At 39.8% G+C, this 72,089-nt stretch overlaps 1 long non-coding RNA gene across 1 annotated transcript; it reads left to right on the top strand.

Annotated features, from left to right (window-relative positions):
• The first annotated feature begins 16,980 nt into the window (after positions 1-16,980).
• LOC143268946 (uncharacterized) lies at positions 16,981-70,396 on the top strand. The gene is made up of 4 exons (XR_013045197.1): positions 16,981-17,090; positions 59,215-59,346; positions 67,917-68,179; positions 70,245-70,396. It is a non-coding gene; the product is annotated as an uncharacterized LOC143268946 (long non-coding RNA).
• The last annotated feature ends 1,693 nt before the right edge of the window (positions 70,397-72,089 follow it).

Here is a 72,089-nt window from a genome sequence, read left to right as displayed (position 1 = left end):
CCCACTACCTCCTCACACAGTGCTCTGCCAGGTTCCTCTGGTGGTGAACTCTACAGGGCACAGCTGATCATTTCCATTTGCTATATAATGATTCTTGCTCTTGATACATAACCAAGAAAGATGAAAAGAGATCCTGTGAGGGAATCGGAAAGGAAGGAGAGGCAGGAGAGAATCTCACATGGCATGCATTTCAGAATCTGAAAAGAGGAAATTCACAAGCAAAGAATTTTGGAACAAATTAAAAAGTCAGTTTCTCTGACCTACTTAAAAGCAAGAACGATGTTACTTGTAGTTCTGGGGTAGAAGGTGAATGGTTAAAGGGAGGAAATAGGCCTAGAACACCTTAGTTTCCAGGGTTTGATTTGAAGGAAAAAATCCAGATACTGAGGACTCAAGTAGTGATTACATTAGAGCCATTTAATTTGGGGCAGGTTTTTTTTTTTGTTTTTTTAATCCCTGGATTCTCTAATTCCCTACTCAGTTTTATTTTTAAAGCCTTTGTACAAGATGAAATGACCAGAGAAGAGATGTTCTTCTTCTTTTTTTAAAAGGGTTTGAAGTTTGTTTGCTTAACAAAGTGTTTGCAGTCATAATTAGGTTGCATATTAAAGTTCAAAACCAGCTCATGTTGGAAGTGACTGAAAATTGTTACCATCTGATGGCTTTGTGGGCAGAGCTCTCACAAGCGACACTGCACGCACCAAGGAATAAAGGCCAGTTTCTGGGTATTGCCCCAGGAGGCTTGCAGGCGCTGGGCAATGCTCCGACTGCAGATTTCCCAGGGTGACATTGTAGGTCTTAAACCTCAGCTGTCATGGCACGAGGGCTTTGCTGTTGCAGCCAGCCGACGTGATTTGGCCAGTTGGCTACTTCCATCTCTCGAGGGTTCTTATCTATCACGGGCACTGCGGCCGCCACAGCAGTTGCCATTCCGAGGCAGTTCTCTAACACTCACAATGGAAAATGCTTCTCTATGCCAGGCTTTCCAAGGAGGCAGAGACACTGGTTAGGGTGTCCGGGATGAGTCAGCTACTCCTCTGTTGCGTTGAAAGGCAAAACTGTCTTTAATTTTAACAGTGCCCCACTTCCATCTCGGCTGGCATATGATGCTGATTTGGGAATAGAAAGAAGAGTTTTATATGGTACTTTTCAAACCTTGCCTCAAGCAAGAACCCAACTGTTTCTGAGAGAGAAATCTCTCTCTTGGTCTCCACACCTCAGTCTTTCAATTCTTCTTAGAAGTGAATGCACAGTCCAAGTCGTCTCTTCTGATGATGAACATCCGGCAAGAATAAAAGTCTATGAGACGTGTGATGGGCATAGTTATGGAGGGTTAGTGCAGAGGACCAGGGTGCTTGGAGCTACCGCAGGTGGTGTTGGAGGGATGCTTACATGGAGCTAAATCTCAAGGCCCTGGGTTTGTACACAGTAGGAGGAAGAATACACTTTCTTCCTTTCTTTAAGAAGTGTCTGTATGAGATTCATAGCTGAATTTGAATCAGGTTGAGAATGAGTTTGGTTATTAACTCATTTGTCTCCTGAGCATTAGTCTGTGTTCCCCTTTAATTCTTCTAGGGCATGCCAGCCAGTATATCCACACTGCTCAATAAAATACCAAGTAGAGTCTGAGTGTGGAGAAAGTCCAGTATAAAGACAAAAGAAGCCACTGAGTATTTGGTTTTATGTTATAACTATAAATATAAATAACTATAAAACAAAATAGAATCACAAAATATTAGACTGACTTTATAATGGACAGTGTGTGTGTGTGTGTGTGTGTGAGAGAGAGAGAGAGAGAGAGAGAGAGAGAGAATACCTGTTTCAGAGGACAACTTGAGAGAGTCAGTTCTCTCCTTCTACCATATGGGTCCTAGGGTTTAAACTTGGGTCTGGTGACATGTACCTTCACCCACTGGCTTTAAACAGATTTTTTAAAACTTTTTAAAAAGTTAATTTTTGAATATTTATTTAAATGTCTATCACAAGCAGTTATTATAATAGCAGTAAGCAGACAGTGTTCATCGCAGCCCCGTGCACAGACTCCACAGTAAAGACAACCGATGTGTCATTTTCATCAGAGAAGAGAGTTAATCAGGACCAATGGTTTTACAGTACAGTCAGGTTTGCCAAGTGAGCCTGTCACCTATGAGCGCTTGTAAGCCATCGGGGCCTACCAGCATGCAGTAGCCTAGTCAAGAAGAATGCTTAAACCTAACGTTTACACTCAGACAATACTCTTACTTTATTGAAGATTTGAATGACGAAGGGGATTATCTATATTCTAAAGCAAAATTAATGGCCTTGCTTAAAATGTTTGAAACTTAAATTTTATTTCTTTTTGAGGTGTGATTCCATGACCCATATTTATAAAATGTGTATTATGTACAACCAAAATTTTTTTACAAGGAAAAATTCTCAAAAGTTTAAAGATGAATGATTTTAATGATGTTCTATTAAATTCCAGACTTAATACAGAACATGTTAGGACCTTAGGGCATATGTACCAGGGACTGTGATAAGACTGTTTATTTACATCTAAGATAGAAATTAACTCTATTGTTGAGAGCATGGACTCTAGATTATTATTCTTGTATCTAAAGGGTATGAGGAGGCAGACAAGCACGTCAGCCCCTTGTTCAGTGTGTTGTTAATTTAGAATGACAGGCAGGGAGTGAATCACATGGCCAGTGATTCTCAGGGATGTACAGGGACCCAACTCTCAAACTCAAAATCAAGAAGGAAATGTTCAATACCTCCTTGTTAAACTCCAGCCATGAGTATGGAGGCAATGAGGAATGGGTGAGATTTACCCAAGTGAAAAGAAATCTGTTGTAAACTATCAAACGAGCCAAGTACAGACTCAAGCAGGCAGAAAATGGTGGCATCACTTTTTCACACCTCACAGTACCAAGCAAGCTTTCACACTTTTGCATCTGATAGGGTCTGTTCCTCTTCCTTTCTTAAGCAATATTTTGAGAAGATTCCTCACTAGTTTTGGTCACTTTTATACTTGGTCATTGTCTACCCTGAGTGGCACCTTCTGTAGTTATACCAGTTATCTGTGACTAGAGTATATTCTGATTGGCCAATGTCTGTGTTACACCAGCTGGGAAGTGAATTCGATAGCAACACCACCTTCTGATATTAACAATAAGTCACACTTTCAGCATTCAAAAAGGCTGACTATGTAACAATTCAAAACTTGAATTTGATATCAATTCAAAACTCCCACTTTGAACCACTCAGGCTGGACGTATCTCACTCATGTGCCATTACTCATCACTCTGTCAGTCCTCTCAGAGGAACAGCAAACTTGACAGGGGGCAGATCTGGGTGTGTGGAGCCCAAAGTTGTCTTTTGATGTAAAAGCTGTCACCTATCATAGAGACGACCATACAATGTTATGTCGCCTAAGACATTAATAGTCTCAGAAGCTCGCAGCCCAACCCATGGCTGTGACATCATCACTGCTCTCCCACCATATCATACAGAGAGGGACCTGGGGTGAGGTAGAGGGATGAAATAAGCCAGGCCACCAGGCCCTCTGCAGCAGGATCCCAGTTACAGTCCCTTCGTTCACAGGGGCTGTACTGCATCCTCTGGGTAGGCTCATACACCTCTTTTTATGTGTAGTAAGAGGCTAGACGGGTGATAACTATGCTTCTCAGTAGAGTTCTAGATGTGAATTCATCTCTGTCAGCAGGAGTTTTGGAAGACAGGAATCATGTTGGGGTCATCTGCTCAAGGGTTCAGGCTATTATTTCAAACAAACAAAAGAGTAGGTGGGGAACACAGCGCTTCCCCACAGGGAGATTTCTGGATCCTCCTGAAGCTTTCCTAAAGGAAAGGAGCCTTGGCTTGCAGTTCAAGTGACAGCCTCCAAGGTTGGACACCTCTAGTGGAACTTTCTGCGTCATTCTATGCGCTATTCCTGGAAGCCAGCTTCTTCTGCTGTTTGTAAACTTTTGCAAGCACCTGTACTGACTGATTCGGGTTTTCTGGCAATTCTTGATGAGATCATACTTCCCCCAAGGATCTCCAACATTGGCATTCCCCCAGCAGAGAATAGTCTTCTGAGTGATTGCTTGCCATGCCAGGCTAGCCTCTGCCACTGATGGGACATCCACATAGACATCTGCTCTTTAGACCTTCAAGGAAAGAATTAGATACTGATTCCATACACCAAGAAATACATGAATGGAAATGAAGATGTGACTGCTCCAAGGTATGGTTGAGGAAAAGGTTTTTATTGTAGATACGCTGGAGAGAACAACCAGAGACATCTGGAAGAGTCCAGAGCAGAGAGAGAAAGTAGTAGACAACATGAACAGCAGACTGAACCTGGCCAGGGAGGGTGGAGAGGACAAGAAAGGAAGAGGAGAGAAAGAGAGAGAGAGAGAGAGAGAGAGAGAGAGAGAGAGAGAGAGAGAGAGAGAGAGAGAGAGAGAGAAGAGCAGAATGGTCAGAATGGCAAGTTTATATAGGGACAAGAAGATGGGGGAAGGGAAGAGAAGCCCCTGGCTGGAGATGTTTACAATAGGGATTGTGTAATGATAAATAAAAAGAAAGGCAAAGTGGACGCTTTCCAGCGGGCCCTGCCAAGGTATGCCACTAAGCAAACATGCCATGCGCAACTGAGTTAGTGTGAGAGTGAAAGTGAAAGGCCCTGTCGGAGTGGGCACGTGAGAGAGCAGGGGGGTAGCTAGACAGAGAGACGGAGAAGAAACAAGAGGAAGAAGAGAGGAGAGAGAGACAAGAGGGGTGAGAGAGGAAAGAGGAGGCAAGAGAGAAAAGAGGGCAAGCTGTGCCCGCCAGGTGGGACTTTTTAGATGTACACATGTCGTAGAGCTGATGGTGGGAGGCACCTGGTGACAGGTGGTGGTGGCAGAGGCAGGCTGCTGCTGCTGCAGCCGGGGAAGCTAACAGAGCTGACATGAAAGAGCAGAGAGGAGCCACAGGTACTGAGTGAACCTGGCAGTCAGAGTGCCCTGTGGTATGATAATAGGGCAATGTTTATCCTGGGCTTCTTTGGACCTGACAATACAGACCAATTTTTCCTAAGAAGTTAACTAAGGAGAGTGTGCTGTGGATCCCTGTTTGGGGAAGAGTATGCGGTAAGATGCAGGATCCTCTCCTGGCAAGATCTACATGTGCTACAAGTGGTTCTTATAAAGGCTTTCTTCGTTTTGAAGTGAGAAGACATAGGCCTGTCCTTGATTAGTGCCCCTCAAAGATGAGCAGATAAAGACTATCTCCTTGGGAAAACCCGCAGAAAGGGCTTAAACATTCTCATTAGCAGTGGAGGTGGCTGGGATCTGTGCACAGCTTTGGAACCCCAGTTGATGGGAGGGCAGCACGGGAGGTCTCCTTTGGCATCCAATTTTCCAGACCAGATGGCAGGGTTCTGCTAGGAAGAATGCTTAGGAGCAGGGGAGACTAGCAGCCAGTCCTGTAGTTAGCAAGGTGAGAGGTTCTGCAGTGATGGGTTAAACCCACTAACTAGTAAAGGGCCATGCTCTGATCCACAATGTGACTCTTAACAAAGTATTTTTTCTCCATATCCATTCCCAGTCTTAAAAAACAAAACAAAACAAACAAGAACAAATTCCAGGAAGCTTTGAGGTTTTAAAGGAATAGAGTAGTGGAGCGTTAGCATGCAGGTCCCTCAGTTTCCTCAAGGACCAGTTGAGATTGGGTTGGGCAACAGAATTCCTTTCTAGTTCTAACTTCACATGGTTCAAGTCAGCAGATCCCAAACGGCAAAATATTACTCTCTGGGGACTCAGGCTAAAAATAAAACAAAGTATGCACATGGATTACAAACTTATACCTACCCAGAAAAGGCACACATTCACAGCAGCCAGTTCATAATTACCCAAACTTGGAAGCAACCAAAATTTCCTTCAGTAGGTGAATTGGTAAGCTAAGCTTATAATATATCTAGTCAACAAAGACTTTTTTTTTTATTTTTTTTTTATTTTTTTTTATTTTTCGAGACAGGGTTTCTCTGTGTAGCTTTGCGCCTTTCCTGGAGCTCACTTGGTAGCCCAGGCTGGCCTCGAACTCACAGAGATCCGCCTGGCTCTGCCTCCCGAGTGCTGGGATTAAAGGCGTGCGCCACCACCGCCCGGCACAACAAAGACTTTTCTCTATGCCATTTACTGGCCTGATTGCTCATTTTCTGCACTAAATAATATTTCATTGACGAGATAAAACCACAACTTGTCAACTGTATAATCCTCATTAGATGACATTGTGGAAAATACAAAGTCATGGAGAAAATACCATGATCACTAGTTACTAGCTGCTGTTAGTAGGAAGGTAGTGGGAGTGAATGAGTAGACTATAAGATGGCTAGGATAGCAAAACTCTTCTCTGAATCACATTGGTAAATACATGCCATCTTATATCTGTCAGGTTTCACCAAGACTGAATACTAATGTGTACTTTGGGTGATATTAACATGTTGATATCAGTTCATCAGTTGTATAAATATGCATTGCTGGTGAGAGGTGTGCTTGTATGAGGACAGAGAACATATTCTGCTCAGTTTTGCTCTGAACAAAAACCTACTTTGGAAGATAAATTATTAATTAAAAACAGTAACCCCAAACCAAAATAACAAGCCAAATATCTTGAGAAGTTACATATTAAGTGAAATAATATATTTATATTTAAATCAAATGTATTTATACATTAAAAAAGAAAGGGAAATGTGGCTTGGCTATCCTTTAATGTTTTCATGAAATCCAAGTGAAAGAAGTCGAACAAGGTATTAAAGTCCAATTTTTAACTCTTAATCTCTCCTAAACTGCCAGTTAAAGATGAATCATTGGCTGAGGCCCACAGGTCTTATCTAAAAGACTCAATTACCTTATTGTCTTTTCAAGAAACATATGTGGAACATTGACTGTGGCTGCCTAGGGAGCCCTCTTAGTTGAATGTTGGCTCTTGGCTCATAACACTGTGAAGTAAGAAGTGATGGGATGGTTTATGAATTGTTAAGATGCTTGTTTACTGTCAAGGATGGTATTGATGCTTCTCATTTTCTGTTGGGTATATCTATACTTTTCTTCAATGAAATCTTTTGTGTGAGTTATTGAACCTGGTAATATGCTGAATGTTTTTTAATTTAAACTGATTGGTTTAAGTTTTAACTTAAAACTGTTTTAAGAGTAATTAACTCAGGTTGGGTGTGGTGACACATGCCTTCAATCCCAGCACTTGGGAGGCAGAGGCCATAAGATATACATAGTAAGTTCTAGGACAGCCAGGGCTCTGTGGAGAGATTCTGTCTCAAAAAACAAACCAACCAACAAACAAAAAGACAGTAATTAACTCAATACTGATCAATACTCCCATATGTTTAAGCCTATAGCATCATGATGCCCTCTAGTGGCTAGCCCACAGGAAAAGTCCCATAGAAAGGACAAATTCTTTTCTAAAGGGGAAATTGTTTACCTGCCCCAATGTGCTGCTCTTTCTTTAATAAAAACCAATGGGACTCCATCTTCAGTTGCTACTGCCTTATTACCTCAGTACCACAAAAATCAAGGTATATAAAATTTATAGTATTCATTGTGTGAAAAGCATTATAGCCCTTAAGTAAGGCCAGTGGGTAGATGTGGTCCACTGTAACTCAGTTATCTTCAGGTAGGTGCCGGTGTGCTGATAGATGATGAGAAAACTACCCTGTGATTCACGACTTTGTCACCCCCAGGCCTTTCCAGCACTTAAATGCCTGTTTTAGAAGCAGACTGTAATTTCTTTGTAGGTAGAGGTCCTAGCCAAGAGACAAAAGAACAAGTCAAAGCAATGAGCTAATCATCCCCAGTATGTGGTAAATAACTCACATGAATTGTTTCTTACGCATGTAAATTCCTATAAACAACAGAGTAGAGATTATCTGTCTCTTCAAATCTGTATGTCTCTCATATATGAAATAGATTTTATAAGATTCTGAAGAAATATTTAATCAGATCATCAAAGGTCTTAAAATTATTTTTTTTCTAATTATTCAATAGTTTTGGGGAAAAAGAAACTTAAAATGTGCATAAATAGTCTTTTTTGCATACATTTTTTTCTTCCCATTGAAGCCATTATTGGAACACATTTGATGACATCCCTTCAATTATTTCTTTTGCATAACAAGTCAAAGCCTTCACACTCTGATAAGTCTGTATTTTTCAGACATTTGAAGTTTCATGACAAAACTTTAAAAGATGTTCTCTTTAGGAGAGCTGTTTATATGAACTAACAGATACTGGTCTATGGTAGAAGAGCTTTTTGGAAAGTAGTCGAAACATTGACTTCATAATAAACTCAAGAAATATATCTATTAGTCTCTCTCCATGTGTCTGCTCGTCTGTATAACAATGTTAACTAATTGTTGGCATTGTAGGGGAAATGACTGAAAAACCAATCTGCAACACAGAATTTATCAGGTTTAGTGTCCTGCCACTAAGAAGACCCTCTCAACTTTCCTTCTCCTTCCCATGTGGAATATTATGTCTCCAAAGGGAAATACAAATAATAATAAATACCCAAACTACCCCAAACCACCAGGAGGTACATGCATGTGCATGCACGTGCGTACACACACACACACACACACACACACACACACACACACACACACACACACACACACTGGAGTTAGAAAATTAAAATAGAGAAGAAGTTCCTAAGGCAGAACCTTCTTTTTCTATCCCTTGTGTTTATTTACCTGATTTATCATTTACTCTGACGTTAATCTCCTTTCCTGTCTTGTTTCCAGCAAAGCTCTGTTTCCATAAAACTACACGCTCATGAATGAGGTGACTGGTCAGACCTACATGCTTGTTTTATGAGAATTTACCTCCATTCTCTTGATTTTGTTCTGACATTCTCCCCTTCTGCTTCTAACACGGACATATAAGTGATCCTTGGCTCTTTTGTTTTCTGGAGGCAATCTGAATCTGTTTCTTTCTGAATAAATAGGTTCTGAGTTCACTAAAATCAGACGATCTGTAGTTTATAGGAGTTTTAGAAAAGCCTCGTTGTTTTAAGCGGTCCAGAAGACCAGGCAGTTCTGGTCTCTCTCATTGCATGTGTGCTGTATTTAGTTAACCTTGGTTCTGACCCTTGCCTTCTCAGTAACCTTTAACTGGCCAGGAACCAAGGCTGGGCTGGAGCTCCCAGGATCCTTCAAAGGAGGAATTAATTAATCTAGTGGTCCAAATTGGAGAAAGGACAGCTGAGGGGAAGGACATTTTTTCCCTATTCCTGAAAAGGAAAAGAAAAATAAATGCAAAGTATTTTCAGTTCTGATTGCCAAACCACAGCATTAAATGAGAATGTATATACATACAGGAAAATTCGATTTGCTTCACATTGGCCAAGTGAGGGACACTGATTATAAAACTAAGTTAAACACACAACAATTTTTTAATTACATTGGCTTTTAATTGCCTGTAGTTTCTGTTATAGTTAGTGTCATTTGAAGGTGTCTAAAGTGATTATAGATAAGTGTTGAGTTGTTAAGGAGAGCCAAGCAAAAAACAGAGATATCAATATTGTAACTAATAATAAGCAGTTTTTAAAAATCTTAATACCACATATTTTCAAACTGATATTTACTTTCAGAAAAAGCTTCAGGAAATGCAAGATATTGGAGGACAGATCTCAAATGTTTGTGTCCTGAGTTTTTTTTAATAGACCTATTAAAATTTCCTTTCTTTGTCCTTTTGAGAGTGTTATTCCATATTTATTTGCAGTGTTTTTTGGGGAAGGAGGTAGGAGTCAGGGGAGGGAGAGAGGGAGAGGAAAAGATTTCTGATAAAAAGGAAGCAAACGAATAAAAAGTTAACACATGAGCCTACAGAAGATGTAGTCCCTAAACAAATAGAAAGCTAACATATGAACATATAGAAAATGTAGTCCCTAAACAAATAGAAAGCTAACATATGAACCTACAGTACATGTAGTCCCCAAACAAATAGAAAGTTAACACATGAGCCTACAGAAGATATAGTCCCTAAACAAAAAGAAAGCTAACACATGAACCTACAGAGGATGTAGTCCCTAAGTGAATAGAAAGTTAACACATGAACCTACAGAAGATATAGACCCTAAATGAATAGAAAGGTAACACATGAACCTACAGAACATGTAGTCCCTAATCAAATAGAAAGCTAACATATGAACCTACAAAAGATATAGTCCCTAAATGAATAGAAAGCTAACATATGAACCTACAGAGGATGATGATCTATCTCCCTAAATCAAGAAGAGAATTAGATCATTAGATTGTAAAGTATAAAATACGAAAAGTTCATGAAATGATCTTCCTTGATCAACCTTTTAAACTTAAAAGAAAGAAAATCCCTGAGACAGAAGGAGGAAAACAAACCAGTTTGAATCCATTCATTTCCTAAAAGAAAAGCCCCCAAATTCTATACTCATCCCCAATGTCTCTAATATATAAAGTAAAATTTAAAGAGGACTATCCTGGCACATATATGAAGAAAGAACAAAAATCTTTCATCTGTTCTTCTACTTTGAACTGAAAATATATACCAGTCAACTTAGAAACTTGCAAAAGGAACCAACTCAAGAACAGTTATTTAACCTGACACAAATATGAAGAGTAATCTTTGAAAAAGACAATATAACTAATATAAAGGTACCCCTTTATATTAGTTATAATATGTTATAATATATGATATAATAGATTATAAAATGAGGGCAGCAAATCAATCGAGCAGACAGGAAATCACAGAATACCATTATTTTTATTGGATGCAGGGATGTTAGTAGTATTATATAAACAGTCATTAGATATAAAATATTCACATATGACAAACTAGCATCTCTTATCATTAAATAAAAGGTGAATTATTTAGCTGCTAGTTAAGACTATCATCTAAATATATGCAAAAGTAGAGTTAAATTATTACATTATTATTATTATTATTATTATTATTATTATTATTATTATTATTAAAGTGCTGGGGTTTGAACCCAGGGCTGCCTTGCATGAGCTAGGCAAGAGCTGTCCCACTGAGATACACTCTCAGCCCTGAGAGTTAAATTATAACTGACAAAACACCAAGAGGATGCCAAACAAGTTAAAGATGGAAATGTGACAGCTACCACCTAACGTTTGCACTGACAGATGTCAATGGAATTCTTTAGTCTTATCTTTTTTTCACCTTCCTAATTTTTCTATGATTTAATTGTAGAATAACTTTTTAAAGCCTATATTCTAATTTTTGACAAGTTTTGCACTACATTTGCAGTTTGTTATTACTTCTGGGTTCCAAGCAACTTACAGGCAAGGTTGTGTTCATGATTTTTCTGATTTTATATTTCCAGTTCCTTTTTCAGGGCTGTACAGAGGCATGATTGAAAAACATTTGATGAATTATAGTGCAGTAAAATGATTCAAACACACATTAGAAAACAACTTTAGTAACAACAACAGTATAATGTAAATTGATGTAAGCTGGCTGATATAAAATATATTCACCATGAAACTTTTCATAATTTATGATTTTAATATATAAGAATCTTAGCCTAAAGCCTCTAATATCCAGTAACTATAAAATCAAGTCCTGTCCAGTCCCAGACCCCAGGCACACTATTACAATGTAGATAAAAAGACAAGTAACAAAGTATTAATATAATGACTAACATTTGCAGAGGCTTGTTAAGTGGAAGGGCCCAGTCAAGGGCTCTGTGTATATAATCATACTTAATCTTCTCTACAAATTTGTTAGGCCCTGTGTTTACTGATAAAGACACTAAAGGTTAGAGGGTAATTTGCAAAGGTTCATATAGCCAACAAGTATCTAAACTGGGATTTAAGCCCAGGTCTGGTTAATTTCAATGTCTATGATTTAACTATTAGCCCGGATTGGCTGTCCTTCCTCCCGTTCTCTCAAATGCTAAGATACCAAGGTTCAGTGACAATGTAATGTTTCTTGCTTGAATGTACACATTGCATTCCCTCCCGCCATCTTTTCCCCCTCCTTTCTTCTCCCTACTTCTTCCTTTCCTCTCTCATGCATGATCTCTGATTTGGCTAGAATGTGAATCTTTAGGAGTATACAGCATGAATGTGAGAGGTTCACCCTAGATCTGAAACTGTAAACTCAAAGCCATCACTCTCCTTACCATATTTACTGATAGCCACAGAACACCTGGTGTTTCATTGTCCATGAAATGGAGGAGTTGGGCATGGTCTCCCTACAGAGTGCTGGCTGCCCACATTTCGGCTGCATAGAACAGCATATGTGTGTAGAAAGAAAGAATTTTCTCACAAAGATCATTTTAGAGCATGGGTGCAAAGCTTGAGTAACTGAAATTTCAAGTTGTTTGTAACAATTTTCCCTTTAAATATGGTTCCATAACAACCAAATGTCCTTCTATTAATTTTTTCTTCTGCAAACCATTAGATAGAGTAAGTACTGACCTTAAGTAAAAACACCTACTTGGTGCCTTTAGTCAATCTTTTGCATTCTTACCTGATTTGTTTCTTTATTGTTGATTTGTTCCTAGAAGTCTATTTGATCAATTGCTCTGAAACTGATGAAATAGAACCTTATGAAAATAATTTGGTAGTTAATGTAGACATTTCCTATGTTGTCCAGTATTTCGCCATGTAGTGTACCAATTTTCCCCTGAGTATTTCTGACTTAATCTAAACCCTGCATTATCTCCAGCAACCTCATTCATTGCTGAGAACTGTAACTCTCTTCTCTGTGATGTGCACCTAGCCAAGAGCTCTATCTGTTTGCTAGACGGAACCTGCCCAGGTTTTTGTTTCCAAGTCATTTATTATGGTGGTTGCCCTCCTCTGAACTCTTCCTGGTTAGCTGTAAAGCACATTCTATCCAGTAATGCCATGCTAGCACAGAGCGCTCAGAGGTCATATCTTATCCAGAAAGGAACTTCACAGCCCCACAGGCATGCATTTTTTTCTTCGTGGTTGAGGTGGTTGTGAGTATTCTGACTGTTCTGCCTAGACACACCTTAAGCATTCAGCAAGTGGGAAGTGGTTAGTAGGCAGGTGTCTACTTGTTTGGAAAGAGTCATTACTTATTCTGAGAAGCACTAATCAGTTCAATTTCTCTTGTGGCTACTTTGAACCACTGCCCTTTCCTAATTCCAAATGCCAAAACAGAGTGATAACCAACAATTACTGAGTGCTGTGAGGTACTGGGCACCATGCCGACTGCTGAACATCTATGAACTCAAACAGTGCTCACAGTACCCCCTTATGTTAGGTCATTACCTTCACTCTATAGGTGAGGAAACAAAGTTACAATGACCCAGGTCATGTATTTAGGACACAGATCAACATGGATTTGAACTCCTGGATTTGTCTGTGAACATCCTTCCTTCGGGTATGTAGAAATACACCAGGGGACTCAAAAGACACACTTGATGCAGATCATAATATAATGTTCCTGGTTTGTAAAATTTTATTCAAGAAGTAACATTCTTTCCTATGTTTTTATTTCATCAAATTATTTTAGTTTCTTCCTCTTTTTCTTCCTCATCCTTAATTGGGGATATGTCCTTTTAATATTGTTTTGTATTTATTCATTTTTTTTTAGTTTTAGTTGCTTTATTTTTCACTTTTTTATTTTTTGACAAACTTCCTGAATCTATATACTAAATTATGGACATTTTTACTCCTATTGCTCTGCCTTGCCTCACTTCCTCTCCAGCTGAAATCCATTTTCTGTTTCCCTACTTTTTTGTGTGTGATCCACTGAGTTTAATTATTGTTTGCTTGAGCGTGAGTTTGGGTTGTTTACTGGAACATGGGTAACTTATCAGTGGCTTCATCACTGAGGAAAATGGTAGCTCCTTCTCCAGTATACCCATTGCCTGTCAATGAGGCTGGAGCCACATGAGCCACATGAGTCCTTCTTCCATCCGAAATGAGATGTTAATAGATCCAGTGTCACAGACCCGTGTCTTGTGTAGGTAACCACAGATGTAGCATGTTTATGAGGGCAGCTGCCACTCACAGCATTCCTCGTAAGCTTCGGTTGCGTCCGAGGAGCCTTGGAGGGGTTAGCATAGACATCCCACAGTCACGCACTCTGCACGTTGACCAGTTGTGTGTGAGTCTCTGCATTAATCACAACCCACGGTGCAAAGAAGTCCAATGAAGGCTGAGAGCAGCATTAATCTCAGAAGGTGACCAGTGATAGAGCTCTGAGTCTCCACGTATTTCCTGGCCCCCTATGTTTTTAATTTATGATCTCAACTCTATTAATTATTTTACTTGATTTGCTTAGATTTTATTCACTTCAGTTTGTTTTCCATTCCATTTTTGAATTTTGCTCTACTTTACTTAGCTTGTGTGTGTGTGTGTGTGTGTGTGTGTGTGTGTGTGTGTGTGTGTGTCTGTGTGTGTGTGTGTATGTGTGTATGTGTGAACTGGAACATATGTGGAGATCAGAAAACAGCTTGGAAGAATTGGTTTTCTCCTTTTATCATGAAGAATATTTTTGTCTGCTAAAGAAATTAGATTAATATACTTTTATTGTTATCTCCAGGCAGGAGGAAAGCTTTTCATTGTTTTCTAGGTTGTATAGTTTCTAAAGCACTGTGCCATATTTCTTTCCTTATATATAAGTTTTTTCATACAATACATTTTGATAGTGTTTTTCTTCCTCTTCAATCTCCTCCCAGAACCCCTCTACCTCCCCACCCACACAACTTTATGTTCTTTCTCTTATTTATGTTCTTTCTCTTTCTCTCAAAAACTAAAACAAAACAAAACAACAATAAGCACAAAAACAGGAAATGAAAACAGGGAAGCAAAATACCAATAAGACAAAAAGTGCCAAAATGAAACAAAAAGTTCACAGGAAAAACATGGAGTTCCTTTTGTGTTGGCCTGCCTTGGAGTGTGGTTGGCATACCCAGTGACAATTCACTGGAGAAAACTGGTTTTCTCTTTGTCAGTGAGTGTCAATTGCAAGAAGCTTCTTGGTGAGGGGTTGGACCCTGTGTCTACTCCCCTGTCTCAATGCTGGGACCCAATCTGGCTTGAAGCTGTGCAGATTTTCTGCATGCTTCCACAGTCTCTGTGGGGTCACTCGTGAATCAGTCCTGTCAGTTCTAGAAGACTGTTTCCTTGGAGTCATCCATCACCTCTGGCTGCTTCCTCTTCCACGGATTCCTGAGCCTTAATGGGAGGGGTTTGATGAAGACATCCATGCTCAAAAGTCTTCCACCTTCTGTGTATTGTCCAATTGTGGAAAGTCTCGGTGTCAATTACCAACTCCTACAAGAAGAAGCCTCTCTGATGAAGGTTGAGTGAGGCACTGAGTTATAACTGTGTTATAATTGGGTCATTAGGGGTCATATTATTGCTATGTTCCTTTAGTAGAATAATAGTATTAGGTTTTTCCCTAGAACCATGACCTGTCTAGTCTCAGGTTGTCGGCCCTTTTAGCAGGGTCAGGTATGGGTTCCTTCTCAAGGAGTGGGCCCTAAATGCAATTTTAAAAGAGTGTCTGGTGATTCACATGACTTTTGTGTCCTGTTGCTCCAGGATATCTTGCAGGTAGGTTGCTATTGTGGGTCACAGGGTTTGTAGCTGGCTGATATTGGTGATTACAATTATTTTGTTTTTTAATCCTCTGTAATGGTGTGTTCACCTCCTCATTTCACAAATTCTATTAGTATTTAGAATTTTCCCTTTGCCTTTGGTTTGTATCATCATCATCATCATCACCACCACCACCACTACCACCACCACCACCATCATCATCATTATCATCATCATTTATTATCTGTCTTGGTGACTTTATGTTTATTCTCTTAGGATTTGTAGAGTTCTTAGAATTGTTTATGGTTTTCATCAAACTTGGAACATTTTCAGACTTTGAAAAAAACATTCATTTTTCGAAGCTGGGAGTGGTGGCACACATCAGAAGGCAGTGGCAGAAGAACTGCAGCTAATTTGGGAATATCCTGGTCTGTTTAGTGAGTTCAGTGACAGCTGTGGCTATAGATGAGACTGATTGAAAGCAAACAAAGGAACAAAGTCAGGTTTTATATCCTTTTCTTGTGGCACTTAATATACATTGTGTTAGACTTCTTCATATGGCTCCTGTAGTCAGTGATACTTTGTTAATACATACATATATGTATATACATATGCTTTGTAAGTACACATATATATATTATATAGCATTTATTCTCTTTGTGTTTCATTTTAGAAAGCTTGTACTGTGTCTTAAATTTGCTAGTTTTTTTTTTTAACTTTTGGTGGGGTCTAATTTGACTTTGGTCACATTGGCTGTCTTTTTCTCTTGTAATCTCCTTTCTATCTCTAAACTAGCACTAGTTAAGTGTCTTTAAGGAATAATGAGCAAACTTAGTCATGAAAATCTCTGTGAAAAAGAGGAGTGGATGGTGAGGAGGGCTGAGAGCAAAAGGCCTCTTTAGGCTGTGAATGGCCATTTAGGCCATTTAGGAGTTTGTGAAGGAATGCTATCAGAGAGTTTGGAGCAGAAGAATGATGCAATCATGTTTGTATTTTAAGATTCCTATTGTAGTTGACTGTTACATGGTTGATAAACCTCAGGCTAGTATCAATGGACGACCAGTTGGAGAGCTGTCCAGTAGGTCAGTCTAGAAGACTGAACGAAATTCTCTGCACATAAAGTTAACAGATGTTTGAGAGATGGAGGAAGAGAAGATGAATCAAGGAAGGAAAATCTGGGCAATTAGTCAGGAGGCTGAGTTCATGACATAAATAGCTAGAGGGGGAAAATATAGTAAGAAAGAAAAACTGGGGAGATTCCTGATGTCAGTGTATCTGAGAGATGTTTAAAAATAAAGTTGTCTACTCATCAATTTTAATAATCTGTGGTTCTGTGGTATAAGTTTCCTCTATGACCCAAGATCATAGGCGATTGTGATGCACACTCTGTCCTGTATTACACGCTGTCCTGTATTACATGGTGTCCTGTATTGGTGATACTTTGGAGGAAGAAAAAATCAGGCTGCTGTCCAAAGTAAGACCACACTGTTTAGAAAACGGAGAGTACACGGAAGAGCACGAGGTGACTCACAAGGTGAGCCGATCCAGTGGATTTTGGAATGGGAAACTGTCAGTGATGAGCAAAACTCAAAATTCTTCTAAGACTTTCAGGATGAATAAACATTGGGATAAACATTGGGCTTTCCAGCCCATGAACGATGATGGTTTGAGCCAACCCATTTGAATCTGAAAGGGCAGGGTGACCTAGATTTGAGGTCGCACACATAACTGAGGAGCCACAAATAGTCTTCTGACGTGTAGCTATGTCAGCAACACACATTTTAAGACTTGTCTTTCTAAATATTCTCCCAGCAGTTACTTTCCTTATCAATTACTTCACATACTCAGTTAACAAATATACACTAAAAACCTACTCTGGGCCGGACACTGGGCTTTCACACCATGGCTTACCCCAACTCTGATGACCTTGCCTCCACTCACTCCGTGATGGCAAGGCACTTGGTTCAGTTCAGTGCTGGCATCCAGCACATCGACGCACTGAGCTGTATGAAAAAAGCTTCCTGGCACTCTGCATATCCATGAAGGGACAACCTAGCACTGTTCAAAGGAGCCTTGACTTCTCCATTATCATTTTGTCATCTTTATTTCGCTCTTATCCTTCTGAGTGTCCTTGCTGTGTTACATAAACAAAATTTATAAAATCATTTTTTAGGTGTAAAACCACTTTTAACTACTCTGATTACTTTGTTTTGCAAGGACAAAATTTATGACTTAGAAACGGATTCTTGAAAAAGGAAAGATCAGTTGTAGAACAGAATACTTCCTAAACAGTTAAGTATGGCAAAAATAATCTAACAACCACTTGGGCAGGATGTTTGTTAGTATCTGCGAAAGTTGAGCTGACACTGCTCTGGTTGGGGTTTTTTTGTTTTGTTTTTTTGTGGGTTTTTTTTTGTTGTAGTTTTATTCTGTTTTCTTCTTTCTTGTCAACTTGACACAAGCTATCCGAGAACAGGGAACCAAAATTGAGACAATGACTACATGAGACTGAGGAAGTCTGTAGACAAGCCTGTCGGGCCTTTTCTTATTAGTGATTGGTGTGGGAGGGCCCAGCCTGTTATGGACATCGCCACTACTGGGCAGCTGGTCCTGGGATGCATAAAAAGTAAACTGAGCAAGCCATGAAAAGCAAGCCAGTAAACAAAACTCCTCCATGGTTTTTGCTTCAGTTCCTACCCTGTTTGAGTTCCTGCCCTGACTTTTCTCAGTGATGGATTGATACCTGAAATAAGATGAAATAAACCCTTTCCTCTCCAAGTTGCTTTTGGTAATGGTGTTTTATTGCAATAGAAACTCTAACTAAGACAGACACAAAACTTATAATCTGGGTCATCTATATAATCAGCATGTCTATATTTGTCTGCCTATCCATCCTACAAGAGTGCCCACAGCATATGACCCAAATGTCTATTAGTAGTAAAATAGATTAATGGATTATAGCATGTTCAAACAACTGAAATATACATAGAAAAAATTAGCACACATAATAATCTAGATGAGAATCACAACACAATATTGAGTGAAAGTTTTCGTTGTTTTTTACATAAAGACTGAAAATAGCTGACAGTCAGGGGTTAATTGTTCTCTGGTGTCATGACTAGAAGCACAACCAAGGAATTTTCTGGAGTGCTGGCCAAATTCTGTTTCTTGACCTGGGAACGAGTTACAGATTCACATTACAAATGTCACTGTGGTGAGTCTATATGGACATTATATTTGAATCAAATATTTGCTTTTAAAACAGAAGTAAAATCCAGTCTATTCTGTTTCCTAGGTTCACAGTTTGTCTAAAAAGTGGTTTGGATTCACAATGAATGTTTGGTGATGGTCATATTTATTTAAAATTTTATTTTATCATTTTATTGGGTGATAATTTTTCAGTGACTATATATTGGAAAGTCTTTCATTATATAAGAACAAAAGTAAATATTCATATGAAATATTCAGCACCGTCTAAACATGAGTTCTCATTAGACAATAATGGCCAAGTTGTCATGACAGTTGGCTATCATACGGAGTTCTGTGTGAGCATATAGTCTCCAGCAGGTAGAGCTGATAAACTGCATTGAACTAAAGATTCGATCTGATATTTTTTCAACATTCAATTTTGACCTTGATGGCTGTGGTGACATACATCTATTATCTTGGGACATGGGAGTGTGGTGGTATTGTGTTCCCCAAAATATTGTGCACCCTAATAAACTTATCTGGGGTCAGAGACAGAACAGCCACAATATCAAACATGAGAATAGGCAGTGGTAGCACACGCCTTTAATCCTAGCATTCCAGAGGCAGAAATCCATGTGTTCAAGGATACAGCCAAGCATGGTGACTCACGCCTTTAATCCCAGAAAGCGAACCTTTAATCCCAGGGAGTGGTGGTAGAAAGCAGAAAGGTATATAAGGCATGAGGACCAGAAAGTAGCAGCATTTGGCTGGTTAAGCTTTCAGGCTTCTAGCAGCAGTTCAGCTGAGATTCATTCTGGATGAGGACTCAGAGGCTTCCAGTCTGAGGAAACAGGACCAGCTGAGGAACTGGCAAGGTGAGGTGGCTGTGGCTGTTCTGTCTCTCTGATCTTCCAGGATTCACCCCAATAACTGGCCTCAGGTTTGATTTTATTAATAAGACTCTTTAAGATTCATGCAACATGGGAGGATAAGACATGGAATCAAAAGTTGGAGTCCAGGCTGGGTTACATAGCAAGCTCAAGATAATCCCGGTCTATATCAAGACTGTGTCTCAAAACAACCAGTTTACATACTTGACACGACTCTTTCACTGGAGTTTTTTTTTTTTAAATAAATACAGACTATACTTTAGTTTTGTCTCATCAATATTTCTTGAATCTGTTCTATTATCTACACCTCAGCATCTTTGCTCTGTTATTCTTAGTCTCTCCTGCATAGACAACTGAAATGGCCTTACAATTTGTCACCACAGTCTTACTCTCTTGAAATACACTCCATCTGAGTTTCAAGTGGCAACAATTCTAATCATTGTATTCTTCACCTTAAAATCCTTCAACTTAGAAATGGTGTCCTTGGGTTCTCTAGATAAATATTTTTTTTTTTTTTTTTTTTTTTTTTTTTTTTTTTTTTTTTTTTTTTTTTTTTTTCTTTTTTCGAGACAGGGTTTCTCTGTGTAGCTTTGCGCCTTTTCCTGGAGCTCACTTGGTAGCCCAGGCTGGCCTCGAACTCACAGAGATCCGCCTGGCTCTGCCTCCCGAGTGCTGGGATTAAAGGCGTGTGCCACCAACGCCCGGCAAGATAAATATTTTTATACAACCTCGATTCCTTTCTTTACAGCTATCAGAAAAATGTTTATTCCGGTTTTTAAATCATAATCCAATTCTATTTAATGTCACTCGTATTACTATCATTTTTTTTCCTTGTCTAGAGTTACAGAGGCCTCTTAACTGATCATCCTGCTGCTGTTCTTGTCTTCATTCAATCTCTACTCAGTGTAATGCCAAAGTGATTAAAGTAAACAAACATTAGATCATGGTCCCTTAATGCTCTAAATGCCCCCACATGGCTCCCAATTTGCTTAGAGAAAGATCCAAAGCCCTCTGTGGCTCAATAATATTTCTCCCCCACTCCTGTTTCTTCTCCTATATTACTCCTCACTCACTCGACTCACTAGGATTCTTTGTTACAGGGGCACTGATTCTGGGCACATAATTCATAGAATTATGAATACATTAAGCACATTTAAACCCTAGACTGCTGTTAACCTCTGCCTGGAATGCCCTTCCCAACAGCAACAAACCTTATTTCATTACATCCATTCACTGTTTGGGCAAATGTCCTCTTTTCTAACTGAGCATCCTGACTCCTTCTGAAGACATGTTGGATGATGAAAGAAGAAGCATGGAAGGAGAGATGACATGATTTCTGTCTTCTAGGAATTGTTGGGTACCACAGGAACATATGTAGACAGTTATAATGTGCATGATAAATGCTGTGGTAAAACTGAAAATGTAATTCCAACTAGAAAAGTGTGAGTAGAGCCTAGGGAGTTGAGAGGGAATTATTAACATGTTAGAACTATGAGAGAAGAAGGAGAATGTAGGGAGCAAGAGAAGACTGAGGTCTGGGTGTACACTTAGGACCAAACAGAAACCTAATTGAAAAATTAGGCAAGAATATTATCTATATTCCATTACATATATGTCATGGTTATTTTTTATGATGAACCTGACACAACTTGGAGTCATTTGGGAAGGGGGAACCTCAACTAAAGAATTGCCTCAATCAGATTGGTCTGTGGCCATAACTATGAGAGACTGTCTTGATTGATGGTGGGTGTAGAAGGGCTCAGGCCGCTGTGGGTTGTACCATCTTTCACAGTTGGGCCTGTGCTTTATACAAAAGCTAACTTGGTGTGATCCTTAGATTGAGACAGTGATCAGCCTTTCTCCATGGTTTCTGCTTTAGTTCATGTCTGAGCTCTTGCTGTGACTTCCCTCAGTGACCTAGAAGGGTAAGCCAAATAAACCCTTTCCTCCCCTGAGTTGCTCTTCACCACAGTGTTTTATCACAGCAACAGAAAAGCAAACTAGAACAATATAGAATGTCCAAAGGACATGAGATAGTCTGAATACAGGATGTCAGAACTTGTGATTAAGTCACTGGTAACATTGATATTTGCAATTCTGAGAGCATAGTAAAGAAACCAATTGGCAGTTGTTTGTATAGCAATTAGTCCATTTGTACAATAAAATAAATATTTTATATTTATTTATAAACAACAGAAGATTATCTCTCATAGTTCTACAGGCTGAGTTGTCCAAGATCAAGGTGCCAGCAAACGTAATGTCTCATAGGGCTCACTTTCTGGTTTACACATGATGTCTTCTTGGTCTATCCTCACGTGGCAGAGGGGCTTATTGTATATCTTATTCATGATGAGAGGTCCACCTGCATGACCTAATCACCTCCCACAGGCCCTGCCTGTCATTCACATCACTCTAGGGATGAAGATTTCAGTCCATGTGTTTTGGAGGGATAGGAACATCTAGATCATTCCATTCATGAGTTGAGGACTAAATGTGAGTTGTAGAATTTGTGAGTGTATTGATGTAAATTATTCTTTCAAGACCTTTGTCAAGAAGGGGAGATGGGAGTTGACATGAATAAGAAAAAGTTTAAGTTTGCACAGTGCAAAGAAGGAGGCAAAGCCTGAGACAACTTTGTGTAATTGAGAGGGATGTTGCTATGTTTAAAGAGGATGCTCTGAAGGATTCTGGCATGCTGCAGTCGCTGGGGGAAATGGAAAGAAGGCCTGGCAGATATAAAACTGTCTAGAGTTTGATGATTTTTGTGTTAGTTTCCATGCTAGGCTGATGAAATCCAGACAGATCACTATAAGGGGGAAAGGTTTCTTTCGGCTCAGCTTTAGAGGTGTCAAGTCCACTATGGTGGAGAAATCATGCTGGGGTTCTTGGCAGGAGGAATGTGTGGCAGGCTCCTCTCGTGGTAGCAGACCTAGACGCAGAGAGAGGAGGGCCAGAAACAGGAGTGGCCAGTACAGCTTTCAAAGGTCTGCTCCCGGCGACCTGCTTCTGCACCCAGAACTTCATAGCCTTTGAAAATGGCACAGAAGTCGGAAACCTGAGAGGGAGGGGCTCATATGCAATCCCTGACAGTTGTATTTGAACACTGTCTTGATGTATACAAACTAAAAAGACATTTAGGAGAGCAAGAGATAGATACTTTCAGGGAATGTCTGATGAGGAACACAATTTTGTTTCTGTGAATAATTTTCCTTTGAACATGACTAGTTATTTATTTTACAGTGGCTTAAGCTTCCGGTTACCAGAATGGTCATATTTATCATTAATATTTAGTGTGTTGTGTGTGAGGTGAGGGGTTGCTGGAAAGTGACCCAATAACCTCACACATGCTAGACAAGCACTCTGCCGCTGAGTTACATTCCCATCCTGCTGTAGACAATCCCATCACATGGCCTCTTGGGCTTTATTGTAAGATCTGAGAATTCTTACTTTAACCTGTTCTAACTTGGAAAACATGTTACACTTCACTTTGGGGGCTTTCTTTTGTTTTATCTCCATTCAGATATAGTAACCAGAGTTGCTGTGGTACAAAGCAACAGGACTTTCCTTTCTACCAAACATGCCCTCTAAGGACACCTAGCATTTGCAGAGTCCTTTGTCCACAACAGCACTGGCACCTCTAACAATATTTAACAAGGCTCTGGACTTCTCTCCTAGGTAGATAGTTACACATCAAGGCCGTCAGTGCAATTAGAAGGGATTTGTCAATTCAACTGATTTCAGACACTTTCTGTACCCCACCCACTTCCTGCCATTTAAGACTTATATTAACTTATTTTTGGAACTAGGGGCAAATTTTGGTTTGATTTGTAGAGCTCGCCAAATTTGTGTTCAAAGTGTGTCTAATGTTATTGGACGAGAGAGGAAGTGAATTACACTCAAACTTCCTTTTGAATTTTCCAACCATGGCCTTAGAAATTATGGAGAAAACCATAATACAGAATATTATTTGTCATTATATATTATTACCTGTTATTATGGGGCACTTATTATTTTATGTGATGTGTGATGATTAGTAAGATCTCCCCCTATAAAATTAGAAAGCAGACATGCATTTTTGGTAATTCTATCCTTGTGTTTGGTTTTGGTACTTTTTTTTTTTTTTTTTTTTGGTTTTTTGAGACAAGGTTTCTCTGTGTAGCTTTTATACTTTGGATTTTGTAAAAGCATTAAAAATTTGGAAATAGACAAGAAATTGGGAAACAGACTATAAAAATTTCCTTTAGCACTATAAAAGCTAGTTATAGAAGCATGAGAAACCCCTTTTACATAGAGATAGCCACATTTCATATTCCAGAAATGAATTTCATGTATTCTTGCTCTATTGCTGATGGCATTCTTCCCTCCTTAGAGCAATGTACAGACCTTTATTTGTGCTGCCACATAACAAGACTGACCTGATAGATGGCTGAATTGTAGATTCTCTACATAAATGATCTGTAGCAAGAATCTTAGAAGGTCTTATTAATAAAATCAAACCTGAGGCCAGTTATTGGGGTGAATGCTGGAAGATCAGAGAAGCAGAACAAGCCACAGCCACCTCACCTCACCAGTTCCTCAGCTCATCCTGTTTCCTCAGACTGGAAGCCTCTCAGTCCTCATCCAGAATGGGTCTCAGCTGAACTGTGCTGCTCAAAGCCTGAATGCTTAACCAGCTGAAACCTTCTAGTTTCTGTTCTTCATGCCTTATATATTTCTGCCTTCTGCCATCACTCCCTGGGATTAAAGGCTCACTTTCTGGGATTAAAGGCAAGAGTCACCATGCCTGGCTGTTCCCAATGTGGCCTTGAACTCACAGAGATCCCAGATGGATTTCTGCCTCTGGAATGCTAGGATTAAAGGCATGTGCTACCACTGCCTATCCTCTATGTTTAATATTGTGGCTGTCCTGTTCTCTGACCCCAGATAAGTTTATTAGAGTGCACAATATTTCAGGGAACACAATACCACCACAATGATCTGTTGCTGAAATAAATTATACAAGTTGATGGGGTGTGAAGTATTAGGACAGAGATGAACTTATTCCCACTAATTATGCAATATTCTCACTGGACAGAAAGGAACTGTCACCAAATGGAGATGGGAGTGACAGATATATATCATGGCTCTAAGAAGTGAGAAGAAGTGAATTGTCCATTGTAGCTACCTATGGTCCTTTGTGTCTCTCTCTAGTGATGGCAGGCTGCTCAGAGAAGCTACCCATGTCACGACACTCATCTAGAGAAGCTTTTTAAGGAAAATTCCATATTTCAACTTGTTATGAGTTGAATGTGTCTCATCCTCCTCAGCCACAATTTAATACACTGAAGTCCTGTGCTCTGAAGGTGACTGGTTTTAGACAGAGTGTCTTTATAGAGTTGGTCAAGTTAGGTAACAGAGTACACAAAGACAAAGACAGCATAAAGAAGCTGAGAAAATGGTCATCTCCAAAGCCAAGGAGAAGGGACTAGACTCCATTCTTCCCTCACACCTCCCAAGAAATAATAATTATGTAGAAAATATTGACTTCCAGTGTATCCCCAGAACTGTGAGAGGATGAATTTCTGTTGTTTGGGTCACTTGAATTAAAATAATTTGGTTGGAGGAGGCAGGGGGGAAACACCTCCAAACTAAGATATGACACTCCTGGAATTTGTTTTTGTTAGTTATTTCTTGTTTTATGTCTGTGGAAGGAAGACGTGTCCTTACCTCTAAGGCTTTATTCCAAATTGTTTCAGCAGTAAGAATCTGTCCTCCATCTTCCCTCTGCAAGTTCATTAACCAGAAGTGGATCCCTGCTTCTGAGACTTTCTGTCCTCACATTCCATTTAGGGTGGTAGATAGAGGCCAAACCACCAACTCTATGAAGGTAAACAGGGCCAAGGATGTAAAGGAAAATACCAATAAAAAAATCCCTTAATTATTATTTCAATAATGTCATATTACCTGAAGCTAAATGTGGATTTTTTTTAAATCAATAGTTGCTTGGAATGGATATCTGTACCATTTCCCTTATACCAGTGTTCATGTAACGTCCAAGAAATTAACTAAAACTTAAAGTAGGAGGACAGGAAGTTCAGCAGTTGCCTACGGTAGAAGAGCAGGATGCCTTCAGGACCAGTTGTTCACAGGAGAGGCCCCGGGGTTGGCCAGGGAAAAGAGTTCCCACAGCCCCTGGACACCCATTGATGGTTTCCAGGGCACAGCTGAGAGGATCAAAGGGTTGGGGTTCATGTTTTCAGAGATAGTGTCTTTATAGAAATGAAGTATTCACAAAATAGGGTAGGAAAAGCCAAGCTGAGGTCCCTCCAGGGAGAACAGGGCACAAATGGAAACAAAACAAGTCATATACCTAAGTAATACATTTGTCGTGAGAATTAAGTCAGAAAATACAAGTTAAATGCCCAGCAAGAGGCCTGGTATCTGGTCCTTCGAGGGAAGCAGCTGCCACCAACTCCTTCCTCTCCTTCCTCATTGTCACTGCCACTGTCATGTGTCACACGTGTCTGTTACTTGTGTGCACACGTGGCAGGTGGTGATGCCTGCATCAGGATGTCCATGCACAGGGTCTCTTTAAGATTATATCGTGAGGAACAAAATAGTTTCTTCTGGTCCCATACAGGTGGAAATTTGTGCTGTGTAGTTGTGACACAATCCGAGTGTTATCACTCGAGCAAGGACAGCAGAACACTAAAATGTGGGAAAAAGGCTTTTAATGGCCAGCAACCTATTGACAATTAAAATGTAATTAGTGAAGCAAAACAATAGCTTGCATCTTTTCATTACGATTCTATTTTTTTAACAGAATGTTTTAATTACTGTTTTCTTTCCTCTTCTCCACTGTTTCTATTGATTTGTTGCCAGTTTAACTGTGTCACCAGGACCTCCCTGGTTCCTAGTGAGTTCCCCTCGGGGGCTTCTGTCCGCTTCATTGTCTTAAAGTGAACCAGATCTCCTAAATACCTACAAAACAAAATAAGAAGTTGAAAGAGTTTTGAGACACACACACACACACACACACACACACACACACACACACAGAGAGAGAGAGAGAGAGAGAGAGAGAGAGAGAGAGAGAGAGAGAGAGAGAGAATAAAAACAAGACATATGAATAATGGTATAAAGAGAAGTTAAAAACAGAGCTACAGTTTGGATTTTAGATCCAAAAGAATGATTATTATTCTCAATTTAAAGCAGTAACACAAGGAACAGGCAAAGGACAGGCGTTAAAACCTTTTTGGATTTGCTCATCAACCAAACTTCCTTCCAGTTGTATTGGGCTTTCTGAGGTGAGCTGTGTCTGAGAGATGAGCAGTCTGCAGAGCACGGCCTCAGCCGTAATCATGGATTACTGTGTTCTGTTGATCTCTGACTTATGAAAATTTACAGTTACCTTTTAGATGGAAATTTTAGAGGACTGTTGTTAAAGTAGAAGATAGAGAGGAGAAAAGATTTGTGTTCCTAATTCTTTGACCACGAAAACGAAGAAGAGGAGGGTCCAGAGATGTGACCGCACCAAAGAGGGCAAACAGTGTGGTCTGAAGCAGACTTTTGTTTGAGTGGTGACTCAGTCATTGTGTGAGCCTTGGGCAGACTCCTTGAACTTCAGAATTTTGTCATCTTAAAAAGATGGTAATGTCAGAGCCTACCTTACATGGTTGCTGTGAACATCTAAATGAAACCATATCTCTATGTAAAAGGGTTTTCTCATGGTTCCATAGCTAGCTTTTATAGTGCTAAAGGAAAAATTTTATAGTCTATTTCCTAATTTATTTTCTATTTCCAAACTTTTAATGCTTTTACAAAGTCCAAAGTATAAGAGAAGTACCAAAACATGAAGAGTACGTACATAAATGTATATAACATGCTCTGTCCACACTACTAAACAGTGTTATAAAGCCAGGATTCAGTTAGCATATCCACAAATGCCCCCCCCTAATTCTTTGAGTATTAAAGGGTGCTCTGGCCAGGAAGGGAAGTTGGACCTAGTGCCTCCTTGATTGAGCGTGTTCTTTTGTTCCATTGTGTCGAATAAATGGTCTCCTGGAACCGCAGCCCAGAGCTGGAGCCTCTTCCATGAGGCAGGCCATGCTAACAGTAGCTTTAGTTTTGGTTTTAGAATTTATCATGTGAGAGTTTTGAAGCAATTGTGAAATATAGTAATAATATAGCTCATGGTTTCCTGGTCTGTCTTAACTTCCATCTCTCCTCTGCCCTTCTACTTCTCATAGCTCTTTTTTCCTGTTCTTTTCTTTTTTTTAAAGGCTAAAAACCAAGGTGACCTCATCCTCCATGAATGGGTCTATACCTACAGTTTGAAATACGTGTTGATCAACACCATCTTCTACCAGCTTCCAAAGAAAATGTGTACTTTCTTCATTGTTCATCCTCTTTGTCATTTTCTCCCTAGGTAATGTCTATTCTATTCCATAATCGACAATTTCACTGACAGCAGTGAATTCTCAGCTGGGCAGAAATGTCGTTGTCTGTAGATCTTCACACACAGCGATAGCTTCTCAGAATCACTGCCTTCAAAAGCAGCATGGATGCTTTTCAGCCTTAGTCAGTACTTGCTCAGAGGACATCTAACATCACAGGTTCCTTGCATTTCCACTTCCTGAGCCTAGTCATTGACAGGAATACCTTCAGACAACTGATCTAAAGGCTTTTCATTTACTCTTTCAGCCCCTTTGAGTCTGGACAGCCTCTATTATGGCTCTTTGTGGTGCTCTATAAAGATTACTTCATGATGATGATGATGAGGGGCTGGAATCTGCTCATTATCAGTAGCACATCTTGGCTAGAGCCGTTGAAACATGCAAGTCAAGCTAGTCTGGATGCTCTCCAAAGCTGAGAGCTATTGTGCCAATAGGACATAGAATGCAAGTGTGCCTTCCACGTGAACACAGAAAGGGCCCAGAGGAATATTGGCCTTTTCTGATTAGTCACCCTTAGTAGAGACAATTAAGTATTATAATGTCATGCAGTATCTTTGTATGTCGTAGCACTTCAGTTATACCATAAGCTTCCAAATGTAGTATGGTTATTACTGCAACTGAGTGCCAGACAAATTGTTAATAACCAGCATGGGTCTTCTGTGGCTACAGTTTCCAGATTTCCTATTTAGTTTTATGTTGTTCTATTTATAAAATGCTAGTTTCAGTCCCCATTATGATCTGAGTCATTACACTAGATTTAAAGTTTTTATTTATAAAACTTTATTATTGAAGTATTAAAAATTAACACACACACACACACACACACACACACACACACACACCCCAGAACCAAAGACTATACAACTCAATTTTTGGACAGTAATAATGGCCGTTCAGAACAGAAGCTATGGAACTTCATGCTGGATTTTATACTTTCACTATGAAAAGGAAAAAACCCATAACAGAGTTAGAGCTAGAAAAAAAAAAATCAGCTTTATATCCTTTTTGATAACTTATGCCCATTACCTGCATTTGCTTCTTCCTCGTCCCCTAATATTTAGACTTTCTTGTTCTTTTATTATAAAGAAAAATGTAGAAAGTCAACAGCTGGCAAATATCCTTAGTAATGGATGTTACACGAAGCTTTTCTGACAGTATGTACAGAATGTGTGAAGCATGTAAGAATTTAAACAGTTTGTAAATATCTAAATATCTTGACAATTTCTTTTTTTAAAAAAATATTCAGAGATGATGATAGAAACTTAAGATGAATTAAGAAACCTTTGGCAGACTTTTTAAAGCAGCATTAAAGTGACTTTGAAGAAGAAGAGACTGGCGTGCAAGTCACCGGTTGCATCTTCCTGAATATTTGAAGCGTTTTATTAAGGGGCTCGATTGGAAGCGCAGCTTGGGAGGGAGGTAGACTTGCCCCAGAGCTGAAACTTTATATGGCAAGCTGCAATAAAGATCACGTTTTATGATAGAGTTAACATAAATGCATGAGCCACGGGGGCTCTCATGAAAGCATCGGGGGATGAAGACTCAACTCTGGAATAGGTCTTCTTGTTTTATTCTCTTCATTTGGTTGAGGCCACTTATCTCTAATTATTCTTTAAATAAAAGGGAAGTGCCCCTTTCATTTCATTTCCTCTGAGCTAAAGAGAAAAGAGTAAAACTTTGAAAGGGGTCTCTCGTCTATAGGCTTCATTAAGAGCAAACCAAAAGCAGACACCGGTGTTCCAGGTCTCGCCTTATTTCAAACAAGTAACAGAATCCATGAATTGGTGACCTCACCAGGCCCGTAGAGGCGGCATACACTCACACACTGGCAAGCTAGGGCAGAGTAAAGGTGATTGATGCAATCTTATTTACAGCAAAAATAACCACCAATTGCCATGGTTTGAAGAGTCAAAGGGGCTTAGATGAGAGAGTAATACAGAGGGGAAAAAACCAACAAAACAAGCAAAAAACAATAATAAAAAAAAAAAACCTCCAGCCCATGTCATTGAACGTTCTGCAGACCAGTGAGAGTGACAGGTAAGATCCCAGACAAATTACGATGCACCACAGTGTCTCCTGTGAGAGAAGTGAAAACACACCACAGAAGAATAGAGCTCTAGCACCAGCTTCTCCTCAGTCGTGACACTCATTTCAGAGTAGTAATCCTGGAATTGAGAATAATTACAGGTGCCATTTGGAGGGAAAACTGCAGCTCTCAAGGCATCTCTTGAAATGTGCCCAGATAGAGAAGTGCTTCTTGAAGCTCACTGGGTACAGACATGTCACATGTTCACATTGAGATGCTTACATGTGGAAAAAATATTCACTATGAAAACTCACCATCCTTTAGTGCGTTTAAATAGATTTAGAAGCTTTACAGAAAGTGTCTTTACTTTCTTTCTTCTTACCCAACATCATTTACATGTGAAATTTTGCCACTTCTTTGATTTAAAACATAATGAAGTACATAAATCCATTCTCTCTTGTCTTATTCTTGCCAAGGAGTAGTTTAAAATGGATTCTCTTCTCTACCTCTCCACCCCCCTGTGTCTACTATAGGCATCTCAACCAACGCCGCTCGAGTGCTTCTGGTTGCTGCTTCCGGTTGCTGCGGGATATTTGATGCCTCTCTTTCTCGAGTCCTTTCTCATGACAGGAAACTCCACTTGTCTTAAATCTTAATTCTGATAGCTTTTTACTGTCTTGGTAGCCACATACAACCATAATCTCTGACTTGAAGATCAGTGATAGCCTGTTTTTAAAAAAAAAAGTTTTGGTTAGCATATATTGCTTAGGCCTAGAGATGAATGTCAAGATGACCCCTCCATTCATGCGCACACTGTGTTTTGATCATATCCACCCAGATTACCTCTGGCCCCTCCCACTCCTACTGGTCACCTTCCCTTCTAGTACCCTTCCACTTTCATGGTTTTGTGTATGACTAGTTAAGTTAGATTACAGCTGTTTACAGAAGGCTGCCAAGCTCACCAGTGGCCACACTGCTGAAGAAATGCTCTCCCTTTCCCAGGAACGAGGGCAGGGCCTCATGAGTCCCTCTCTCTTTATCAGAATGCTGACAGACTCCATCTCCTGCAGGCCTTGGGCAGGTCCTCCTGGCTGCTAGACCTCCACATCTACAGCCACAGGCTGTGGGGGACGCAGAGAGACATAGCCCAAGAGCACGCCAATTCCCTCTGGCTCTAACGTTTTCCCAGGTCCCTTTTGATAAGGTGCCTTGAGTCTTGAAGGCCCTTGGTTCAGCAGGTACCAGTTCACAGCTACCCGCCCCAGCTCCCCAGCTCCCCTGCTCCCCTGCTCCCCTGCTCCCCACCTCCCCTGCTCCCCACCTCCCCTGCTCCCCTGCTCCCCTGCTCCCCTGCTCCCCAGCTCCCCTGCTCCCCACCTCCCCACCTCCCCTGCTCCCCACCTCCCCTGCTCCCCTGCTCCCCTGCTCCCCTGCTCCCCAGCTCCCCTGCTCCCCAGCTCCTCTGCTCCCCTGCTCCCTTCTCACTTGGCTTAATAAGTTCATATGCAGTTCTAATCCCCTTCCAGAAGAGAGATGACTGTGTATTATCTGACTGTTTGATTTCACAGATTTTATAGTCTTATCTGCCATCTTACCCTGAAGTCTTTTAATGGCTCTTTCTTCTTCTAGCCCATCTGCTCATTCACCTCTGAGTACTTTCCTAGCAGAACCTCCAGACTTCACATATCATTTACAAAAAAAGGAAAGGGCTCTGCGATGGCTCAGGAAGCCCAATCCTATCGGTCCGCACTCTCCCCCTGGACACACTTCGGCTTCTTTTGTTTCTCAACCTTACTAGGCATGCTCACTGCCAACCAGACCAAGGGTTCCCAACCAGGAGACTCTTGATCAGTGTCTGGAGACATTTTTGGTTGTTGTAACTGGTGTGAGTAGAGTGTGCCACTGGCATCTAGCTTGGACTTATCCTGGGATAATAAACTGCTTATTTCTCTAAAAATGGAAAATCCATGGTTCCAATTAGAATTGTTTACAACTTAATTTTCCTTATTGTTACCCTGCAGTGATAGAGTTTCACCGGGAGGTGAGTCTTACTGAATAGTACCTGTTGAATGTAATTGGACGCAGGAGATTTCCAGCCTGTTCCTTCAAGAGGAAAGTTTATCTCTGATGGGAGTAAAGAAGAGTTTGAAAGGTTCATGAGACATTGCTCATTCTCATAGGTTTGCAAAATCTTCCTTCAGACCCCAGCGCCCGCCCCCCGCCCAACCTGTTTCCATCCATGCTTAAGCTGCTCATTACGCGGGGAGTCTGGAGGTCCAGTTCAAGGGAGCCGCACATTCTAAGTAAATTATGGGTTTGAGGTTATAGAAATTTGTCGTCTGGGCACAACGCTCTGGTTCCTTCTCTTTCTTCTAAACATGTAATACTGATTTGCCGTTTAAATGTTTAATGTGTTCTCTCTGTATGTGCCTCTCTTAAACCTAATGAAACACAAATATGGTAATCGTTTTCTTTGTTTTGATGGCACAGTAAGGTTGGTTGCGACACAAGGGAGGGACACTGAGAAGCCGCTTTTTACTTTTAAGCACAGCTTTAAAAATAAATCTTCAGAAAAATACTCTGGAGACATCTCAACAAATGCCCTGTGATCTTCGGCTGAACTGTCAAGTTATTTTTTCCCCTTTTAAACATCAGTAGTTTTACTGCTTTTCTTCTAAAAAAAAAGGGGGGGGGAGGGGCAGTTTGGGAGGAATCAGTAATTACAGATGATTTCTATTATAATTTTTATTTCTGTGTTAAATAAAAGGGGAAAAGAGGGCACTGAGGGGCTGGTTGGTGGCTAGAGGGCTTGCGGTGCGAGCACGGAGGCCTGGGTTCAATCCCCATCAAACGCTAGATATCCAGACAGCCCCGAACTCCCTGACAGGGCGGGCAGAGAGGAGACTCTTGGGGGTGCAAGGTGGGGTTCTGGTCACTTAGTGTAGCTCAGTTAACCTGTGAGCACCCAGTGCACTGAGAGACCCGCTCTCAAAGAATAAAGTGGGAAAGGTCTCCACGTGCACGTGCACACACATACAAAGAGAGAAAAAAGGAAAGAAAAAACAAAACAGACAACAACATGAAAATAAGATAGCTAGAGAGATGCCTCAGTGGCTAAGAGCAGTTGCTCTTCCAGGTTTGGTTCCCAGCACCCACATGGTGGCTCACAACCATCTGTAACTCCCATTCCAGGGAATCTGACCAGCTCTTCTGGCCTCCCCAGGCACCACACACACATACTCTATAGGCATCCACGCAGGTGAAACTCCCATACATGCAAAATAATAAAATGATAATTTTAAAAAAATTTAAAGAAAAAACACCAAGACAAAATCTCTATCTTCTTAGGATTTGAAAATGTGTTAATGCTAATAATTCTGTAGAGATGTCTACAGTTCCAGAAGATGAGTGTAAACAGTTGTGCCCTCCTGGATTGGCTGTACTCTCCTGATACTGTCTGTCATTTATAAATGGCTTTTCTGAACTTTCAATGGCACCATAGGTGCTTCTGATGCAGAAATGTGTTAAACTTCTGTCACCCTGGAGTCCTAGATCTGAGAAAGAACTCACAGATCCCCTGGAGCCCAAGACTCCTGAAGAAGTGGATCACTCCAACAGGTGTGCGTTACTGAGAAATACTGCCCATCTTACAGGCTACACATTAGTTATGTTGCTGGTTGGGCTTTCTTGTGTGGCCCATGCAGCAAAGTACTTTCATAGGTTTTATTTAGTGGGGAGACATGATTGTGTTATGTGTAATTAGAATAGTTCTGGGGAGCTCTGACATGTTTTCATGTACAGGCTAGAAGTGGATGGTAGAAATCATCAGTAACAACAGCAAAGCTATCACACCTAGCCAGTCATCTTCCTGGGAGTGCTCTCGCATACCGGTAAGAACCGTCAGGCAGAGGAGTGTGCACCATGGCAGGTGCAGAATGCAGAGCAGGCATTAGATTAGGGTTCTCTGAAAAAAACAGTCGCGACGATTAAGACAAGAACCCAGCGGAAGGCTTTAAGCTTTGTATTGTTTTTCTTCCTTTAATCGTAACAAGTGACCTTAGCAGGGGGGTTGACCATGACTATAAATCAAATTTCTCCAAATGGAATACTGTCTTGGTGATTCAGAAAGGGGAAGTAGATGTTTTAAAAATGGCTCATGCTCAGGGATAAAAATCAGGCCTCCTTTTCTGTTCCTATAGTGATATATGCCAGAAAGCACTAGTTGGCCCCGGTCTGATCTCTGCAGATGCACGCTTGCTTTCCTTGGCCAGCTGTAGCTAATTGCATGAAGGCTGCCTCTTGTGCTGAACATGAAAGGGAAACCTGTAATTTGCTGCAACAGACCGTACCATTTCTGCCATACAACTGCTTTTCCTGTCATGTCAAGGAGTGGATTTCTCGTGCTGTATTGGCAGCTCAGAGACTGCAGGAGAGGGAGGGAGCGGGGAAGGGAGAGAGGGAGAGAGGGAGATACTTCAGAATCCTTTCATGTGCTTTACACAGCTCAATTAGAGAAGAAACTAGAAACAAATTTTCCTTTGCACTCTGACAGGGGGCATTCCCTTATTGTTTATACATAGTTCTTTGTACCAATAACACTGACTTACAAGGTATAGGTATACACTATGAGTAGCATGCAATATAGGATTAGTTTCTATTAAGAACGAGAATTATCTGCACAAGCTCATGGAAAATTTCCCACTGAAGACAGAGTGAGGACGCCTTTCTACACATACCTGCCCTGATCCTCATCATGTCCCTCAGAAGGTCATGCAGGCATAAAAATAAGTATCACTTAACGCCTTGCTCCTGGTGAACAGAATCTGTCTATTGAAATGTTTACTAGAAATTCTGCTCCTAATGAACTGGCTTCCTCCCTGCCCCCAGGTCCACGTGTAAATGCTTGTCAATACGATGCCCTCCTTTCATTGAGTGGAGATCCAAATGAAAAGACATTCTATTTTGCAGCAATGGAAAGAAACCAGTTGAGAACATGCAGCGTATGTTTTCCAGTTGACTAATGTTCACCCTCAATGGCACTTTTGTGTGAGGGTGGAAGGTTTTCTCTGGATGCTCTGACAAGCCTGAAGAAGGAAGCCCCAGGACACCAGCTCACAAATACAGGTGTGGAAATCCACAAAGATCTTCAAACAGGCCACTCTTGCGGTGCTAGGCTCATGCAGCACCTGGAGCCATATAAGCTGGGTGGGTTTCTTTTAATGCCCACGTTTATGCCTGCAGCATGCTCAAGCTGCCCTGCCTAAGTAAGTGCATGGCTCCTACAGCAAGTGCCCACAACTGGTGTCCTCACCAAAGTCCTTTCCAGTCTAGACACATCTCCTTCCAGTGTTGTCTGAACCATTAACCATAGCCCAGTGTTTGCAGACGCAAACCCAGCTGTATTTTTGTTTCTTTATTGATAAACTGTAATGTCATTAAGAAACTATGTCCATGTAAGTTATTCAGATAGCCAAATAAAGGGAAAATGCCACTCGAACCATATCTACACATACATATACCACAGTTATGTGTATACCCACAAAAATATGTGTATGCATGCCCAAAATGCTTTGGGTATAATCAGCCAATATTTGCTAACTGGAAAAACATGTCATGATTGTATGTATACCAGTTCATTTGATGTCTACTTTTTAATCCTTTGTGGAAATAAGGAATAGAAAAGGCACTTTTTGAAACCTCAAAAAATAAATAGTGTCCATTATTCCAACCTAAATCTTTCTCAAATAAGCTTGTGTCTTTGATGGCCTGTACTACTTTCCTATAGGACACACTCCCCAATAGCATGGCAAATATATGCCATATTGTATTTGTTGAAGTTAGAATTTCTACTGCTGTGATGAATTATTACCAAATACTATATTGCTGTCAATCACTACTTAAGAAAACGTCTTTACAGGCTTGCCTATAGCTTGATCTTATGGAGGCATTTTCTTAATTGAGGTTCCCTCCTCTCAGATGATTTTAGCTTGTATCAAGTTGATGTAGAACTAGCCAGCACCAGATTAAACCAGAAAATGTGATCTTTAATGCAAAGTTACACAACCGTATTTTTCTCTGACTGTATATATATATATATATATATATATATATATATACATATATATATATATGTGTGTGTGTGTGTGTGTGTGCATGATAGAAAGTCTACAATTATAATTTTATTGAATTCTCTTCATTTTCAAAGTCTTTGGATATTTGCATAAGAAACTCAGTGTTTTGTATTAGAAAAACTTAAATAGTGTACAGTATCACACTTTGATAAAATTTACTCTGTAAATAGTCTTAGGATAAACTAACTATAAATGGGTCTCATAAGGATATAATTCCTAGAAAAGCTAGATTTTTATTTCTTCTCATTTAAATATATATGAACATTATTTTAGTTTTTATAAACCCCTTAAAAATTTAGGATTATGTACTTCAGGTAGATTCTCAGAAAATCCTTCTGGGAATTGCACTTAGAGCTGAGCATGGTGGCATGGATTTGTGACATCAAGTCAGGGTACTGAGGTGTAATTGAGACCTCCAGGCCAGCCTGCAGACTGGATCAGCCCTGTCTGAAAAGCCGATACAAACAAACAAATAAGCAGAAGGAATTGCATCGAATATGACTTTAAGAGTTTTAATTGTATTTAGTTAAATTATATTTATCCCAAGAATATATTTAAGTATTTGAAGCTACAAATAAAATTCTTTAGTTTTCAGAGTTTGTGGGACTAGTTGCCATGGTCTTTGTTAGTTGGAAGGTTGCTATAGTCTAGCAATAATCTTCTTGGGCGTATTAATCAACATACTTGTTCTCCAGTCTGACTTGGAAGAAATTGGATCTTGGCAGGGAGGAGTTTGAAGTCCTGAATGGGTAGCTCACACCTGTGGTTACAGCTGGGATGCATAGACAGGAGAGATAGACATTTAAGGCCATCTTGGATATAGTGAAACTCCCAAAAAAGTTTTTTAAAAACAGTAGCTTTACTTGAAAGCCAAAATAACCAATCTATCAAAAATACCAGGTAGAGAGCTCCGTGTTGTGGGGATCTAGGCAGAGTAGGGGAACAACCAAGGATGCTGTGATCTAAAAGACTCAGAGAGAAATGGGTGTTATTCATCAAGACTGACTGAGATTTCTATATATCCTGGATTGTTTGGTTTTCCTGAGTCCATAATTTACATATATCCCAAGAACAGCTTCATGAAGCTTTAGAGTGAAGGGATAAAACCAGCCCAGAGTAGAGTCAGGAGAATGGAAGAGATATGTGTGGAGTCTTCATCAGCTAGATACTGGGCAAAGGCCTCTACTTACATAAGTTTTATCCTTAATACTCATATAATCCTCATTCTATTGATAATGACAGAAAAGCATAGCACATATTAATTATTTCACTCATGATTATAAAGTGAATAACTATTAAAATAAATATTCAAATCCAAACAGGTCTTGCATCAATCCCAGACCATTACAAATACCTTTTTGAAAAATGTTATCCTTTTTAGGGCCAGAGAATTACGACATTATAACTACAGGTGATTTCATTTCTATAATATGGTCCAACTTATACATAAATAGATTTAAAATATCCTTAGAGCAAATCCATTCCGTTGAAGACACCCAGGTCATACATCCCCCACTGGTGCTCATGCTTCTCCACCTTTTATTTCTAATATTCCATCTTCTTTTCTCACTGCTTACAGAGCCTTCAGATGGACTCAGTCTGCCCATGTATGTGAGCAGCCATTATATACTAGAAAATCTAAGTTAGCAATCCCAGAAACGCATTTCTGTAATAGATGACCCAAACTGTAATTTTAATAAGATTTATTTAAATTATAAATTTGGGGTTGAATTGTGATGTCTGCCCACTGTACTTTTTCTGCCTCCTTGTTTATATGACTAAACCTTCTTGGAGATCTCTTTTGACCCAGGGCAGAAAGAATGCCCTAAAAAATGCCTAATGATGGCAGACAGCTTCACGGGGACCAGACAACCAACAGTCCTTTGGGGCTGACGTGGGAAGGCAAAGAATTCTGTTCTGAATAAAAATAAAGACTCAGGAAAATGCATACCTTTATATTTGATTGTATTAGGCTGAACAAGGTATAAACACTTATATATTACCCATCCCTGAATTATTTGTTTGCAGTGGGTTGTAGGTACAGACTATGAGTATGTAGATCCATACATTTTCAGATGTACCCAAGTGAGTCCGTCTGGACAGATAAGGGTCAGCAGACACTGACGGAGCCACAGTGGCAGGATGTGCCATGGCCACTCTTAGAGGTACCAGGCCACTCAGCCCACAGCAGAGTTGGGAGGGCACAAAGCCCTTCTTGTTGCTCTTTTATGTTACTATGACAGAGAGATTTGTGGTTAAAATTAGGTGTATCTACCACTCACTCACTCACACAGGATAAGGTGCCCAGAACTTCACAGACAATCAGAAGACTGATGTTTTTCAGTGTTCTACACCCAGGACGTTTACCAAAAGATATTTTATAAGAAAATTTTTCTTAGAGATCTTAGACTTGAGAAATCTAATTGTCATCTTTTGGGAAAACATATTTTCCCCCAAGACATGACATCTGTGTTTCTCCTTGTTCTTCCCATATTTCCTTTGTCTGGCTGTCATGTGTACCCATTGTTATGATACCCACAGTATGTGTTCATGTGGCGCAGGGAACTCCTGGATTCCATGCTGGATGGCTGTTCTTTGCAATTTTGTCCTCTTTATGAGGTACATTGTTCTTACCAAGTATATTGTTCTTACTCAAACGAAACAAAATAGCACATGGGCATTGGAATCCAGGCATTGGATAAGTGAGTGAATGCAGCTGTGCCTGGCCTACCCTCCATTTTTGTTGCATGTATGCTATTTTTTACATAATATGTAGGCTTTACCCCACATCTAGACCCAGCAGAGCCCAGAGAGAAATGAGTGGATCATTAACTCTGGTGGAAGCTTTTGTTCTTGTGTTGGGAGAAGACAATGTGACATTTTAATTATAACAAACCTTGAAAAAAAATCAATCCATTCCACAGACTCTATATCCTATCCCAGTAATTCTCAATTTTTGAATTTTTTGCTTTGTTATGTGCTATAAATGTTTCTGAGTTCTTTTGTCTGTCTGTCTGTCTGCCTGCCTGTTTGTTTATTTGTTTGTTTTGAGTCAGTGTAGCTAGAAGTTTTTCTGTGTGTTCTGACTAGTCCTGTGGCTGCTCAGGCCCAAATAAACACACAGAAACTTATATTAATTATGAACTGTGTGGCCATTAGTTCAGGCTTATTACTGACTAACTCTTACACATAAATTAACCCATAATGCTTATCTATGTTTAGCCATGTTGCTTGGTACCTTTTCTCTATTCTGTTTTGTCTTCTTACTTCCTCTGTGTCTGGCTGGCAAATCCTGACTCAGTCTTCCTCTTACCAGAATTCTCCTCGTCCACTTATCCCACCTATACTTCCTGTCTGACTACTGGCCAATCAGTGTTTTATTTATCAACCAGTCAGAGCAACACATATTCACAACATACAGAACAGCACTTCCCCTTTTCTGTCTAATTAAAAAGGAAGGGTTTAACTTTAGCATAGTAAAATTACATATAATAGAACAGTTATCAAGCAAAAATTACAGTTAAAATATTTAGTCTATTTGTATTTGGCAAAATTAAAGAAAATATTCTATCTATCCTATATTTGTGAGTCTAAAGTTTCATATCTAATTTATCTTTTATCATAACCAAGGAAAATTATAATTATAACTAACTATTCTTCAACTACATCAAAGACCCCAGAAGGATATAATGTTACCTAAATAAATAGGAAGAGCATTGTAAACAACTTCCAAAAACCTAGAATGAAAGAGGCAGCTTGCTATCTGGACAGTTATCCAAAGTTCCTCTGTAACATGGGGACATCCATCTTCAGCCAATAGGTCTAGACTCTCAGTCACTTTTCCTTGTGTCCTGTGGAATGTCTGGCAGTCTCCTCTGAGAAGCAGGAAACTGAAGGACCATTTCACCTTGTTTTGGCAAATTCAGTGGTCATTTTTCCATGGGTCCTGCATGTCCAATCGATACAACATTTTGTCAAGCAGTCCAGGCAAGAACAGTTTCTTGCCCAAATGGCTCTTTTTGCCAGGAAGAAAATAAACTCCATATGGAGTGTCTTGGACGCCCATCCTCTTCTCTGAAGTAAATTGGTGCTGCCAGGAGCAGATGTGTCTCATTGTCCAGAAAGTTTAAGTTTTTAAAACATTTTAAATGCCATATTCTGTAGGTCTTTGAAGTGTTTGAAGATTACCTATCTAATTGAAATGTATCTATGTATACCTAGAAAACTTAACTAACATGACTATAAGTTTGATTATCATAGACTAATTATTAATTTGTATTTCTTAATTATCCATTACAATTTAAATGAATTACATAAACACAATACCTTAAAAAAGAGTAAAAATATACATACAGTATAACAAAACTAACTTTAAGTTTGTAATAAACTAAAATCTATAGCAATGTAAAACATTTTAAACAAGTTGCTGCTCTTTGAAAGTAGATTCAATACTCTATCCTTTCATCCTATCATATCAATATCCTACATTTCTATATCATATCCCTCTTTCTTCTTTTAGAGATTGACTATGACCAATAACAATGTGCAACCAACAATCTAAACAAAGACAAACATCCATAATCCATTTTTTTTTGGAATGTGGGCGTAGTGTTCTAGGCTACTTCCTGCTGATAGGGGGCGCTGGTAGACTTATGGGGATCCTGATAAAATTCAGGATAATGGTCAAGTCCTGGGAAGATTGGCTATAACCTTTGTTGATAGGTACCATCTGTTAAGGTTCAGGAGGTCTGGCTTGATCAAATCTGATACATCTTTTTTTTTTTTTTTTTTTTTTTTGGTTTTTCGAGACAGGGTTTCTCTGTGTAGCTTTGCGCCTGTCCTGGAACTCACTTGGTAGCCCAGGCTGGCCTCAAACTCACAGAGATCCGCCTGGCTCTGCCTCCCGAGTGCTGGGATTAAAGGCGTGCGCCACCACCGCCCGGCAGATCTGATACATCTTAACCTGGAACAAATCCACAGCTTCTTGTTTCCTGTAGAAACAAAAGCAGAGCCTCCTTTCCAAAGCAACATATTCTTAGATGCAAATTTTGAAGTTAAGATACCCTTAAAATATACGTATTTGTTTAAGTTAGCAGCCTTTATAATTAATTTCTCTCTGCAGTTAAAAATCCCAAAGACAATATAATCCAGACTCTGTGTGTGATTTCCATCTTTATGTGGCTTATTTTTTATATTACTTTTACTGTCTTTTTAAAAGACTTTATTTTTTTTAAAACTTTCTATTTTTTTATATAACTGCATATATTCCTATTTTTCTTTTTTAAGCCTATATACATTTTTACCCAAACTGTAAACTGTTCAGGGTTTATCCCATCTGAATCTGTCTTATTGTGAATCTACTGCATTACCTGCAGCATGACTAGGATTGAAATGGCAGCTTTGGCTGCTAGCTCTGCCCATCTCAGCTTTCCAGCATGATGGAACTGCATTTACCGCTAGCTTTGGGGGAACCATGCTCATTGCTGACTCTGTGAAGCAGTGGGTCTATGTTTCATCAAAGCAGCTGTAGCCCAGAAACCACCTTTTTTTTCTTTTTTCTTTTCTTTTCTTTCTTTCTTTCTTTCTTTTTTTTTTTTTTTACTAGCAAAAGCTAAATCCACCATACAGCGTACTGCATAGCTTGGAGAAACCTTTGTGTAACTAACTCGGCAGGAATCTGCCATGCTGTAGCTCATGGCTGGCCTGAGACACAACTAGGAAGCTGTTTTTAGCTCCATTTTTGTGTGTTTAGAAGCCCTTTTAAACTCTTTTAGGCCTTAGGGAAATTTGAGAGCCCCACGTTGGGCACCAAATATAGCTGGAAGTTTTTCTGTGTCCTGCCCAGTCTCATGGCCACTCAGACCCAAATAAACAGACAGAAGCTTATATTAATTATGAACTGTATGGCCATTAGCTCAGGCTTATTACTGACTAACTCTTACATTTAAATTAACCCATAATTCTTTTCTATGTTTAGCCATGTAGCTTGGTACCTTTTCTCAGTTCTGACTTGTCATCTTGCTTCCTCTGTGTCTGGCTGGTGACTCCGGACTCAGCCTCTTCCCAGAATTCTATTCATCCACTTAACCTGCCCATACTTTCTGCCTGACTACTGGCTGGTGTATTATTTATCAACCAATCAGAGCAACACATATTCACAGCATACAGAACAGCATTCCACAGCAAGACAGTGTTTCTCTGTGTAGCCCTGGCTGCCCTGGAACTTGCTCTGTAGACCAGGCTTGCCTCAAACTCAGAGATATGCCTACCTCTGCCTCCTGAGGGCTGGGATTAAAGGCCTGCGCCACCACCACCCAGCTCCCTGAGTTCTTACAATGATGAAAACTCAAACTAGCTTTTCCCAAGAAGAATATTTATAATTATATTATCACATTAATCATTCATCATGAACATGAAGGACCCCAAAATAAAATAATTTTTGAAGGTAAGATAATTTGTCACAGCCCATTATTTTAAGCATAAACAGTGGAAGTTGGAAGCCTCTGATGTTCAAGGTTACTTGTGCCATGTCAATTCTCATTTAAGGCTAGCAAATCTACCTATGACCAATCCTCTGACCCAATAAAAAGACTGGGATGCTTGCAGCACACTGACACAGACATTGATATTCTGGAGCGAGTGGGATGTGAGCTGGGGAAATGGCCCGGGCAATGGGCAGGCACTAACCAGGTTTAGTCTTTAATTCAGAGACCCCTGGGTGTTATAAGTCTGTGGTGGTGGGAGGAAGAAGATGAAGTGATGGCAGAATTTGTTCTAAGTAAAAAAAAAAAAAAAAAAAAAAAAAAACCTCAGCTTAGAAAACGAGTCTCATGAGCAGGTGCACACACACATACATAGAGAGGGATAAAGAGAGAGGGACAGAGGGAGAGAGGGAGAGAGAGGGAGAAGAGGGGGAGAGAGAGAGAGGCCATCTTTGACTTTCTCCTAGTTTTGGGCTTTCGAGAAGTCGAGCATTCAGTACCCTGACTGAGACATAAGGCAAGATTAAAATTTTTCAAAATGTTCGAAAGAAACTGAGAGGAAATGATACCATACCAGGCAAAGGAACAGCCGTAGCTAGAATTTTTTTGGTCATCCATAATTTTTGATCATCAATATTTTTATTAGAAAGCAAAAATTCTCGTTTAAATTCAGGTTTAACTTTTCGTCAAACCTGACCCTAAACTGACTTTCTTTCCAAATAACAGCTATGTAAGAACATGCATGCAGTGTATGCCTAATTTCTTGGCAACAAATCAAGCTTCACCCTCCCAGAGGCTTGGTGTGCTAGATCAGTGTCTAGTCAGTGGAGTGCTGCTGGGCTGGCAAAATGAGATCTCTAGAAGGGATTCTACACTGACGAATGTTTAGACCATTTGTAGTTGGAACAATTTTATTAATCACATCTAATGAGATCTAACTCCATACCATTTTTCACTTTTGCTTGCTCTTTTGAAACAGAATCCTATTATGTAGCCTAGGGTGTTCTGAAACCCATGATGCCCTTCCCCCAGCCTCTAGAGCGCTTGGATTACAGGCATGCGCAGCCTCATGCCAGCTGCAAGTTCTCACAGTTCTGTGTACTGCTTAGCTTTACTGTTACAAATCAGGCCTGGGAGATGAGTCTCTAAGTGATTCCAGAGGGGCTTTGCTGAGGAGCCTTGGAAGCAATGTTAGTGATATTTAATAACTTTTTGAGAAGTAGGCATATTTTATTTCATTTTTGTTATAAAATTCTTCATAACAATATCAGGCTTCAGAGCCACGTTTGCCATTTGCGAACTTTGAAGTGCACTCCTCGCTTCTCCTGTTTTATGCTGTTCTTGAGATGACTCCGTGGCAGCTGCCATTAAAAATGTTTGGTGAAAGGGGGAAGCTGTTACCCATTTGTGCTTCCATGTGGAAAAGTCTAGAATTTTTGATAATAACAATTTCTCTTAAAGACAACTAAAAATAACTCTATAAAAGATTTTTTTCATTAAATTTTTCTTTTGATACAATTTCATACCTATCTATAGTGTGTTCTGGTAAGTGTCATTGTTTTTTTATCTGATTCTCCTCATCAATATTTTTAGACTCATGATCAATTTTATTTTTGTCACATGCCATTTATTTCCCTGCTGTACTGTGGTGGTTTGAATGAGAATGTCCCTCATAGGCTCATGGGCTTGAACACTTGGTCCGCAGTTGGTGGCACTGTCGTGGGAGGTTTAGGAGATGTGGCCTTGGAGGAAGTGATTGGAGGCAGGTTTTGAGAGTTCAAAGACTCTGTACTTCCTGTGTGCCCTCTCTGTTTTGCACTTGCAGTTCAGGATGTGAGGTCTCAGTGTTGTAGCCTGGCTGCCCTGCCTGCCTGCTGCCTGCACCCTGTCAATGCAGACCCTGGAACTGTATGCCAAATAAATTTTTCCTTATGTTACAGTGATTCTCAGCTTTCCTAATGCTGGGACCCTTTCATACAGTTCTTCATGTTGTGGTTGACCCCCAACCATAAAATTATCTTTGTTGCTACTTCATAACTGTGATTTCACTACTGTTATGAATTGTAGTATAAATATCTGTGTTTTCTGACAGTCTTAGGCAACCCCGGTGACTGGGGTGGTTGATCCCCAAAGGGGTTGTGACCCACAAATCGAGAACCATTGATCTAGAAGTTGCCTTGCTCATGATGTTTGATCATTTCTGAATCAATTTCAGTTGATAAATTTTTTTCTTCATTTTGAGCCACATTTCCCTGCTTCTCTGTCCTGGTACTTTTTACATATGAGGATTTAAACTATGATGGATGTTTTTATAGGCTTGTGAATATTCTTGGCCTTTTGGTGGTGGTGGTGGGGGGATGTGGTACACAGCTGCTTTCAAGCAGTTTGAGGTTTGGGGATCTTGTTTTCAAACTTGGTTGTGCAGGACCAGGATGGCATTATTTCATGGTTATTCTCTTCTCCAATATGAGGCAGTGCTGTGGGATGTCTGTATGTCAAATGTGTTGCTCTGATTGGTCAATAAATAAAATACTGATTGGCCAGTAGCCAGGCAGAAAGTATAGGTGGGACTAACAGTATAGGTGGGGAGTATAGGTTGGGGAGGAGAATTGAGAGCACAGGAAGGTGGAGAGAGACACTGCCAGCTGCTACCATGATAAGCAGCATGTGAAGATGCTGGTAAGCCACGAGCCACGTGGCAAGGTATAGATTTATAGAAATGGATTAATTTAAGATGTAAGAACTAGATAGCTAGAAGCCTGAGCCATTATGCCAAACAGTTTAAATAATATAAGCGTCTGTGTGTTTATTTTATAAATGGGCTGTCAGACTGCCAGGGCTTGGCGGGACCCAGAAAACTCTCCAGCTACAAGGCAGTGGCCTTGTGTGTACTCTACTTGGTACAACTGGTGTGATAAGGTTTTCCAGTCTGGGTAATGGGAACAGAAGTGATTATTTGTCTTATGCGAGCACCAACAAATGTTTCCTCTGGTCCTTTGGGTGGCCTCTCTCCAGCCTAGAGTTTAGAGAGAGCCCTTCCAGACGTTTAGAGCAGCGTTTCGCTGCAGCACAGTAAAAGCAATGGTGGAGACCGGTTAGACCTTGGCCACTCCACCTCTCCAGCCTCTTACCCTGCTTCCATAGAAATTCTAGCCATAATTTTCTACTCTACAAGTCAATATTTCCTTTTTTGATTTCAACTTATTATCAGTGGATTCTTTTAGATCAGTAGCACCTCTGTTGTGACCAGAAGATAGCCACGATGAGGACTATCAGCTCATAGGATAGAGAGAACCAGAGTCCCTGGCTAGATTTAAGGGGTAGGAGTTTCTTGCAACCCTCTGTCTTTATTTCTGGACAACTTTGTAAGAAAGAGAAAAATATTAATTTTACTTAAACCTCTGTGTTTGGGGATTTGAGAGGCAGCAGCTTAATCTCCACTATTGTATTATATTAAGGCCATTTAGAGTTACCATTGATCTTAGTTCTGGAACATTCTGTACTTTTTATAACTAAAATTCTACTGTGTAGTTTATCTTTTGGTTTATGTATGTACTTTTCCCAGTGAGGTTTGTATTTACCCGTTTTTATTACTACCTTTATGCCATTTTCCTTTCATTTCCTCCCATATTTGTTTTACAGTTGTATCATTTCTGCTTAACCAAAAACAGTATTCTATTTTTTTCTGTTATTCAAAGTTTTTTTTAATGCAATATATTCTGATTACAATTTCCTCTCCCCCACCGCCCCCCAGTTCCTCTCTGCCTCCCCTGTCATCCTGGTCCACACCCTCTCTGTCTCTCATTAGAAAAACAAAACAAAACACAAAACAAAAACAGGCTTCTAAGGAATAATAATAAAATAAGATAAAACAAAAGCAAACCACTTGGAACAGGGCAAAACAAACAGACAGAAGAAAAGGAGCCGAAGAAACATCATGGGAAGCACATCTAGATGAAGAGACACATGTTTACCCACACAAGAATCCCACACAAACACATAACGGGAAGTTATGTATGAAAAGGACCTGTAAGGTTAAAAAAAAGATCCCCTGACACAACATTATGAGACAAAGCGTCTTCAAAGATGCTCTGAGGTTGATTTCATGTTGTTCTAAAGTTCTGGGCATGAGACCTACAGTGGTTTCTTTTCCCAGTGAGACTGCCTTGGAGAAAACTGTTTCTTGTTTGTATATGGTTATCAGTCAGAGCTAGCTTCTGGCTTAGGGATGGAGGCTTGAGTCCACGTCTCCTTTCTGCTCTGGGACCCCATCTGGTACAGAGAGGTGCAGGCTGTGTGCGTGCAGTTACAGTTCTGTGAATTCGTGTGTGTGTTTGTCCTGTTGTGTTTAGAGGGCCTTTTGTCCCTTGGTGTCTTCCATCCGCTTTGGCTCTTACCCTCTTTCTGCCTGTGCTTTTGTAGGGTTCCCTGAGTCCTGAGGGAGGGGATTTTGTAGAGACATCCTGTTTAGGGATGAGTGTTCTAAGTTCTCTCACTCTCTGCACATTATCTGGCTTTGAGTCTCTGTATTTGTCTCCATCATCTCTAAGAAGAAACTTTTCTGTTGATGACTGAGCGAGGCACTGATCTGTGAGTACAGCAAGAAGTCCTTAGGAGTCATTTTATTGCCACATCTCTTTAGCAGAACAGTAGTGTTTGGTTTTTCCCTAGAATCCTGTCCTATCTAGTCTCAGGTTCTTGGCCATCCACGCAGTGCTGGGTATGGGATCAAACTCATGGCTTGTGCCTTAAATCATTTCTTGGTTGGTTTTTCTCCAACCTTTATGCCATCGATGCACAAGCATATCTTGCAGACGTATCACTATCATAGGTCAAAGGGTTTGTGGCTGGCTTAGTGTTCACCCTTCTCCTTGGATAGCGTGCAGAGTACCTTCCGTACCACGGACATCAGTCCATCGGGTGAAGGCTCCAGTCAGGCATCAGCTCAACTTCTCTGTGTTCAGCACGGAGGTGCTGACCTCGGCTGTAATGGGCTTCACTGTGAGGGTATTCTATTTCATTACATCCAGGACACCAAATGCTTCCTCCCTGCTTTAATGCAGTTATTCCAGTCATTCCCTTCTTAGCGGCTCTTCCTCCAGTAGTCCTCTCAGAAAAGGCTCATGAAGTAAATGCTCCTTAAGCTCTTTCCTGCTGAAACGGTCTGCACTCTTTATTCTTGCTGGCCAAGGGGTCATGGGATCATAGTTTCTTTCCTTGAGCATCGTATGGGCTATTTATCTGTTACCATTGGAGCAAAACACTGTCCTCAGCCCCTTGTTTCTGAGCTCTTTCTATCTGTCCCTGCAAGACTTCTTTATGTGGAGTTTAGTAATTTCATCGTGACGCACCATGTCGAGGTCACGCTGGGTCAGGGATTCCCGATGCAAGCATTTACTGCAGACAGTTTCTTTACTTATATTTTTAGGTTTTTGTTCTGTCTGGCTGTTTTTCTTGTTTAAGATCCTAATTTTGAGAATGTGAGGTGCTCTATTTATTTTTCTCTTCTCCAGTTCAAATCTGTTTTCATTTTATTTTGGCAACTTTTCTGATGTCTATGTTTATCTTACTATGGTTTCCATGGGTTCATGTTTTCTCCTTCCAATATTACTTTAGTTTCTATAATTTTCTGGTTTCTTTCCTGATCTGCCCACACCAAGTTTTACCTTGCATTGCCTTTCTAACTCTACTGTATACTTTTTTTAAAAGTTCTGCTTTGAGATCTTTCTTATAGAGGTGATTAGAGAATGATTTTTTATCACTTTTTCAGTTTTACTTTATTTTAATTGACAAATAGCACCTGTACACTTTTTGTGGGATACAAATGTGATGTTTTGATGCATGGATATATTTTATAATTATTAAATCATGGCAGTTAGCATAGTCTACTTCAAATATTTTTTGATTAAGAACATTTCAAGGCCTCTTTTCTAGGTTTTTTGAAATATGCAATATAGGATTACTAGCCATAACCTCTGTATTATGGCAAGAACCCCAGTAATTATCCCTTTATGGTAAGGGGAATAGCATTTATATTTACAATGTGTCTTTCTGAGACCTGGCTCTGATTGGTCATCTCACTTGCACCCCTTCCTTTATTTACCCCAGGCTTCCTAGAAGACACATACTACAGCAGAAGGCCTTACTACATTTTGTATTTGTATACTCTTATACTGAGCCTGGAGTTCTCCTGAGATAGGCTATTTGGCACTGATTTGAAGTAAAACACTCCAGGAAACAAAGCTTAATGGGGGCTGGTGGACAAAGAGCCAGGCTAATAATAGTCTCAGAAAAGTTGTTCTGGACACTGATAAACAAGTCAATTTTATTTCTGGAAATTGATGAGAATCATTGAATAAAGAAACCCATTTTCTAAATGTATCGTGTTTTATTCCTAGTTTCTTAATACATGTTTCCTTTGTGGACTACAAACCTGTTGTTAACACCTAAGGAGAAAAGGTCTTTTCCTGGTCCTTGTCTGGAATGAAAAGGGAAACGTGTTATCTGACGGGACAGATGAGGAAGGAGCAAGGGGAACTCACTCAGAGTCAGGCAGGAAGAAGTTAAGGGGCAGAGAGCGGGAGCAGAGAAAACCCAGCTCTGCCAACGTTCTCAGCATCCTACAAGTATCATTAGAATTCAGAGTCGCTCTACCAGAGTCTGGCATGACTGCTTTACAAAGTCTAACTGCAGATGGCAGGGAGATCAGATTTGGGTTTAGATAGATTTGTCATGTCTTTATCTTTAGAGATTATTTAAGGACAGAACACTGCCTCTGGAAGAATGAGAAAAGCAAATAATAAGAAAGTAGTCTATACATGTAATCCGTGTATAGACATCTTCATTAGAGATAAAAAGGAAATATTTATAGCATCATAAAGTTAACAGAGGATATAATTTAAAACCCTCACACCTTTATTGCTCAAGTGTGTCTACTTATTATTCTCGGAGCAGTGACCCAGAAAGAAGGTCTTACAGAAGAAGATTTAAACTCAAAAACTAAACTTCTTTAGTTCATGTTGTGTGGAATTGGAGAACCACGTATATCATATCAAGTTACTTACAAATCATGTGAGGTAAGCCAGTGGCAGTGGTTCAAAAATTCAGGGTATTTATAACCGGTGGCTGTGCGATACGATTGAGATGTACATGCACACACACCCCATGCACACATACCCACCACACATGCACACATACCCACCACAGACATGGGCACATATGTACACACACACACACACACACACACACACACACACACACAGCATACAATCATGAGTGACAGAAATTTTAGCTAGTTTTTGTAAAAAGTCTTCTATTTTTCAGGTAAACTGAAAGTTTGATCACTACTAAGTTCCACATTTTATGTTCTCTGAGGAGATTTTTGGATATGGAGCTTCACTGCTTCTCTGGTCAATCATTTGTTCAAATATGTACTGAATCTTTACTACAGGCATGCAGAGGCTCAAAGTGAACCAAATATTACAAAGTCCTGATTCTTGTGGGGTTTATAGTCTAATGTGGCCAGTAGATAAGTGGAAAACAAGCCATTTCCAGGCTGGGTGACGTAGCTCTGTAATTCCAGCTACTCGCGAAGCTGAGGTAAAAGAACAGCGAGTCTAAAGGCCTGCCTAGGACACAGATCAAGTTCAAAGGTAGCAGCATGGACAACATAGTGAGGCTCCATCTCAAAAGAACAAATAAGTAAGTAAGTAAGTAAGTAAGTAAATAAATAAATAAATAAATAAATAAATAAATAAATAAATAAATAAATAAATAAATAGAAAAAGAAACGCAGAGCTGAGGATATACCCCAACAATAAAGTGTAACATGAGACAGACCCTGAGTTCATGTCCCAGTATCATGAAAATAAAACCAAGAACAGAGAATAACAAATCAATCAATCAATCAAGCAGTTACCAGTTACCCATCTGGTGGTCTATTCTTTTTTAGAACATGTGTGGATAGAGCAAGAACTACGGAAAGGGAACGTTGCCTCAGAGAGCAGTCAGAGAAGGCTTCCCCCAAGGGAACAGGCTTAAATGGGAATAACTTGGAAGTATTAGTGGCAGAACAGCTCCAATTCCTGATACATAATAGGTTTTCTGGGTAGAGCTATGGGTCTGCCCTTTCTGAAGAGGTAAATGTAGAGTTGGGGGAAGATGCTCTGGACCACATTAGATCCTGTAAGTTATGCCAAACATATGGAGATAATTGATTTGTAATTATGGAAGACATGAAGAGGCTTTGAGTAGAAGAACAAGGGAGGGCAGAGTGGGAGCTGGAGACCAAGAGGGAAGCTGCTGAGATAGTATGTGAAGGAGATGACCATGGTTTAGCCTAGAGCTGTGGGTCCTGTTTTGAAGGTTAAAAGCAATAAGATAAGCTATTATATTGAAATAGTTACATTTGAGAGAGAATATTCCAGAACAATTCCAGTGTTCAGCCCAAGTACATAGAGGATGATAGAACCATTTACTGAGAATGGGAAGAAGGACAATTGGGCCAGACAATGTGACTTGAAAATGTTCAGTTATGATCTATTAAAGTGATTGTAAGTATGAAAATGGAGAGATCCAATAGGTAGTTGGCATACAAGCCATGGAACTCAATGGAATATCTTTGATTAGACATATTTAAAATCAGTTAGAAGAAGTCTTAAGAAACACACTGCTAAAAAGTCAGCTCAGGAGAGCACTTGGAATCCAGTCCACAGTTTGACTCGGTGGATCCCACTGTTAACGTGGCTTAGTGATATCATGGGGGAATGGGAAGAACAATTTGCTGTGTTTTCAGGAGCGGGTGGGGAATGTGCATGGCAAGACAAGTGCGGACAAGTCTCTGGAAAGAAGTGGTGTAGCAGAGGCGTGCATGGAACCAGGGAAGCATTTCAGATCATAGGGAGAAACCAGCATCCTGTTCCTAAGACCTGCACGCTATACTTCCCACTGTTTCTTATCATCAGATGTTAAGTCGTGAGATGTGCTGATGGCTCAATACTTTCTCTTGCCACTCACCCCTGAGTCACAAGCCAGTCAGGCTTTTAAAAATTCCTTTCTCAGACTTCATTCCTCTTGCCGTCCATTGTTCTGTGGTGTTTTGTATTATTAAAAAACATTTGTTTAAAGTGAACTTCCACAGCTGTGGGGGGAGCATGTGTGCACATTTGTGCTTGTGTGTGTGAAGGCACCACTTGCCCCCTTTTTGAGACAGGGTCCTAGACTGGCCTGGAACTTGCCTCTTGTCTCCACCTCCCTGTGCACTGGGATTACACACTCAAGTTGGCACACCTGCCCTCTGTGTTTTTAACCATAGATTTTGGAGGTGGATGAAATCAAGGTTCCTCTGCTTCCCTTGTGACTGTGTGAGCAAGTACTCCACTGAAGGACCACCTCCCTAGCCCCATAGGCTGTTTTCTCTCCAAGACAATATGTTAGCTAACTCTTAATGTTTCTTGAACCCCAATAATGTTCTAACTTTTGTACAGAATTGAGGTTCAAATTTGTACACTGTGTGCATGTGTCTATGAGGCACTTGTGTGTTGAACAATTAACAAATAAAATTGACTCAGTAATCACTGTAGAAGGGATGGACAGTGGTTGTAGATGCTGTGAAGCTAGAAAGGGAATGGAGCATGGACTTAGCATGTGCGTCTTATGGCTAAAAGAGCTGGAGCATCCATGCTGGCCGACTGTGGTTATGGATCTCAGAGATCACACATCTCAATTCTTCTTGCTGTTTCCTCGAGCAGCTCTGGCCAACACTCATAACTAACTAAACTCAAACAGTCCTGCAGCCCCATTCTTTTCACTGGCTGTGTACACAATTGCTCGAGTGGTGTACAAGAAAGTACGTGGAGACTCTCCCTTTCCTAATTGCTTCTCAGAGTGATCCAACAGCAGCAGGAAACAAATACCCCGTTCCACAAAGCACGTTCAACAGGGCAAACAGACCTCTAAACCCACGGCTTAATTATAGCGTAGGGCAGTGTGGCAAGCCATGCTTAGCATTTCAAACCGCTCCATGTGTTTCTCAGTAAAAACGGAAAGCTCGCCCCCAAATCCTGCAGAGCTGTGCACACTCTGCAAAACCAAAGGTGTCCGAGTGTTCTGTTTGTTTTGTTCTCAAGTTTCCAAACCATTGTAATGTAATCAGAGCTAATTAGCACGTGAGACACCTTGTAAATGCTTCCTTTCGTCTTTTAGCCGCTAGGTCCGTCCTTTTGCCTGGACAGCTCCTATCTTCTGCGCTGTAGGTTTCAGGTTGTTTTCTTTTAGGTGGGAACGGAGAGCTTTAGGTTGAGTTTCCAAGCTAGTCATTTTACCTGTTCAAAACCCGTCATCACCAATACAGACATTTATGAGTTGTGATGCATTTATTTATTTGTTCCCTCTACAGCAATCATTCTAGCTTACTTTGAATGTGTATACAAATGCTTAAGAGTGCTTTAATGTGTTTTGAATTTGCATACCCAGTTGTTTTAAATGTTTGTTAGAAGTCATCAGGAGATTTTTGAGATCCTGCTCTCTGTATATGATTATCTGGTAGGATTTGTTATCCCTGTTTCATGCTGTTCCGTAGTGTGCATGCTCTGTGGTTATTCTTCATTCTTTATAATGGACATGCATGTTGCCTTAACCCTCCCTTCAGCAATGTATTCTCACATAGGCCCCCTTACAATATAAATACAGAATTAGCATTACTATCACGTATGAACTATACTTACCTAATTTCACAAAGTACTGTTGTGTTACTTTTCAGAACATGCGTCTAGTTTCTATACTTGCCAGAAGTCTGAGGTTTCTTACTTCCCTCCATCATAAAAATCACTTGAGGCTATATGATTTCAAAATGTTTGCAAAGCTGACAAGTACAAACTGTTTTCTTTCATTTAGCCTATTACTGCCTCATTTAAAAGCCCATATACTTACTTAGTCACCTGTCTGTTCTTGTTGAGTCTCCTGTATTTCCATAGTAATCTGTAGGTTTACAGTGATTTTCTAGCTTTTGTGACTATGACGTGAATGACCTCACTAAATCTCAAGTTAAAACTTAATCTCCATTATTGGTTTTTCAGGAGGTGATTAGATTGTGAGGCCTCTGCCCTCATGAATGGACTATCACAGATTAATAGGTCAACGTGTTAGCTAGGCGTGGATCACTTACTGAAGCAAGCCTAGTCCTGTCTCTTGCCATGTGATACCATTTGCTACATCAAAACTCAACAGTAATTCCTTATCTGTAAGAAAATCATCATCAGATACAGATTCTCCAGCCTCTAGAATATCAAGCTGAATAATACTTAGTTCTTTATAAAATTACCAAGTCTGTGGTATTTTACTATAGCAAAGAACACAAATTAGACACAGATTAAAACAAGTACATTATTTTTGTATTAGTAGAGACAAGGTCATGTTATGCATTCTAACTTGGCCTCCAACTCACTTTGTACTCCAGGGCTGGTCTTGAGCATCCTTCTGCCTCGGTCTCCTGAGTGCTGGGATTGCAGGTGTATGCTACCACATTCTTGTGGGGTTTAGAGAAATCACATGCAAGTTTTTGCTAATTTTTCTGGTCTGAGTACAAAAAGGACATGAGTTTTCTATGTCCTTCAGCTAAGATGTTGCAAAGATCTTCAGTCTATGGCTCCTTTACCAATATTATCCTTGGTATTTAATATAGACAAATCTACTAAGTTGTACTTTGTGTTTAACAATTTGTGTGTTTGTCTTGTGTGTCCATGCAGACTCAGTTTCTTCCACCTACCATGTGGGAATTGGGGATCAAATTCAGGTTGCCAAACTTGGCCGCAGGCACCTTACACATTGGGCCATCCTTCAGGCCCAATTCAAGCATTTGAGGTTATTTAAAGAATGTGTTCCTTATTCTCTCCCATTCACTTTTGATTCTGAGTCTAACAGGGGACGGGGGTACTGGAGACCTTGGATGGTGCAGTCTATAGGACAGTCTCGGGCACTAAGAACTACAACTAATTTTTAAGTAGACCAAGACTTTAATTTACAAGTTTAAATATGTCTGGGAAGAAAATAGAAAAAACAGCAACAAAACTTAAAGTTGGTTTTATATGCATGCAATAACAATTGATGAAAAAAGAGGCCATCAATTTGAAGGAGAGCATGGAGGGGTACATGGGAGGGCTGGAAGGAGGAAAGGGAAGGAGGAATGTTATAATTAAATTTGAATGAAAATAGTAATAAAAATAAATGAGAGGGGATATTTTGCTACCAACCTGAAAGAAATAACATGGATAATACAGAAATAGTATGAAGGGGTATAGACACACAAGTTAATGATATAAAAAAGAGTTTCCTGGCAGGTACAAGTTACTCACTTATAACAGAGAGCTAGAACCAGTAACAAAGGAATAAACAAGAAAAAATCTTACAGAATATCATTCTGCGTCAGATGCCTTTCTAGCATAGACTAAGTAAGAAAAAGAGTCTAATTTATTTGTTAATGCTTAATTCTAATTCCCCAAAAGCTCTGTAAAATATAGGAGAGGCTACTTCTCAACCCATTTTGTGGTATAAAATCACTCTGATATCAAAATCAGACAAAGACATCGCAGGAAAAAATTATAGACTAATATCTTGTATGAATATTGATACATAAAGAAAACCTCAATAAAATATTTGCAAATTTAATTCAGTAATCTATGTTATACATCCTTTGACTTACCCAGAGAAAAAGATCTAAAGAATGTCATTCTCTCCATCTGTCTGTCTGTCTATCTATCTATCTATCTATCTATCTATCTATCTATCTATCTACCTACCTACCTACCTATCTATCTACCTACCTACCTACCTATTTTTTGACCCATCTGTATTTACTACAGAGAGTTGGCTTATTCCATTGTAAAAGATGAAACTCTTAAGATCTGTAGCAGCTGTGTGGCCTAAATTCCCAAGAAATAGAAAGACTGACAGTATAAATTGTAGCCTAAGAGCCTTCTTGGATTCTATGATCTAAGAAGAGCTAATGTTGCCCTGGCCAGCCCAGCAACATCTATTTCTTCACTGTTGGTTAAGTACCAGTGAGAACCCAGGTTTTCAGTTCTATGAGATCCTTGTTTTCCTTCTAGTGGAAGCACTCCTGTCTTTAGAATGAAGACTTCTAAGCCAATGGAATATAATGCCATATGCAAACACTTCAAAAATGGATTGTTAGAAATGATAATGTAAGATGTCCCTGTCATTTCTACCCTTGAGCTTTGGATCTCTGGATCTTAATTGTGCAAGAAACAGCACCTTATATTGGATACTAATTCAGAGCAAATAAAACCTTCTCAAGGCTACTGTGCCAGTTTTGTAAGACATTGCCACTGACCTAGCTGGTATGATGACTAAGTCTTCCAAAGTTTATTCCATTATTCTATCAGTAGCAGCTGTTTTAAGATGGTGGGAAACACGGTAATAAGACCAGTAACTTCCTAATACACTAATACATTTCTTTCGTTGTGAAGTTGGTCCTTTGATCAAAACCAATGCTATACAGAATAAGGTGCCTATAAATCCACAGACAACTGTTTGGTCAGAAGGATTACATACAAGGAAAGGCAAATTCATACCAATTCCAAATAATATTCCAGTAGGGACAAAATGCTTTCCTTTCGATGTTGGAAGTGGTCCAATACAATTACCATTTCACTGGGTGGCTGGCTTATCAGGCTGTTCATCACAGTGAATGGTGCTATATTGTAGTATTAGTGCTCTTCTCTGCTGCTGACAGGTTGAACGCTCAACAGTGGCATACCCAGAGTAGTCTTGGTTAATGGAAGTTCATACTGTTGATTCCAGGCATAGTCTACATCCTCATCTCCCTGGCTACTCTGTTTATGAACTCATTAGCTGATGACAAGGGAGTTGGGAAAAGCAGCCACTTGGTATCCTAAGGACAGGACATCCTCTCCAGTTGATTATTTATAAAATTTTCCCATGCTGAAGTCATCCTTGGGTGAACATTCATATAAGACACAAATACATTCACATTTTTTGCTCACTCAGATAGGTCTGTTCTTCTCACCCACATTATGATGTTGCCAGTTTTTCAACCCTTTCCTTCTAAGTCAATGGTCATTTAGTGAATTATTTTTTCATAGCCCCTGAATTGGTGAGTAGTAACATGTCCTTCCAAGCAATGTAGACAATCAGATGCACTTCTGGGAGCGTTTACTTTCATCACTGCCATCCACAAATGCCCTAGAAAGGGTGTGCAGTGAGCGCTACAACTGTCTACTTTCAGGTGACACCTGAAGATCATGCAGAGCCATCTACAAACCAGGCCCAAGTCTGCTCTCTTCTATCCACTGATTGTCCAGTGAGACTCTAAGTCCATGCTGCTTGAGAAAAAGGCAGCATGTCAGTCGGGGTAATTGTAGACACTTAGGTCACTTCTTCATCTCTCTTACATTTTGGGGCCCTCTGAGGACTGATCTCATGTAAGCTACTGCCATTCGAATGGAGCGTTGTTATGCATATCCAACTTAATGCCTTGGTGGATCAGGCACCTAGTTCAGAATAGGCAGTTTAGGCTTAATTGTTACTTAGTGGTCTCTGGTGGGGCCCAGCAGACTAAGTTGCTTCTCAAAAGGAAAGTAGTTTTCTACCAATGATGGCAGAGCTTTGCTCCAAGACCTGAAGGCTCTGCATTGTGATCCATCTTTAGGGGTCAAGGGCTCCAGAAAGCTTTCCTATGGTCTTCTGACACTCAGTCACCATTGTCACCACTGGGTCACACAGCACCCCCAAAAGAGTAGATGTTCTATTGTGGTGTTATCTTAATATTTGGAGACTAATAGTTGTACAGGTATCCCATTTTTTTTCTAAAATATTACATTTCAGCACCTACCTTGAATCAGATTCAAAGATTCAGAATGCTCTGAGAGTTTGATTTTATTTTCTCATTAAAATTATTCCATTAATTCCATTTTCATCCTATTGTTTATTAACAAGTATCCTTTTTCATCTTTTTATATGTTCCTTCTAGTCATTTATTTTTATGCCGTTCTGTCTCTCAACAGAGTAGAGCTGAGTGGTTTTAGATTATTTGCCTGCTATTGTTGCTGATCTCTGGTCTTCAGTCCTGTTAGCACTGAGTTTTGAAGGCTAAATTGGTAAAGCTGACTTTAACCGCAATGATTAATAATATTTTCTTTTCAAAGATGATGTGAAAAATCTACCTTTTTCCCAAAAGGAAACATTGTTTTCACCTATTGATCTCTTTTTAAAATTTTCCCATTTTCCCTATTCATGACACAACAAATTCCTATAATCAATATCCACTGTGGTCTAGTCATAAGAAAATGAATCAATGAATTGATACTCTGTAATTTAGCTTAGATCATTGACTTACTGCATGACTCTATGCAAATAGTTTTGTATCCCCAGTTAAAGCCTACCACTTCTAAATTTGAGGGGACAGTTCGATTGACAAGAAACGGTTTTGCTCAGCATTTTCAAACTGTCAGCTCTTACCAGAGATGATATCACAACTCACCACGCTTTCTCCACCTTGTGTTTTTACCAAGGTTTATCTTCTGAGTTCCCTAAAAGTCTGGTTTACAGTGTCACTATTCCTGTAAAAAGTTTAGCTTCAGCTGCCAAACAATGAGTCATCGTTGTTAAAAAAGTATTACTGCTAGAGTTCCTTTGTGGCTTTAGTTTGGGTCATTTCTAAACAGATCTATGTCTGTACAAGGCCACGATGTCAAACGAAAGGTTCCGAGGGATGTTAATAATTTAGTTATATTGTTTGGATTGATTTTAACCAGATTAAGTGTTTGAGTTGGATTATACAAATGATCTATGTTAGCACTAGATGAAGCTCATTAGATCTAATTATTTTATTAGATATTTGTAGAAGATAATTGGGATAACTTTGAGACAATGCCGTGTTAGTCTAGCTGGTTTAAGAATGGTTATTAAACTGACATACAGGTGGAGGTAGAGGGAACACTGGGAAAGCTACTTTCCAGATGCCCATGGCGAACGTCCTGGCTTAATTGCAGTGTTCTGCCTTGCCCAGTCTTGCTTCTCCGCGTGAAAGGCCTCCTTTTCCTGTAGTCAAAGTAGCACCCTTCTCCCGTGAGATTTGCACATTTTTAACACAGTAGTAAGATTTCATTCATGACCTTTGTAAACCACTTCAAGGAAAAAATGATTAGCTGTAAAAATGAGACGAGTAACGCTGAGGCAGAGGTTGAGGCAGCAGGGTTTGTAATGCGTCTCGAGATCTCCAAGTGAGAGGTGGGTGTGGATGCTATATGGTGTGATGTGACCTGCTGTTAAAAGTTCCTTACTCCTGAGTCAGGTTGAAAGAGACCTTAGCACCTTTCTCATGCCCCCTGGATGTTTTAAAATAATTCTCAGAAGAAAACCTGGAGTGTAATTCTTTTAAAACATAAAAGTAAACAAGCAAGAATATGTGAATTTTACATATATATAGTCTGAGAAAGAGCTGACTTTTTTTCTGTTTTATTTTGCAGATTATTGAGAAATGAAGTTCAAACTACAAAAAAAGATTTTTAAATAATCAAAAAAAAAAGAGACTCATTAGTACACATAAAAAGTGGATTGAAGAAAAGGCATGAAACCAAGAAGAATTAATAGAGAAAAAGGTAAAGTAATGGAATTAGAGCTAATCTTTATGTAGCTTTCAAGTTTATGGAGAATTTTGTTTATTCACTCAGTTCATCCTCATAATGCCCTCAGGAGCTAACCATAGCAAACTGGAGTCTCCACAGAGGAAACCGACTCTTGAGAAGACCCAAATTTGCATCACTCCATCTTGTTTACATGCTACAGACTGTGTGTCTTCTGATTCCTGAGTAGGGATTCCTCTCCTCTTTACAAAGGAAGATAGAACTTCTGCCTTGCTCTTGACTGATTTCAAGAAGCAGAAATCAGGAGACAAAAAAAAAATATGTATTTGTTTTAATAGTTAACTTGAAGATGAATTACTAGCTTTATATTGTTATCATGAATAAGCCCAGACATTGACTGGTGTGGATGAAGAGACATTGGCTCCTGAGGTTCCCAGTCACTTACTCCTCTTATATTAACTTCAGCTGAGAGAAGATCTAACTGCAGCAAAAAGAACCTGGGTTTGGACCTATCTTGATTATTTTAAGACACTTAAGTGGACATGTGTCTGTCATTTCTATCAAGCACTTGCTCTTTTCTGTATTCATACTCCATTCTCAGTACAGGAGCAGGAAATGGTGACAGGGGACATGCTTAATCAATGGGGGTGGGCAGGGGCAAGTAGGTGTGAGGAAGTGTTGCAGAGACAGTGAGATAATACATCTAGGACACAGGCAACTTCAGGAGAGAGTGGAGAACTAACTGTCCTACCCAAACTCAACCATTCTAAAGGGTGCAAGTTGACAACAAAGAATTGGTAGAGGGAAAATGAAGGAAAAGTCGCAGGAAGGCAGAGGTCAAATGGGCACAAATGTTTTCTTGTTGGCTCTGCCCCAACTAACACGAATAGAAGCTAGATGAACAGGGCCTTGTTACATGGTCACATGTACTGTCGTGTGGTCTCTCCTACATCTATATTAATAAATTTAACAATAATAGATGAAGAAATAGATGACTGAGTTCTGAGGTTGAGTAAACTTTTTTCCACTTAGCTCAGATCAGCAGAAGATGGGCCCCAAATGGGAATGGAAAAGGTAAAAAAACAGCACGTACCAAAAACAAAAGATAATATAAAAGTTTCCCTGAAGAGATGCCCTTTTTCTAGGACATGCTAGACTCTCTGGGGTCAAGTATAGTAAAGAAAAAAAAAATACTAGAAATGTGACAGCCCTTCTTATAACACAAGCTCCGGAAAATGAAGTTATGTCAACCCTTTTAACCTAAAACGGTGCTCTGGACCACAGACATCCTCACCCAAAGCAGCTTCATTTAAACCCCAAGGAGCCCCAAGTAGAAGGAGTCAGCAATTCCTAGAAGGAAAATGGTCTATAGGGTTCAGGGATTATCCCAGCTAAAAGGGATGAAAATGGATAGCCCGGGTGACTTCTGTTTGACAAGGAGATTGTCACCATTGACAGGAACTACTGACTGACAGGGTGGAGAATGGGCAAAGATAAAACTTCACAGAAACACTTGGGAGGAAATTTGACACCATTGAAACCACAGGTGTGAGTGAAACCAGTAAAGTAAAAGTTGGGTTGCTTCCAGGGTCTGATGTTCAGTACACTTCCAGTTCAAAATTAGGAGTTTTATTGAACCGTGTGAAAAAGTTGAAACATGGAAGCCAGCACTTGAAGGACCAAAGGATTCCTTCTGTCCCAATAAATGAACTCATAGACTATACTTTTAAATATATCTGGCAGTACTAACTATATAGCTGTAAGAAAGAGACTAGATAACTTCTTACCCTGACAACACAGCCTGTTTCACCTACAGCCTGGCCTGGGTTTCCTATCAAAGGCCCCAGCGACCACTTTCTGAGCACTTGCCATGTATCAGATGCTGGGCTTAGTGTGTGTGTCCATCCGAAAATGTTTTAACGCCTGACCCTATTTTCAAATATGCCATATTCAATGAAACATTGGGGCAAAAGAATTCAGCCCAAAGGTGAATTATTATTAAATACAATGAACAGTAAAAATAAAACATAAATTCCATATACATAATATAAACACTGCATTTTGTAGGACTTCAGAGGCAGAAGAAGTCTTTTGGGGAGAGGTGAAATTGGGTTGCATCATTAAACACTGAGTCAAATGCAGACAGTCTGGATGACAGGGAGTGGGGATAAGGGAATAAGAAGAAAGCTGTGAGGGTAGGCTGGACACTTTCCAAGGCAAAAGTAGCTACTGGAGCAGAAGGATAGGGAAATAGATTTAAGAACTTTGAGACATACACCCTTTGAGAGAGCCAGCAGTAGAATTTACAATAGCTCTTCTCAGTTTACTCTCAAAGCCAAGTTTATAGAAATAGCTCAGTGTTTTTAAGGGAAATAACCTGAAATGGATAATGAAAAGTTCTTTGGGGACACTGAGCCCAGGGTTGTGTCCCAGCATTGCTGCTTATTAGTTTGACTTCTCATAATTTTATTTCTTATACCTTGAGCTCCTAATTTTTAATTGAAGATAATATTTACATCTGATGGAAAATATAATTGTAAGGTCAAAAGGGAGAAAGTATTTAATATGCTTGACTTAGTGCTTGGCACTTGGGAAGAACTCCTTGAATCTTGACTATTGGTTTTATATCCACAGAATCATGTAACAGCAACACTAACAATAACAAAATTGCAAAGCAATGCAAGCATCTTTTTTTTTTTTTGACACAGCCTCTTACTAAGTAGCCCAGGCTGGCCTTGAAATCTCAAGAGCTGCGATTAAAGGCATGGGCTAGCTTCATGCAGTCCTCAGTGTGCACCTGCACACATGGGAGATAAGCTGCTGAGCAGATCCTCCGGATTTGCTGTTGTCTTCTGGTCTCCAAGCAAGATAAATGAGAGTCTTCCCTCTCTCCTTCCTCCCCCTTCCGTTCCTTTCCTTGTCACTCTCAGTTGTTCACTGGTGAGCCCTTGCACCCTACACCTACGGTCCAGAGTCTGTGAGCAGTCATGAGAATTCCACTGTTGACTTCTACTCTCCACATAGCCTCTTCTGCTCGAGGGGGATCTTTTCACTGTGCTCACAATGGACATGGATCCTGGCTCAGAGAGAAGGGGGAGGATAGAGAGAGACAGAAGGACACAGACACAGAGAGAGAGGGAGGGAGGGAAGGAGAGAGAGGGGAGAAAGAGAGAAAGAAAGCAGAATGCTTTATCATTCTATGAGCAGGCTTACAGCAGCACCCTCCATTTTTAAGTAACATTATGTTCTTTGTTTCTTGCTTCTCATTTAGTAGGGTAAGCAAGGCAAAGCAGGCCACTTTCTAGTAGATTGTGAGAAGATAGGCAGCAGCATTAACTTGACTGTGGGTTTGATGTGGAGAGCAGAGTCAAAAGGAGATATTCTTGTGGGTTTCTATATGACTGAAAGGCAGCAAGGCTGTTGCTGTAGCAGCCGATTAAAACGAATGACATTCTGGTCACCAAATGTTAATAGGTCCAAGTGGAAGTGTGGTGATCAAAGTTGAGTCATAACTTGAGAGGAAACCCGTCTTAGCCGTGTTTTTTTTGTTCTTTGGTGAAGACCCTTAGTAAGCTCTTCGAAGACCATGGCTTTCTACAAAGGAGAGGTCTAGTTACCGTTGGCCACAGCGAATGGCTCTTCTCAGTCTTTCGTCTGAACAAGAACCAGTTATGAGAAGCCAGGGCTTGACTAGCTTTTGGTGTGGTTAGCGTTGGTGGGAAGGTTACTTACTGGTCTCTCCATTTCTGAACATCATTGATCTTCAGGGTTTTCTGTTGTTGATCTGGCTAGCTTGGTTAAGGCTAACATTCTTTTCACCATGGAGAGTCTTGCAAAGTCCCCCTCATCTGACCTCTGGCTAAGTGAGGGCTTCGTCTGAGGTTCTTTGAAGCTTTTTTTTGTGTGTGTGTGACTTTGGGACATTCCTAAACAGCAACAGAAAACTTAGAGTGTTTAGTGATTTTTCTAGGATACTTAATTAAGGAGCAACAGAAACATGGGAGACCTCTTTTCCAATGCTTGACCTTGCAGCTTTGTCCTTTTTTACTTCAGGGGATATCCAGCATCCATGCCAGCAGATTCATTTTGGACTGACTGTAATGGGGGGAATAAGATGTTGTCTGGGATCTGAAATAAACAATTCCTGACACCTCTTTAATCACAAAGTAAGTAATACAGTGTTCATATCTTCATGTCAGAACATACCTGCTGCTCTTAAAGTCTTTGACATTATTTCTCAAGTTTTCCATACCCATTATTTCTCATATGCAAAGAAACATCCAGTGTTCTGTTTCAGTTAGTCAGTAGGCTGAAGCAACACCGACAATATCTGTCTTCATTTTCTCTTATGAAGTTGTGAGCCAGACTCAGGTCTGGAAAGAGACACAAGAAGGCATTTCTGAGGTCCTCTGAGGACCGGGCAGCACAGAAGCATTGCCCATCCTTCAAATAGAGAGCATCCAGTGTGCACGTTGCTGAGTGCACAGGTAGATGGTTATTTCCAGGAAGGCTTGTTCATCTTTCCACTCACCAGACAGTCAACTAACTTCTCAGAGTAAAACACTGTAAAACAATGCTACTCTGTATTCCATGCCTACTTTCTGCTGTGAGAAGGTGTTAACAGAAGCCAGCCTCCAAGGATTTGCTGAGCTCATTCTTTAAACAAGGTGGCAGCTCCTTGGCCATTCTTTACATGAAGCAAGATGTTCATCCCAGTAACTGAAATTCCTACTAGTAACAAAACACAACTAGTATTCTCACTTCCCTATTTGAAGATACCTGCAATTTTCTATATACATAAGAAAAATCTGTGTGACTAAGGTTAAGTGCCACAATTTAAAAGAAAAAAGTGAAATTTCTCATTACTTTGATTTCTAAAATTATCTGCTCATAACCAAAAATAATAAGGCCCATATAGGAGCTTAAAACAATGGGGGAGACAGAGTCCCAACTGGCCATCTCTTGTCACCAAATGAAGCTTCCAGTACTGAGATTGGGTTACATCTAATTGCATTGTTGGCTAAAGGGGTCCAGTGGGAATCCCCAAACAACCCAGGCTGTTAGCAAGACTATAGGGTGCTCTCCACAAAGTGACAGCAAGGGCCCATTGCTGAAGACAATGTGCACACAACTCATGGAACATAGAGAAATTAAGCTGGTGCCTCCATGGAACCTTCATCCCTAAGTTCTAGCATCTTGGGTACAGGGAGATACTCTGTACACTAGCAAAAGAGAAACACAAACATTAACCCAACCACAAACACTTTGATCTACAATGGTGTTCTGCCTGCAAGATATGCTAGGGCAATGGTAGCACTAAGCTTGTGTGAGTAACCAGTCAATATCTGAATTGACTGAAGTCCCACTCCATGAGATGTATCCCATGCCTAACACTTCTTGGGTGACCAAGAACCAGAGACTAGGATAGCTCAGGAATCTAGGGTAAAATCAAATACTACTGTTAAAAAACCAACAAACAAAAAACACTAACAAAAAAAATCCAAAACAAAACAAAGCAATAAGATGACCCCTAATAACATTCTGCTGTACTCATAAATCAGTGTCTTGCTCAGCCATCAACAGGGAAGCTTCCATTTGCAGTAGATGGGAACAAATACAGACACCTACAGCCAGACATTACACAGTGAATGAGAGACTTTGAAATACTGAGCCCTAAACAGGATGCTTCCATCAAATCCCTCCCCTCAGAGCTCAGTGAACCACATGGAAGAGGAGGCAGAAAGAGTGTAAGAGCCAAAGGAGATGGAGGACACCAGGAGAACAACATCCACTAACTCAGCAGAAAGCACAGTGCCTGCATGGGTCTGGACCAGGTCCTCTGTATATATATTATGGCTTCCAGCTTAGTGTTTTTATAGGATTTCTGAGTAGGTGAACTAGTGGGTCTCTGATTCTTATGACTTTTCTTGGGCTTTTTTCCTTCTGTTGGTTTGCCTTGTCCAACTCTGATGTGTCAGTTTTTTATTTTATGTTACTATATTTTATTATTAAATAGATTTTAAAAGCAATGAGAAATGAAGTACAGGTAATGGGAATGAGTGAAGTAAATGTGATTATCCATACCTGGGCAAAAAAGAAAAGAGAAAAAAAGAAATGTTGCATGTCCCACTCAGGAAAGACAGAAGGAAGTACCATGTGACCAGGTATTTCACAAGTCTAAGGCATGGTGAGGTCAGTTTTTTTGCCACCTCTGTGCTCACAAATAAGTCCTGTTTGGTAAATCATTTCTCAAGTGGAGCTCGATTTTTTTCTTAAATAAAAATATACCAAACATATACATATCCTTTCTCAGAGTGCCAAACAACTCCCTCAAGTAAAAGCCACCTAGATACCCTTCTAAAAGGACGTCTGTAGTCATTTCCATACTGGTTCTGACTTGAAGATGAATCAAAGAAAGAAAAGTCTTGATTCAATTTTTACCCTAAAATATTTTTAGCCAGAAGAGCTGACAATGGGGTTAGTTGAGAAATAGAAAGTAGGGTGTAAGTCTAGTCATAAGAATGGAATCAGAAGTTTTGTTTTTTCTCTCACTGTTGGTCAATATTTATTATGTATAGATGTTGGGACCATTATTAAGCCATTATATTTCAGCACCAAACACATCCTTCTATGTTTTTGTGGTGTCAAATCCAGCAAAACATTTATTTCTCTGTTGCAACTGATTGCATTAGACTCTTCCAGTAGGGGTGCTAACATGAGACTATGGTTTGAGAGGGTCGAGATTATATGTTTTCTAAGCTACTTCTGACTCCAGCTTTTCTGGCTGTTACTTTCAGCATTATTCAAAAGTATTTCCTCAAGCGAAAAGTGGTAGCAAATTCCAGCAACACCAGTTGATAGCAACTGGCATTTTTCTTTCAAAACTTGTGCACTCCCATCTTATGGCACAATCCCAAAACACTTAGCAGCACTCTCCTTGGGAAGTCTGGACTAACCCACGTACTTCCACTGACTCTAGGTACACCAGCAGGACACAGCTGTCACCTCCCACTGGCAGGTGCTCCAAGCCCTGGGCCACCAACATCATCAGTACAGCTAGTCCTTTCCTCAGAACTGAGTGCTCTGAAGACTGGCAATCTTACTCCAGGCTTCTCAGTTAAATCCTTCCACTATTCTCTTTGGCTCTCATTTATAAAGGTGGTGATTTGGTCCTGGATCCTGCTTCGAGCTCCTGTTTGTGTGTTCAACAATTCAGTACCCACTGGAGAGTTCTTCATATTAACATATCCCACTGGGATAATTTGTCTTTTGACCAGACCTAGGCTGATATTGTCAATGGGAGTCTGTTCTTTGACCTGGAAGCTGATGCTTTGGAACACTGACTAGATCATTCAGTGCAGCTGGGGCCAACTTGAAAACCATACTGCTTGTAAGGAAATAGTTTGTTACTACTTGTTCCCTGGGCTTCAAAAACCAGGGTTGGTTGTGAGTTCTTATCTGGCCCTGCAAAGACACTTAATTGTTAAGTTAGCTTTCACATAAGATTGTCGAGGAAACGTCTTCTGGTCTTTCATTGATTAGGACGACTTAAAGAGACTCCACTTTCTTGTTACAAGGCTTTAAGAGAAACTAACATATCAGAAGGATTCTCTTCACTCATCATCAGATGTTAAGGAAATAATAAGCCTGAAAGATTTATAGCATTAATCAAGAGAAAGGGTTGATGGGTTTAAGTGACATAATTAGGCTCTCAACATTAGAAACCCCTTTTGTAAGCTGGGACACTGAAAGGCTTGGCGACTATCCATGCCCATTAGCCATCTTCATCACTACTCAATGTGTATATTTTGAACGACTTAATGAATCAGACATATGAAAGTCTCATGGAAAAAAAATGTGTTGTGCCTAGCACACTGTTTTCCATAAAGAAAGCGTCATTGGGAAATGCAGACATGTGGAAACAGGCCACAAAAATTCAGCAAATTAATCCTTGTTATCCATTCATCCATGCAGGAAAGTTTTAAAAGGTAATAAAGTCCTAGGTTCTTAATATTTTTACTTTGGCCTGTTTTGAGTGTAAAGCATAGTGCTGGATAACTGTCTGGCAATGAAGCAGTCACTTAGCTTTTAGCTACTTTTCAGTTCAAGAAGTATCTCAAGTCATGCTGTCACCTGGTCCCAGGTTTCCACTGCAGGTTACCATCCAAACTACCTCATTAAAGTAAATGAAAACAAAGAAGATTATCCAGTGATATGTCACTAATGCTATTATTAATAAGAATGTTTGGCACTATTCAGTAAAGCTGCGGTTCTAAGCTGTAAATATAACCCATGGAAATTCAGATGACACCTCAACTCATTAGTTCCTGAGTTCTGTATTTGCGCTTGCACTGGGAATAGATAATAATGTGGGTCTGTATAGCCACAGCATCACAGGGCATTGTTTGCACTAATGAACAGTTATGCAAGTCTATGTTCCCATTATCCTTGTTTGTAAGGTAGCTTGCTTATTGCCATTTCTGAGCACAGTAGGTAACTCCACCACTTAAATTTGTGGATGCCCACACCAAAGTCTGCATACCTTTAAAACTGTGTTTCCCAACTTCATTTTTTCTCATTTTCAGCATTTACTGGTGAGGAATTATACAAAGTGCCCATGTGAGCCATGCATATCATTTTTGGTGCTTTTTTAACCATAGCATTTGTTTGATAATCGCCTGTGAGATATAGCCTAAAGTGGAGAAAACAGATGAACTTCCAAAGCAGAGATGCGGCTCTACCCAAAAGAAGGCCTAGAAATTCAGCTGCTTGACTCAAGCACACCCCCAGCCCAACACAAGTGATCTGGTACCAACTGTGAAGTGCTCCTTCGCATGTAATTCTCAAGGTTGGTTTGTAATCCAGTATGCCACAGCCATGTTATACGATAACATGGTGCACAGCTGTACCTCAGCAGCTAGCTGGACATTCTTTAGCCAGATGAGCAGAAAGCAGAATTAAAGCAGCCATCATGATCACATCAGCAGCCTATCTGATGCTATGCCATATAAACTTTCTCAGTGTAGGACTCATACGAAGGTGACAGAAAACCTCAGGAGCAAATAACAAAATGGCAAGGAAGAGGGTGGTGTTTTGTTTTGTTTTGTTTTGTTTTGTTTTGTTTTGTTTTGTTTTGTTTTGTTGAGACATTGTCTTGTCCTGTAGACAAGTGTGGCCTCACACTTGTAACCATCCTGTCTCGGTCTTCCAAGTTCTCAGATTACAGGTCTATGCCACTGTATTCAGCCAAAATACATGGTTTCTGAAACTCAGAAAATATGTTACAGTTTGTAGTAGGAAAAAGATTGTCGTCAGTGTATAAAACCTTCATTTAGGTTCAAATGAAGTCTTAGAAATCAAATTAAAGGAATCCTGCCGGTTTATTTAAGTGTGGTGCAGTGGTGTTTGCCTTCTCCCCTCTGTTGAGATCATCAGTCACTTTGTCCGCACTGGAGGAGCACCCACCGATTGTACCCTAAAGCTTGTATCTGTGTCACTCGGAACTCTGAGTGGGGGGAGCAAGTACTAAAGAATATCATGTGGAAGTCAAAGAGAATAGCCTAGAAATGGTCCCTTACCAGCCTTTAATCTCTAGAGTAGTAATTCTCAATCATTGGGTCATGATCCCTTTAGAGGGTTGAATGGACTTTCACAGGGGTCACCTAAGACCATCAGAAAACACAGATATTTATTTACATTATGTTTCATAACAGTAGCAAAATTACAATTATGAAGTAGCAATGAAAATAATTTTATGGTTGGGGAGTTACCACAGTGTGAGGAACTATCTTAAAGGGTCCCAGGATTAGGAGGTTGAGAACCACTGCCCTAGGAGCTACTAGGCAAATTTCCTAGAAGCTTTGAGACTCAGTGTTTCCGTCTTTTAAAGTGAGTGCATACACACGTTTGTGAGTGCACACATGGGTAGATATATACACACTCATTTTAAAGTTTACACTTTAGTTTGAAAGTTGCCTTCCAAGTTTATAAGTTAGAAATGTAATCTTGAGTCCAACAATGATTAGAGGTAAACCTTTGGAGAAAAAGTTAAATTATGATGGCTATATCCTCAAGAATGGGTTAATAACAGAGAGTGGATTTATTATAAAAGGTAGTGGGACCTCTTCACTCTTTGTCTTTCTGTCATGGAAAGATACAATTGTGAAATAAATATATCTATATTCTCTGAGCCCAAACCATCCAGGTCCACTCTAAGCTAGGCCTGGGTCCTGGACAACTTTGGAAATTGCAGGATTCCCAGTGGCTATAAAATTAACACTAAGTTCTTGGCATTATTATTAACTGTGGTTGAATAACTGTGTGTACTGATTTACCCAGGACGTTCCAGAATTATGTGTATTATTTCAGTATAACACTCATTTTGCTGTCTAAAGTGTCACAATTTGAAGGATACACTACATAACTTTCATTTTTACAAGGTATTTGAGAGGCTCTGAGCCTTCAGTGTCTGTCATTGATCATACATAAGAATCCATATTGGCCACAATCACTCACTGTCTTTATTAGTGCTTCTGATAACATTTCTAATAAGCACATGTTTTCAGGAAGCTCGTTCTTTAATGCCACTAGAATGTAAAGTAAAGAATTAGAGACAACTATGAATGAGTGGTTTTACTCTTTTGATGAGTCACTTACTTGGGGACCATAATTTACATATATGACTTATTCATTTTTCTCAAACTATATTTTTCCCATTCACTTCTGAGTTTCCAATTAAATTGATTTTTTTTTTGCCTCTGAACATGCTCACACACTTAATCTTTATAGCCTTAGAGTATGTCATGATATCTTATAGGATACATTTTCCCTCATCTAACTTCATTTGTGTTTGTTAAAAATCGTCTGACTGTATTTGCAAACTCATATGTTATCTGTGTTTTTGTCAATTACAGGTCTTCATTTAAACTTTAAAGAGCAGGAACATCGGAGACCCATAAAACTTTCCTCTTCCAGTTTAACCTGCTCCATCTTAGGATCCCAGGGTTAACTGTACACCTGTATTTGATTTTTCATATGTTTATACATGTCATGGATGTGCTTGTCTTTGGTGACGTGTATTATGAAATAAAATTTCCTCATATACTTCAGAGCAGACTATTAATATGATGGTACAATGCAGACATTCATGGAAACTTAATGACAAAAACATTCCAAGAACTGCAGGAGGGCCCTTCCCTCATCTTTTCATTCCACACCCATTAAAATAAAATCTCTTTTTGGCACAAGCTAGGAAGAATAAGGTAGAATGATTAGTTGTGTTGTACCAAGCTATAAAGGGCCTTTCTAAACCCTTTAAATTAGTGTAAACTGATCTATTAAATATACATGAAAATTAATGACATTTGCAGCTATTGTTATGGTCATGATACTTGTACAGAAGCCTTCACTTTAGTAGAGAAGAGAGTGTTTGTGTTTAACAAGTCTGTGCTGGTTGTTTCCTACTTTAGAAATAACTCACACATCAGGAGAACCTTAAAATTGTCAACATGTTAAGGATAAGCCAATTATAAATCTGCTGGTATATAATTCCTATTGAGAATTAAAGTTCCCCTAATCCCTATAAATTTTAATGCCAAGCTTCCCAAGTTGAATTTACTGGGTATGATATCATTTGTTCAGAGAGATCTACCTCACTGGGACTTTCTCTGTGAAATCTGCAGGTCTCACTATAAATAAATGGACTTGGATAGACTATTGACGTGGTTTAAAAGCCTGCAGATGAGGGCTGGATGTGCACGTGATATTAATCAGAGTACACGCAAATATGCTCTTCTTTATCACTGAGGGTAGTTAGTGCTGGCTAGGTCATGGGTTTTTGTTTTTGTTTTTTTTTTGTTTTTTGGTTTTTTTTGTTTGTTTGTTTTGTTTTGTTTTGTTTTGTTTTGTTTTTGCCAGAATTGGTATTCTTATTTGCTTAAAAATCATACAAAGTCTTTATCCATATTGGTATGTTCTGGAAGTCTGTATTTTTACCAACACTTATGTTTTCCACTCACTGACCACAAAATTCATCAGCCTAAGAAATAACTAGAACTAGGTGAAGCCATTTTCTTTTTATTCTCAAACTCCTCTCCAGTAAGAATAAGATACAACTATGACAGCCTCAAGTCTGTACCCAAAAAGTTAGTTAGTACTCAAAGTTATAATTTTTGTATTGTGCTCTCTACTCTCTTCTATTGGTGTGTGTGTGTGTGTGTGTGTGTGTGTGTGTGTGTGTGTGTGTGTGTGTGTTTTATCTTAAGGGTTCTTCAGAATATACTTGCTCACCTTAGCTCTAAAATCCTCAGTGAGTCCTTCTCCAATGTCTTCTTTGCTAATAAGTCTGGGAGACCCCAGGCCAACTTTCACAGCCTCTCTGTTGTATGTCTACTATGATTCACATTTTGCTTCACACAGTGAAGTCGAGTACCTACTATGTGCTAGTCTCTGCACTAGACATTTGGGGCACATCTGTGAACCATAGAGAGAACCTTGCCTGCAGAATGCAAGCCTTCTCATTTCTTCACAAAGGTCTATTCCCTGCCTTGGGCCCAGGCAACATAAAGTAAAGATCCAGTCAGTATTCTAACAGAGGCAAGCATTCTCTCTTCATCTAAATCTTAATTGTAAATTCAAGCAGATGAACATATTAACTAACATATGAAGAAAAGTGTTCAAAATAATACCATCCTAAGTTCAGCCCTTATTTATTTTATTTATGCTACTTTGCTTTGATGTTTTACATATTAGCCATCATT

The sequence above is a fragment of the Peromyscus maniculatus genome, chromosome 16 (assembly GCF_049852395.1).
Source record: "Peromyscus maniculatus bairdii isolate BWxNUB_F1_BW_parent chromosome 16, HU_Pman_BW_mat_3.1, whole genome shotgun sequence".
NCBI classification, from domain to species: Eukaryota; Metazoa; Chordata; class Mammalia; order Rodentia; family Cricetidae; genus Peromyscus; species Peromyscus maniculatus.
Note: the sequence above shows the minus strand (reverse complement) of the source record. Positions and strands in the feature narration are given on the sequence as shown.